Raw genomic sequence first — 71,479 nt, 5'->3', positions numbered from 1 at the left:
AAGTTTCTTTTAACTATAGAAAGTTTTGACAAAAATGTGCTAAATTGATCAATTATTCACCGCTAAGAAATGAAAATGAATAAGTACAACACTGAAAAGCAATTTTATAATTTAATTCAAGAGTCTTAAAAATGTTCATGCTCTTTGGCCCAGTAATTATACTTACAGAAAGTTATCATAACAAAATAATTTAAAACATATAAGGAAAAAGATAAAACTGTGTAAATAAAACTGTCATAACATACCATAAAAATTATGAAACCATCTTAAATATTCAAAATGTAGTACCTAAGTGTCAATGGCTCGGGCTTTGAAAGATTCTTAAAGTGTCCACCAAGAATTCCCTGTCTTACAGACCACAGCAGGCCCACCCTGGAGAAAATTGTGACTTAGACGCAATCCGGCTTCCCTCGGCCCATTTATTGATCCCTTTGCCCAGCATTTTGTCAACAGGCTGCCGCCTGCAGTTCCCTGTGCTAACTGTGGCCGTATTTCCAAAGGGCTGATACATCACGAGATGAGGTCTAAAAGGGATCGGTAGGCCACTTCTGGGCGAGAAGAACTTGGGATGAAGATGTGTAAATTTCAAAATGTTGACATTTTTAGCACAGATTCAATGATTTAGGGAGCAAATGGAAAAATACTTAAAATTCAAACTGGTTTACACAATTGTGAGACAAACAAAAGCTCTTCCTACAGTCTGAAAGCAACCCTTTATGTCCTTCTCCTCAACAAATCTGACTTTCTATTCTCTCTGTGTCCTTTTCTCAGCTGCCTTGCAGAGGGTGTCTGAACTCTATGAAGATGTGACGATGTACATTAATGTGTCATCCCTCCTCCCACATTTCCATTTCCAGAGTGGATCTCTAATATCCCAAAAGAATTACTCTCACAGCAGGACACACAGGTACCAGCAACAAGCAGAGCAAGGGAGCCTTTTCTAACTCGCCAAAAACCAGATGCAGCAAAGCAGATAGTGAGTAGCATAGACTCATTCTCTACAGCCCTGACCAAATCTGGCCTCAGCTTCCATACCTTTGTGACTGTAGGCAAATTACCTGATGTCTCTACACCTCAGTTTCACATCTGAATATGAAGATAACAATAGAAACAACCTGTAAGTTTGGATGGAGAATTAAATGAGATAATGGTCATTACACTGCTAGCATGGTGATAGGGCCAGAGCGTAGGAAATGCTCAACAAATGTGATTTGTTATTGTGTTTATTTTTTATATCTGCTAGGCGATTGGCTGTCCTAGGTATAAAGTAGCCAACAGGGAATCATGATTCACCACTGACACAGTGGTGGAGTACGAACAGGGAGAACATGCTCAAACTGAGAGGTAGCTAAGTCATTTGCTGCCCCACATTGGGTCTGGTTACTGGGCTGGGTTTCTTCTGCTGCTGCCAAGGCCCCTCCACTCTTTTCTGCTTGGATTTGTATCCCATTTGGAGGTCAGTGTGGCTCACAGTTGCTGCCCTTTAGTCAGCCCTAATCAAATACCAGTGGGAAGAACTGGGAAATTCAATGTTTTTTGCTAATTTGATGAATTTTCTCATTCTTTCAAATATGGATTGGATGCTTAATCTGTGTATATTTTTATACTGAGTACTATGGCAGTAAAAATGAAACATAAGGCCATCTCTCTAGAGAAGATGATGCCTGCTATTCCTCCTCCTCCTCCTCCTCCTCCTCCTCCTCCTCTTCCTTCTCCTCCAGCTTCTGGCTTGTTTGTTTGCAGTAGAAGTTTGCCAAGGAGAACAAAAGACGCAGCTTCTCCAGAGGTAGAGGCACATAGCTAGGTCTGATTTACAAGTGTCCAAAGCCTTAGTCACTCTTTTGAAGGCCCATACACATTAGATTCAACCATAAAAATGCATCCACATCCAACAGAAGTGTTACTTACCTATAATTATTTCAGCTGAATTAATTGCAATTGACTAACATGATATTCAATTATGTAAAAGCACATAATTTAACTTCATTTTTATTTTGTTGGCTTCTTTTGGCATTTTGGAGCCAATTAATTCCTTTTTCCGCTTCTCAAACATATTTCAGGCCCTAGAAAAGCTTATAAACCCTGAGCACTGTGCCCTGGGTCTTAAAGGACAAAACAGTTCTGGCTGTTGGGTTTAAATCCTAGCTCCATCTGTCATTTAGCTCTGTGAGTCTGAGTAAGTTGTTGAAGCTTTCTGGCCTCGACCCCATCAGTCAACTGAACCCATTCAGACACGCTTAGCAAGCTCTAAGCCCAGTGCTTTCCAAAGAGAAATAGCTCAATAACTCTTTCTTTTTATTTTCTCATTCACAGTCTACAGTACTCCGAGCTAAATAGATTGCAGTTGAAAGGGGCCTACATATGTATAACATCCCTTTCCTGTAAGTTCTAAGGCTTAGTCACTAAGGACCTCAAGTGGACTGTGCTGGAGGAAAATTCTATGGGAACAACAGATTTTCTGAGAAACTTTCTTGTGCTTGTTTTTCTTCATTCCGACTCTCACATTTCAAGCCTCATGCTTTGCATTTGGCAACAAAAGCAACAGAACTCTTCCCTACACAGGCATGGGAGCATCTATCCTTGGGATCCAAGCCTCAGGCCTCTTGCATTCTTGTGTCTTGGTAGGGGGTGCCGTGAGGACAGAGAAAGTTACAGGAGAAGCCCATGGATGGGCCTAGGCAACAAGATCTGGAACCAAATATGGGCTTATCAGGACATCAGTGGTGGTGGAAGACTGCAACGGGGCAGAGAGCAGCTGGCTTTACCAACTGACCAGTTTTTCTTGGTTGTTCTCCAACAGAGCAAAGCCAAATGACCAAATACAGTTGACTGTTTTTCTTAGATGAAACAACTGTCATCCACAGAGACATTGAATGCAATATGGATCAATCGCTTTATTTTTTAATTACATTGAGCACCTATTTTTGGATAGAACACCATCGTAGAGGCTATAGGGAGATCCAAAGATGAGTGGTGAGTTTCCTGTCCTCAAGGAGCCTACAGTCCCGTGGTACAAGGGGAAGTGGGAGTGGAAGGAAAGAATTGGGTGTCACAGCAGGATATAGTTTATGTTAGTGGTACAGATTGTAGGTGACATTCAGAAGAAAGGTACTTCACTGGTGGATGGGAGAGTCAAGAAGAGCTTCACCTAGGAAAAGGAATTTGAGCTGTGCCTGGGAAACATTTCAGAGTAGCTGGGGAGAGAAGTGAGAAAAGGAATTGGAAGCATGAGGGGGAGGGAGAGAGACAGAGAGACAGAGACAATAAGTACAAGTTCATGACATGTGTTTTACCTATTCCTTTGACTATGAAGGCACGTGTAGAATCCGACTCAGAAACTCAGAGCCTGTCACAAAAAGAGCAGATCAGGAAGGACAGTGCTAAGCACTAACAGGAGAGGCCTGGCGACTTCAAGGGCAGTTGCTTATCCCCACACGTCCTCACGTCATCAGGCACCCACTCTCTCCAGGTGTATCATTTAGGGCAGAGTTGACACAGTTGGTTCTCAAAGCCTGAAGCTCATTCTTGGTAATGTAGGGGAAGTTGATAAACGTCTGTGGTTAAAAGCAAGCAGCCGTAAAAGGCTCAGATCAAAGGTGACCTGTACCTCATATGCCTCATGCCGGAACACCACAGCTAGGTTTCCCTCATGAGTTCCTGAAAGGAGTAACAATCACAGTGATTTGCACATACCCGTATATGTGTCAAATATAGATATGGTGATGGTGATAATGATGGCAATGAAGATTCCATGATAAACATTTATTGAAGAGACATTTGTCTTTGGTCCTACGTTTATTACTGGGAAGACAAAGGTGGGAAGGCTGGCTCATTCACCTTTACCTGCCCAGTGTCTTAGGTGACTCTTACTGGATAATTATGAAATCATTTTCTTGGAAGAGTTTAAACAGTCTCCCAGTCCATTTCTCTGCCAATAGATTAGAGAAAGTGATTCTATGCATGAGCAAAAATACTAACAAGCCTATTTTTTAAGAACTTCAAATATAGAAATATCACAATCCAGTAATTCATTACCCCCAAGAGCAAGAGATTCTTAATGTTCAACTGAAATCTGTCTTAGATTCAGATTATGTACCCTTGTATAAACATTCATTACAACTATTACTTTGGGGAGACACAATTAGATAACAAAGAAGCCATAATAATCTTACTTTTTAATTAAGAAAATGAACAACATAATTGATTCAGAAATAAGACAGCATTGGTCATAATGGCACCATCTAAGGATATATTATAATACCATGTTAAAGTACATTCAATGAATTGCATGTTGCAAAGTAGCACTACCATATTGGAAAAATCTATGGCAATGTGAATTAAGCAAGAATTACAAAGACATCTTTGTAAGGAAAAATTCTGGAGCAATGAAATGGAGTAGGGGTGAGGGGATGGGAGTGAACAAATGAAGGAGTCATCCTTAGCTGGGAGTACAGTCAGGTCATTGAAAGTTAGAGGAAAGTAAGCAGATTCAGGAAGCTGGGTAGATGTATAAGACTTCTAGAAGTTCTTCTCTGGTTGCCTTTATTTTCTGCATAAACTAGGAAGCGAGGTCATCTAGTTATCTACTGAGTGTGAAGATGGTGGAGGAGGTATTGGAGATTTGAGGAGTATATCTATCAAGGCAGATTTGGAAATGAGAGGCAATAAATTGATAACTGGCACAAGGAAGTTAGAGAAAATATCAAATAGTCATGTGGAAGAGTGAGAGAGCACATGGATGTGTGGGTAGCATTATGGACCCCGTTGAGGTTAGTGATCATACATTTAAAGTGAGATTGGTCAACAGGGTTGTATTTCTCCAGTTACAATTAGCAGTGCAGGTTTAAGCACAAAGTAAGTGGAGACTTGAATTTAACTGGGGTTGGAATTTTACCGGTTGACTATGACCAAGTCTTGTGCAAAAAGGTGGCTGAAAGAGACAAAAGGCCGAGAGCATGGTCAAAATGAGTGATTGTAATGATTGGCCATGAGATTTACATGGTGTGAGAAGGAAAATAAGAACATGAGGACAAAGGACCTTAAATTGACTATAGGGTTTAGCAGGGATGCGGTCAGAGATTGCAGGAGTTGGAGTGACCAATTCCAATATCTAGTCGCCAATGACTATTGTCAATGGAAAACAAGCCAAATTGTGTAAAATAATTTTAAAGAGATTTATTCTGAGCCAAATTTGAGGACCATGACCTGGAGCCACACCTAAGAAGCCTTGAGCCAAGTGGACTCACTGCAGTGGGGTTACAGTTTGGTTTTATACATTTCAGAGAGACAGGGGTTACAGGTAAAGTCATAAATCAATACATGGAAGGCATACATTGGTTTGGCCCAAAAAGGTGGGCCATCTTGAAGGGGGGGGCACTTACAGGTTATAGGTGGGTTTAAAGATTCTTTGACTTGTAATTCTCAAAGACATGAAGCTTTGTCTAAAGGCTTGGAATGTTTTAAGATCAGGAGGTCTGTTAATTAGAGACACATATATTTGTGTAAATTGAGGACCTGCAGGTTTGGCTTATATACCCTTAGGCCTGTTAATGGGTTACAAAGAATATCTCCAAGAAGGGAGGGGGGCAAGATCAGGCATGTCTGACCTCCCTCCTCGTGGTAGGCAATTTAGTTTTAGGATATCCCGTTGGCCAAGAGGGGTCCCTTCAGTCAGCCAGCGAGGGGAGCCTTAAGATTTTATTTTAGTTCACACTATTGATTTTCCCATTCCACATGAACGTCATCAACACTAAATTAATTTAATCCTCTCCTCATTGATGTGTCTGATTCCAATCCAGCCTGGAGAATGGTGAATTTTTTAACAGGAAGAGTGGCCAGTTTGGGGTGTAGGATGAGGTGGGAATGAAGAAAGATCAGTTAAAGTTTAGACTCCTAATGTGTGATTTAGTGAGGAAGCACTCAAGACGAAATATTCAAAATTGAATAAAACATTTGAATAGAAGCTGATACTGTCCCCTGAAAGGGGCAGCCTTGCAAAAAATAACAGAAAAATTTCTAGTCCTACAATTTTCCCAGTGGCCAGGCAGAGTGGCTCATGCCTGTAATCCTAGCACTCTGGGAGGCCGAGGTGGGAGGATTGCCTGAGTTCAGGAGTTCAAGACCAGCCTGAACAACAGCCAGACCCTGTCTCTACTAAAAACAGAAAAACCTAGCCAGGCATGGTGGCACATGCCTGTAGTCCCAGCTACTTGGGAGGCTGAGGCAGGAGGATCACTTGAGCCCAGGAGTTTGAGGTTGCAGTGAGCTAAGCTGACGCCACGGCACTCTAGCCAGGGCAACAGAGCGAGACTCTGCCTCAAAATAAATAAATAAATGAATTAGATACTACTAAAAAAAAAAAAAAGAAAACAATTTCCCCAGTAATAGTTAAAAATCAATCCTATGAGTCCTCTCACTAACAGGCACCCTGCAGGAGTTCTGTTTTGCACAACTTCTGAAAAGAGCTGAATGGACGGAAAAGAGATGGAAATCTCTCTCTTTCAAAATTGTTTTTTGAGAATCTGCTTTTACAGCAGAAAAAATGAGCTCTAGGCCTCAACCATCTCTCAAGTGCAGAGTCACATCTCCTGTGATAATCCCTTCTCCAAGGAAAGGCAGGAAACTAACTCTTGGACTCCAACATCCTGCTGCTGCCTTTATTACCAACTGACAGGCATCACTATTTTTTTTTCTCTTTGTCCCCCTTCCAATCAGCGAGCCATTTGGCCTCACTGCTGGCATCTCCCTTCTCTTTCTTTGGGATGCCACGCCGTCTCCCTGCTCTCTTCCCACCCCCCTTTCCCTTCTCGCGTTCACTCTCTCATTCTCTCTCTCTCCTTTAAGAAGATAAAATAAACTTTTTTTACTTTTATATATCCTAACCTCTGCATGAGAAATCTTCCCCCACCCACACCGTGAGCATCTACTAAGCTTTACACCCTAACACCCCCTTTAATAGTACCTTGCGTGTAACAGGTAGTTGTGAATGTGTTTGAAGAATGAAACTAAATGTGATGAATATATGGTGTTCTCAGCATGAGGAAGTAATTGAAGAGACATGATTTTCCTGAGGGAGAGAGTAAGAAGTATGGTAGTGGCAGTGGAAATGGCTCAAATGGATGGATTTGAGAAATACTAAGGATAAAATTGGCCCGGTGCAGTGGCTCATGCCTGTAATCGTAGCACTCTGGAAGGTTGAGGCGGGAGGATGGCTTGAGCTCAGGAGTTCAAGACCAGCCTGAGCAACAGCCAGATCCTGTCTCTACTAAAAATAGAAAAAATTAGCCAGGCATGGTGGCACATGCCTCTCGTCCCAGCTATCTGGGATGCTGAGGCAGGAGGATCACTTGAGCCCAGGAGTTTGAGGTCGCAGTGAGCTATGACGATGCCACTGCACTCTACCCAGGGTGAGAGAGCAAGACTGTGTCTCAAAAAAAGAAGGGTTAAAATCAGTGGGACTTAGCTAGGCATGGTGGCTCACACCTGTAAATGCAGCACTTGGAGAGACCAAGGTAGGAGGATCACTTGAGGCTGGTGTTTGAGACCAGCCTGGGCAACATAGCAAGACCACACCTCTACTAAACATTAGCTAGGCACAGTGGTGCACACTTGTGGTCCCAGCTACTTGGGAGGCTGAGGTGAGAGAATCTCTTAAGCCCAAGAGATTCAAGATTCAAGATTCAAGATTCTCTTGCCTCTTTCCACTCCTGCAGGAGCTCCAGGCTGCAGTGGGCTATGATCACCCCACTGCACTCCAGCCTGGGTAACAGAGCAAGACCCTGTCTCAAAAAAAAAAAAATCAACAGTATTTGATAGAGTGGTTGGGAAGAAGGAAGCAGGAGTGGAAAGAGGCAAGGATGGCTCCAAGATTCTGGTCAATGGGGTAGATGGCAATATCCTTCAGTAAGATAAGGAATGGAAGAAAGAAGAATAGGTTAGGGGCCAGTGGAAGGAGTTAACTTTACACATGTTGAGTTTGAGATATCTGTGGGATACCCGGGTGGAGATGTCCAACAGGGAATTGGAGAAATGAGCCTGAAGCTCAGCAGAAGTCTGAGCTTGAGGATCTCAGGAGAATAAAGTCCCTCAGGCAAAAGCAGGTGGGATCCAAAGCACGGCATGGACATGTGAGCAATTATCAGAAGCTGTGAGTTCATTGGCAGCTCCTCAAGTGGAGTTGTAGGGTGAAAGCATCTGACAGCGTAAGACTGAACCTTGCACAACTCTCATGTGCAAGGATCAAAAGAAAGAGAACAGCCCATGAAAGAAAGAGCAACCCAAGATGTGCAAAGGAAAACTGGAAGAGATGCCAACAGCATAGAGAACTTAAAGAAGGAGGAAATGGTCAGCTGAATCAACTGCCAAGAAATGTCACATAAGCTGTAACCTGAAAAGCATCTGTTAGCTATGACAAAGCAAGTCACTGAGCCCTACAAGGAGAAGTTCTTTGGAGCTACCACTCCAAAGGCCCCCCTACCAAGGCCAAAATCTGATGAGAATGGACTGAGGGGCTAATGGAAGAGCAAGAAGTGGAAGACACAAGAAGGCTCTTTTCCAAGTGGCTTGGCTATAAAAACGAAGGCGATACAGTAATAGCCATGGGAACTTACTGCTTATATGTAGACATTTGTGTTTGTTTCTTGAAAACTGAAATTCCTTGAGCATGTTCATAAACTGGGAGGAAATGGTCAGAAGTTGAAGATACAGGAGAAAGTTCAGGAAAGTAAGATTCCTCAGGCAAAGGCAGTGGGATCAAATGCACACAGAGATGTCCCCCTCTTACCGTGCTGGAAGGAGCACAGGATGGTTCGGATGGACGTTTATGTCAGCCATATTTATTGAAAGACACATCTGTACACTGAAAGGTCAGACAAAAAAAAAAAAAGAAAGAAAAAGAAAGATACATCTGTCCTTACTTCCTCCACTTTCTCATTGTCTGTTTCTGTGCATTCTGGCTTCTGTCTCTACTGCTTTGCTGAAACTGCACTTTCCAAAATCTCACGTAACCTCCCAATTTCAAGTTCACTGTTATCTTCTCAGTTCTCTTCTTCTAAATCTCTGCCCGACATTAACCTCGTTGAACACCTCTCCTTCCTAAAACTCTCTTTTGCCTCGATATCTGTGACACCGACATTCTACCCCATCTCCCTATTAATGTCTTCTGTCTCTACATTAGTTTCACTTCTTTGTCTTGGTCCCTAAATGTGGACATGCTCCCAAGATCTGTGGCTTCAGCTGTCATCTTTATAAACATAGCAGTCAAAGTTACTTTCAATCCCTTGTATGTGGCTTCAGCCATCCAGGACTCTACTGTTTAAGCCTCTGTCCCCAGACGTTTGTTAAAAGTGAAGCAGATCAGTCAGAACCACTGGGCACATCAATAGCACCAAATCAGTAGGAGAATGGGAAGGATCAATGATGACTCACTGAGGTTTCCAGTATATGACTGTGATCGAGTGACTGTGGCATGAATATGAAAGCCAGCAAAACACGGTATCAGCTGGGTGGGTTCAGAATGAAGATGAACGCCAATCCACCAGGAGGGAGAAAAAGGCAAAAGGGAGGCTTGGTACTAAAGAAGGATAAAACTGGAACCAGATTACTCATAAGGGACATGTGACATGGTGCCCCTTATGAGAGAGAGAGGCTTATAGGTACCCTCACAAGATCACGACAAGGTGACAGAAAAAGACAGGTGAAAAGTCAACTTTTCTGACAAAGGCAGCATCTAAGCTGGGCCTGCTAGCACACAGGATCAGACACTTATGCATGCAGGCCCCAAGCAGCAGCCCCTAAATGAAGGAACAGAGCTCCTCGGTGTCACAAATGCTTAAATCTATATAGTGGGACGTGCAAATTAAAGCACATTGAGATACCTTTACACACCCACCAGAGTAACAAGAATTTAAAAACTGACATTACCAAATTTTGGCAAAAATGTGGAAGCAACTGGAACCCTCATGCGTTTCTGGCAAAAATGCAAAATGATACTGTCTATTAAACAAAGTTTGTGGGAGGCCATTGTTTTGGACTCGCCTCCAGTGCGAGGCCCCAGCAGACCAGTCCAAACCAGAATGGAGTCACATGTGCTAAGCGCCACATGATCAAGATGAACTTATAAATGGGCCAGATTTCCTAACAAAAAAAAGGAGATTCCGGTCAGTGTGAGCCAATGTAATAAGGAAGTCGCCTCTATCTGAACCCTATAAGGAGAGTAACTTTGAAATGACCAATCTACTTTTTGTTCTCCGTTTCTGTTTTGTTTAGCCCTTTTCTGCCTATAAAGCCCACCTCCTCTGCTCAGCTCATCAGAACACTCATTCTATTTTACAGAATTGGATGAATCACAAACAAACGCCAATTAAAGTTTTTAAATTAAATAGCCATCAACTGGTGTATGAATAAATAAATTTTAGCATATCCATACAATGGAGTATTATTTAACAATAAAAAAGTACAAACCACTGACACACAGCATGAAATAAATCTTAAAAACATTATGCTAAAGCTAAAGAAGCCAATTGCTACAGAATACAACCTCAAGCTACCTGCTGCCAAAATTTTTGCCAAAGCTCTGCGTTAAAAAAAAAAAAAAATTGTATTTATATTTGAACTATACAGCCAGTCTACCAGTTCACTATATCAGTGATGAACATACGATTTTGCACAAAGGCAAGTTCCAGAGAAGAAAAAGAAAATATTTACAGGCTACAGTTTATTTCATAAATGATATATATTTTTCTATCAAAAAGTCTAATATTTACCACTGAGCTTTAGCATTAATTTAATATTTCTTTAAGCAAGGGTTTCAGATTATATGCCACAGTTTCTGCAGTGACATGAGGAGCACCTAGTACAGTATCTGGTTTCACCTTTTTGTCCTTGAATAGATGTTGCTGTTAAGTATTCATGAAGCTCTTTACTGTCCCACATAACCTAGACTCTATCTCTGTGTTATGTCCAAGTCCACTCCCTCAAACCTCCACGTCTCTCGCCTCGGTCTACCTTGTCTCTCAGCAGGCCATGTGGTTAACCAAACTGTCTACAGACTTCCTGATTAATTGATGGCTCACCATAGTGATGTTCACCACCATCATATAATAACCCTGTTCTCAGACCCAGACAGTAAAAAGATAGAAAAAAATATGCGCTTTCTTCATTGCAAGGAAGTAGAAATTCTCACCTTGAATAAAAACGTGGGTGAATAAAGCACAACCAGAGAGAGAGCTACTCCAATGCCATTCTCTTTGGAGACTCTTCCCCTTCCTTTTAGACCCTTCGTCTCTTCTCAGCATCAGCCTCAAGATGAGGGTTAAGGAAAAATCAAACAGAACAAACTTTTCTCTACTTCTAGAAAAAGTGAAATATTTTACCGTCATCTGTGACTCAACCTGGAATACTCCTGAGTTGTTACTGTAGTTGCAAATTTTCTCAGTATCTTCAAACATAGCCAGATCAACAAGTCTAAATAAGTTCTAAGCAAAAAAGAAAGAAAAATTGGAAGGAAGTGAGGATGGAAAGAAGGAAAGAAGGCAGGAAGGAAGGAAGGAAGGAAGGAAGGAAGGAAGGAAGGAAGGAAGGAAGGTAGATTGGTTATATGGAGAAACTGCTGTTCAACATACATGCTATTTCTAAATGTTCCTTTTGGATCACTCCTTAAATGCCCTGAATTGAGCTTTCAGTGTTTTACACCTGAAAGAACTAAGATAAGACAGGAGTCTGTACATATGCTAAATTCTCAGATGTGGCTTAGAGAATCAATGAGCTTAATCACCTCTATTTATGTGAGCAGCACATATTATAAAACTGGGTCTGTCCATCTTAACCATAAACATGACTCAGCTACAACATCCTTCCACTCTCTCATCTCTGTTGGGATCAGCAGCAGTCAACTATAAAGGGCAAATTTCAGGGACGTGTATTGTGCCTCATCTCACAGAGCTATTTTTAATGGACGAGTGCACGTGATTGACTGTATATTGTTTTTATAGCATATAAACATAACATGTCTGAACAATGTAAACATAAAATAGACAGATATAAAAAGTTGGGGTGAATACTTTTACTAAGACATGTATTAAATTCATCAATATCTCTCAATGACTCACAAAAAGGCCATGAGTCCTGGGTATTCTGTCTCTTGAATAAATTTAGGAACATCTGCCCCAACAATCCCTGTGTCTACTGTGCCAATTTTTTTCATTCTCTTCCAGACCTCATCTCCACCCTCATTTTCTTCCTGCTCCCCAGAGGACCTCTCTGAACCGAAGGCCTCCACCATCCACCCTTTTCCTCAGTTACAACCCTCCTTTCTGCCTCAGAGGCCCCCTTCCCCTATGTCTGTCCTCCTACCCTCAGCCACCTCCTGACACCATTCATCATTTCCTTTCCTCCTTGGTAACTTTCATCTCTTCTCTGTGGGATCTCAGTGCTGTAAAAAAAAAAAAAAAGTTTATCCATCAAAGATGCCCAAAAGATAAACTCCCTGGGAAATCTTTATCCAGCACAAATGTGTATGACAATTTTTGAGAAAAATGACCTGAAGAATTGATGCCGTTCATCTCTGTTTACAACCTCTCCCACAAGATCAAACAGCAGCCCACTCTAAAACATGGGGACAAGGGGGACCTAGCCACCCCACTTCTTTCTGGCTATTGTGAGACGATGCTCAGGCTAAGTTTTCTCAGGTCTCAGGAGACTCTGGGAGCTACATCGTCAATGCTCGCATTGCCCTGGTCACCTCCCTGGGCAGATGAGGACAGCTGCTGGGTCCTTTACCAAAACCAAAGAAAACACTTGTTCTCTTCGAAGGCTGAGTCTCCATGATTTGTCATAGAGCACCATTTTCAATCCTGTGGTAATTGCTGCAGCCACTACTGCATCTTTCACAGACAGATGTGATGAACAAGCAGTCAGAATCTGTCATCTCTACCTCCTCACCTCTCCTTGCCTCCTGAGCCCTTGCATTTGGCTTCTATGACAAAAATGCAATGAAAATCGATCTTTGCAGAATCATCTTCTAATTGTTCCATCTCCACTCTTGGTTTCCCCAACATTTCACTATTCTGGTTCTCTTTTACTTCCATGTTGGTCTCCTCTGAAAGCCCCTCTTCCTTCCTTAAGAAAATATCCCCCAAGCAGTTGTCCTCAAATCAGCTTTAGCAAAATGACACATATTGGCTCATGTAACTGGGGAGAGGAAGGGCTGCAGGAACCAAGGAAGGCCCAGGACCTGGAACTGAACTCTCTACACACCAGGATTCTTCCTCTCTATGTCCATCTCTCAATTCTGCTTGCCTCTGCCTCTGGGGTGTTGACCTCCTCCCCTCCTCCTGCAAAAAACACTTGCTTATATGATGGGGAATGTGGCCATATGCAAGTTCAGCTGTAAATTCCCAATGAAAAGAGACAGCTTTCTTCTTCCTTTTTGGCTGAGACTCCAGGTGATTCCAGAGTCTTGATGCTGCCCACAGACACCAGTGGCATTTGTACAGAGGTCTTCCAATAAAAATGTTTGCTGTATCTCTGAGAAAATCCTAGTAGAGTTGGGTGGGTGACAAAATCGGTCACCTTGCAGGGAGCACAATGGACATTGGAAGCAGTGATGATGCCTGATGGATAGGAAGACTCAGGCCTCCTCAGGCCTCACACACCCATGAGATTGCATCCCAGGCTTGCCAGAAACAGCAATTTTCCAAACTGGCATTACCTGTATACCTGGGAACATGCAGGAAAACTAGAAGAATGAATGAGAACAAATTTAAAAAGAATCATAACTTATAAAGACTTCCTTGTAGATACCAGCAATTGTTGTTTGGGGTTCCTTGCTCAGGAGAAGCCTCAGGTAAAGTTGTAAAGTCAGAGAAGATTGTCTTTGGTGTCCTACCCTCTTTCTTTTGTTTTTCTTTTCCTACTTGTCCAGGCAACCAATGACTCCATGATGCTTTTCATCTTGCCAAGGACCACACATCCAAGGTCTTCAAAAACAAACTTACTCTCTCTGATTCCCTTCTCAAAATGAAATTCCCTTTTACAATGGAATGATCTTAGTCGGTAGTAAGGAAAAAGCATCTCATAAATTAATTCACATTAAGGTATGGATGCCTAATATACTCTTTCCTTGATTTGTGGTTCTGAATCACAGATCATATTGAGCCAATCACCAACTATAATTCAGGGACTCCAAAATTTCTATTTCTGGACTTTACTTTTAACCCCTTCCTACAAAGCTGGACCAATATATCCAATTACCCATAGGCACCTTGAGTCACCATAATTAACATCTAAACTCATGGTCTACCCTACCTAGAAAATGCTTGTCCTCAAACAGCGCCATCTTGGTTTTGAGCAGAGGCATCCAACTGTTGGCCCATCAGACCCCGGAACGGTTTCCCAAACTCCCCCTCTCTTCAACTTCTCCCCACCTCCTACTCCTACCTCAGATATGAGCAATTTCCAAATCCTAGTAATTCAATCTTATCTCTGTACCCCATCCCCTCTGATGTTTCAGGACTTCATTATTTCTTGCTTGGGTTTTAACAATAGCTCTCAACCACAGCATCTCCACACCATACCAGCCCTATCAAATCTGATCCAATCTCACACTGTTGCCAGAGTGAGCTCCCTAAAATGCAAATTTGATCATTTCACTCCCTTGCCTAAAATCTTGAAATGGATCTTCATTATCTGGAGAAAGAAATCCAAATTCCTTAAGATGACACACACAAGGCCCTTCATACTTTGGTCCCCATTTGTCTCTTCAGTCACATGTTCTGCTGCTCCCCTCACTTTCCTTCATACTTCTTCTATGCCAACCATTCACATTTTTGAACATGACATGCCATTCTGTGCCACCATACCCGTGCATGCACTGTGCTTTCCATCCAAAAAGCCCTCTTCTTCCCAGTCTTCCTGGTAAACTCCTATCCATCCTTTAGATGCAACACCATCACCTCCTCTGGGAACCCTTCTAGGACCAACCCTCTGTCACAGAACAACTCAGTTGCACTTTATTTTATCTTGACTCAGTACTTTGTCTCTATTCACATTGTTGCCTTTATCACACCGTATTGGAACTGTTTGCAGTGGAGTGTAAAAGAAGATAGTTCTATTTAAAACCACGACCAACTTAATTACTTTTGCCCTAAGGAGTAATTAAGTAATTTTGCATACACTTCTCCTCTGGGGCATAATTTTTCCCTAGAGTAGAAGTGTGTGCAAAATACTTTTAAAAGCAGTATTTGGTGCAAAAGGTAAGATCGCCAGGACCTGTTTTAGCAGACAACAGAAAAACAGATAGCTAAACCATACTGCAAACAGAAGGTACTAGAATATGGTGAGGGGGAAGGGGGACTGGGTGAGAGCTTAGAAGAGAGAAGAGATGGAGTCAGGGGCAAAGCTACTCAGAGATAGGCAGGGAGCCTGTGGAGATATGTTTACCCCTGAGAATCCCTCAGTGCCAGGTGTGGCTGAAGAATGCATAAGAACAAGAATATCTACTATTGAGTGTGGCATTAATTGAACTGTGGCGCAGCTGGGTACCCCCCTGTCACTCCACATCTTCAGGGCATCTACCACACACACACGTGCCCAGCGCGCTTTCCTCACAGGGCAAAGCATCCAGCTCAGGGCAGAGCCGTCTCGCAGGAGGTGGGACATGACAGCAGGTCAGGACCACAGAGCCTTGAGAAGCCAGTGTGCTAGAAGAAAGCCAAGATCCCCCTGACGAACCCCCAGGTATGGGGAGGGGCCAGTGGGTTTTCTGAACCAATTATTGCCTAAATTTCAATTGTCACGATGACCCCAGCTGACAGGGGTTAGGTTCGCTGACTTTGTTTCTGTCTCCCCTTCTAGAACATGAGCACTATAAGGGAAAGAATGGTGCCTTATTGACCTCTGATTCCCCTTTGGCTACCACGGTGCTGGACTCTTAAAAGGAAGGTGTTCAAAGAATGCCTAGAAAACTGAATCTGCCTTACCAGGTTAATGTGTCAACCTCCTAGAAGTCTGTATTTTTTCCACAAAAGCCCTCAAACATGATGTTTTCAAAGAGTATTTCAGCAGAGCACAAAGATGTATTTTCGAGGCAGAGTTTCCTCCCAGCACCTCCTAGGTTGCACTGCACAGAAAATGGTCTGTTTGCTAAGCTCGAGACTCAGCCGTAGCTGACACTCCCGGAGCCACACACAGATGGGAACAAGGAGTGAGAGGCGCTCTCACTCTTTGTGGAGGAGGCAAGTTTTCCTAAAGACGTGAAACAGTGCACCCACAAAGACAAATAATTACCGCTCAACCTTTTTACCCTGTAGCCCTTTCGTGCATCAAATTCAAGGAGTTTGATGAAGACAAAGGATTTCAAACAATCTTTACATTACATATGGTTGTCGTGCAATGTTTACTTTTATGCACTTAACCTTGAACCGCTACCAATAGAATGGAGGTCATTTTGGAGGCTACGAATGTAGGTCAGGCATCTCAGTTTAAGTACGTGGAAGGAGCACTCCACCGACACTGACTTCCTTCCCCTGGGGTTACTGTAAGAAATCGCCTGTTTGGGTCAGATTGTAAGAAGGCAGCTTTGGGTACCAGAATGTTCTTCTTTGTCTCCCACATGGGGCACGCAGCAGTCAAACTGAAAGAGCATCCTTGCTGCTCCCTTTCAGAAGCCACCACACGGGTGAGTCAGAGACATTTCACAGCCTGCACGTCCCGCGAAAGGAGGAAAGACGTCGTTCTACTGGCCGGCCGCTGGACGAAGCAAACTGTCTGGTACAGACGAACTGAATTGAATTGGCGTCTGAACACAATGAATCTGAATTACTGCTCTACAGCTGGGGACATTGACACAGACATGACAAATGGGCAGATCGTGCCTAATACTACCTAGAGCGAATGCTCTTCCAGCCTAAAACAGGATGCTTAGGCTAATCAAATATCCAACTTGATGAAGAGTTATCCATGCAAGAAAGATTTTCAAAAAAGAGAAACACATTCAGATACACTATAGCATACTATTAATATTAGTTTCCTATCACTACCGGAACAAATTATCACAAACTTGGTGGCTTAAACACATTTTTACAGTTCACTGGGCCAAGATCAAGGTGTCAGCAGGGCCGTGCTCCCTCTGGAGGCACTAGAGGAGAATCATGTTTTGTCTTTTCCAGCTTCTACAGCTGCAGTCCTTGCATTCCTTGGCTTGTAGCCCCTTCCTCTGTCTTTGAATTTCGCTGTGCAACAGCTTGTTTCCATCCTCACGTTGCCTTCTGTCCCATGGTCTCCCTTTGCCTCCCTCACACAAAGAGCTTTGTGATACACTCAAGGCCCACCCAGAGAATTGAGAATAATCTCCTCATCTCAAAATCCTTAATTTAATAATATCTGCAAGGTCCCTTTTGCCATATAAGGCAACATTCCCAGGTTCCAAAGATTAGGATGTAGACATCTTTAGGGCCCATTATTCAGCCTAGCATATCGTGTAAGAAAGATTTTCAAAGAAGGAAATTAGATACAGTTAGGGCTCTAACACAACAGACCATAATAGTCTCCTGATTATGCAGAGAACAATATCTAAGGTTGTTATCATTCTGAACATCACCATATTCATCATGTTCTATCCGCACAGCAGTGCTCGTTAATGCAGAATTTGAAACCAGCAGCTCAGCTCTATTTGTCTTCAGAGTAAATTATGAGATATGGGCTTGTTTCTCATTTGATGCCTTGGTGCAAACAATAGAATTTGAAAATCTGCATTTCTGGGAGGCAAACATTTTTCTGTCTTGCAGGAAATGGATCTTGAAACCCCCTATTTTTTTTTCTGAGAAAGGCAGGTATTCAGGCCCTTTAATTATGCAAATATAAAGTGGGGCCACTTGGAAAGCTGCGGTTCTTGGGGATTAAGTTGCTTTTTGTAAAAGGTGATGTGAAAGGTCGTGTATATATACAGTAGGCAGAGTTGCAACTCTACAGACTATGTCCTTTGTGGAAAAGCACCTTTCTAAATATCGATATACTATGCTACTGGGCACGTACGCTTGCTTGTTATTGAAGAGGTATATGCTTATGGATTTTTAAATTTAGTTGTTGAGATAGCCAAAACTGCAGCAAAGGTATAAAGGCAAAATGTTCAACTCCTGCTGGAAGACAGAACAAAAAGTAGAATTGGATTAGGCATAATCCAGCTCACTGACAAATTTAAGGCTAAGTGAACATTTAGAAAATGTAACAATGCTGAGCTCTTGCAGCCTAAAATAATTGTTCTTGGGGCCTGATGGGATTATTATTGCCATGTAATAAATCACCCCAAAATTTCCTGATGTAAAACCATAACCATTTCATTTCAATAACAATACTTCAGGAAGGGGCCAGGTTTCCGGACGTGCGGCGGTCGGAGCTCCGGAGCCGGAGCCGCGTCCTTGCTCTCGCCGCCTGGTTCGCGCACGACTGCCCGAGCGTTCGCAGGTGAAGAGATGGCATCTGTGAAGAGCGGGTGGTTGCTGCGACAGAGTACTATTTTCAAGCGCTGGAAGAAGAATTGGTTTGACCTGTGGTTAGATGGTCACCTGATCTATTACGATGACCAGACTAGGCAGAATATCGAAGATAAGGTCCACATGCCAGTAGACTGCATCAACATCCGTGTGGGGCACGAAGGTCGGGATATTCAGTCTCCAGATGGGAAGTCAAAAGACTGTATGCTGCAGATTGTTTGCCGAGATGGGAAAACTATCCGTCTGTGTGCAGAAAGCACAGATGATTGTTTGGCCTGGAAATTTACGCTCCAGGATTCCGGGACAAACACAGCGTACGTGGGCTCCGCAGTCATGACTGATGAGACGGTGGTGGTTTCTTCCCCTCCTCCATATATGGCATATGCCACACCAACCCCTGAGCAGGCACATGGCTATGGTCCATACGGTGGTGCGTACCCACCAGGAACTCAAGTTGTGTATGCCGCAAATTGGCAGGCGTTTGCTGTGCCCTACCAGTAGCCCTATGCAGGACTTTATGGACAGCAGCCTACCAACCAAGTCATCATTCGTGAGCAGTACCGAGACAGCGACAGTGATTTGGCGCTTGGCATGGTGGCTGGAGCAGCCACGGGCATGGCCCTCGGGTCTCTGTTCTGGGTCTTCTAGAGGCCCCGAGATCTTGATGTGCATAGCGATACCCTGTGTGCAATAGTACGATCTGCAGGACATTTCTGTTCGTGGCAAATGTATCTAATAATAGTTTTAATAGTTCTTTTGAAAGTAGTGACGTCATAATTGTAACTAGTCCATGTAAGTATCACAGAGAAAGACTACACCGTTTAGCTAAAACATGACTCTTTGGGGGCATTAGCTCATTCTAAGACTTTCCTAATGGAACTCTTGGAATACCTTTTTTGAACATACCTGTTTTGAGAGGCATTTTCTTTTTAGCTTGTAGTGCTTAAGAGATAATTTATGTTTGTGTTGTGCCTGTAATCTAGTGATTCGTGAGTAAATGAGTGATCGTGGCATGAAAAACAGCTTTTCATTTAACTTCAGACCTTCAAACCTCAGGCCAGAACTGGCTGCACGTCACCTTAGGAGCGGTGGGCTGGTTAGCTCCCGACAGCTTCCTGAGGCAGTGATGTGAGGGCCCCAGACCCACCCTCTGGGCTCTGCAGGCCCCAGCAAGGCTGACGCTCAGGCTGACAGGGAGGGGACAGCCCCTCTTGGGGAAAGGATGCTTCAGACACCTACCTAACCCTAGCGCTTATTCTTGTGTTATTTTTGTATGTTTTTGGTAGCGATAGTTGGAAAGCATCCCAAGTTAGGAATTGATTTGTGCCTCAAAGTTTTAGGGCTTTATCCTTTAAAACTTGAAGAAGGCGGAACAATAACAAACAAGTGTGTGGAGGTAGATTTGCTTTATTCAGAGATGTGGTTTTAGGTCTGCTTTGGGTTTTTTCCCGCTGCCTAAGGCTACTCATAGCCGATTTTTCTACTTGTGAGAGAGTGATGTTAAAGGAATGGTGAGGGAGACGGCGGGAGGGCCGTAGTGGGAATGTTCCTATTCCAGGCCTTCTGGGGACTTCTGGGTGGAGGATGCTCTTTTGTCCCACTGAAGGACTGTCCTGTGCCAGAGTGTGGCCCTGTGGCTGGGATGAACCATAGCAGGAAGACTCAGGTTGTAGGGAAATGGGGCCCAGGGACCCTAGGGACATGAGGGACCTGCTTAGAGCATCCCTCAGCTTGGCTGGGACCCCAGCTGTGTTGTTCCTGACCCACATGTGATAGAGAAGCTTAGAGCATTCGCTTTTGAGCCCCAAGATGTGTGAATCTCTGGAAAGCCCATAGTCTTGCCTTTCTGTCAAATATTCTCATTTCCAGTATTAGGAAGTTCCAAAATTATGAAGTATGTATTTCAAGTATTCACATTTCTGTCATTTCACATTTCAAAGCTCCTAAAAACTCCAGTTTTCTGTCCTGCATGCTGTGAGCAGTGTACTTTTGCAAGGGCAGTTTAGCACCGTGAATGTGTCTCCTCATGTTCCATGTGGGCCCATTTTTCCCAAAATACGCTCCAGGTGGCACCGACTCTGCTTTGTTTTGCCTGGCTGGTTACGTGATTCTCTTGCTGTACTGCCCAGTCGGCTCCGTCTCTGAGCACTCACACGGATCTCCATGTGAAACCAGATGCCAGACGAACTGGGTGGTGACCCCAGGTCTGTGTTCTCTCCAGTCGTAGGGGTCTTGTTGACTTGGGAGTGTCTGTCTGCACCTGGAAGGAATGTTTTTACCTGTTATCCCTGGATAGAAGCCGTGTGTGACAACACCATTGTCCGTGGTTTAACGTGCTGTTTTGAGGATTTTACATCCTGTGTAATGAGAATGGCTTGTTCAGATTGTAACCGTGGCCAAAGCTGTACGCTCTACTTCCAACCTACTAGCAGTTTTCATGTTGCATCAAGTGTTAATTTTGAGCTTGGAGTTACCGGGTGGGAGTCACGGGAACCAAAGGATGTGTAGTTAAGGTGCACTCGAAGCAGATGTCTGCCTGTGCTCTCCTGGTGAAGAGGAGAGGTATGGATGGAAGCTTGGGTGCCTGTGTGTCCCCGTCCCTGTCCCCTGTGGGGCCAGCCTCGGTAACTGAGGCAGTCACAGTGGGGCCTGGAAGTTCCCTGTGAGTAGCGATGTGGGCCTGGTGGGACATGCACACTGGGGGTGCGGGTGGGCTCAGATCGTTTCCTCGCCACAGCTCCCGTAGATGCCAACCTTCCGATTGTCTCCGTTTCTCAGCACCGTCCTTTGTTAAGTGCGTGAGTTGGAAGGCATTTCTTGTTCATGTCTGAGTAAGCGGTTACTTCCATGTGTATTTTTAAATAATGATCTGTACTTGGGAGACGTTGGCCCCTGACGTTGTACACATAGCTGATGTGATCTTTTAATCCCTTGAGTTGACTTCACAGTTTTGGGGACTAAAGAGAAGAGAGAGACCTATGGTTAATGTCTCAGATTGTCATTCAGAAATAAGATTAGACCTTGTTCTAGGCCATCCAGGACTAGGGTCGCCATCTAGATCACGAGAAGAAGGTCCTGCAGTTGAGGCCCAAGTGTATTGTCCACATCAAGTGTTGGTCCTGTGTAATCTTTCTTTTTCCTTCCCCAGTTTGTGTAGACATAAGGCATGGAATGCAATTCCACTTTTCTTTCCAGAGATGATCTTGTTTGTAATTGCTTCCCCATTGCTAGTATTATGTTGTGTCTACAGAACTTATTTTCCCCTCCTGTATATGCAAATTGTACATTTATAAGTGAAAATGTCAATACATTACATGATCGTTAACCTTAAAAAAAAAAAAAAAACTTCAGGAAGGCTTCAGCCAGGCAGTTCTCTGGAGCACTCATGAGCAGGCTGGCCGTGTGGGCACGCAGCCCGTGTAGTGGCACAGAGCCCTTGACTTTAAAGAGCCCCACACTTATTTTAATCCTCTGCGTGACATTCTTAATTTTTTAATAAAAGGCCTCACGCTTTAATTTTGCACTGGGCCCCACAGATTATGGAGCTAGTCCTGCTCGTGAGTTCACATTCAGATATTGGCTGGAGCTTCGTCAGTTGAAGTCTCTGCGAGGCCAGGTATCCAAGACAGCATCTTGACATGGCTGGTGGTTGACGCTGGCTGTCGGCTGGGAGCTCATGTGAGACTGTCAACCAGAGCACCTACACATGGCCTTTCCAGCATGGTGTTCTCAGGGGAGTTGGGCTTCCTGCATGGCAGTTGGCTTCCCCAGAGTGAACATCCTCAGAGAACAAGGTGGAAGCTACATAGACTTTTGTGACCTAGGCTTCCAAATCGTAGAGCCTAACAGAAGTCACCAGGGCTCTGCCTGCAAGTGGCTGTGTGGGGCAGGGATTGGTTGCCCAAAACCAGACAGTTGGCCAAGGTGGTGAACAACTTCAGGAAAGATTTAAGGGAAATGAGGATGTTGCTTAGAGATTCCCAGAAACCCCTAGGGCAGAAGGCCTGGTAAAGAACTGGACTTCCTACAGAGAAGCAAGATGAGGGCCATCATCATTTGATGTATTTGTGGAAGCTGGCAAATCCAAGGATATATTATTGGTTGTATTCTAATGAGCTTTCCATAAAGCTTAAAATTCCATAATTGTATGACTAAGCACATATTGAAATTAACATGCTCTCCCTGCTCACTCACAGAAAGAATGACCCTCCAAGAAGAGGCCATGGTTCAGAGACTCCAGTATAGGCAAGCAATTTGTGGGGGATCTCCTACAAAGACACAATGGAGCTTGGTGATAAAATGCAGGAGTCTACCACCATATGACTATTATAACCTTAGGAAAGATACTAATTCAATCTGTGCCTCAATTTTCTCATCTGCACAATGAGACTATTTAATTTCCTATCTCCTAGACTTATTATGATGATTAAATGAGTGAATGCATGTAAAGTTAGAAGTGACTATTGTAACCATTGAACGAGTGTCAGCTTTCATCACAAAGGGTTTCAGTACTAATGAGAAAAATGGAGAATCCTTTGGTATTCACCTACTGTACAGCAGGAGTAATTACATCATTGCTTGACCCAGTAAAACTCACTTTCATATGACAAGAACTACAATTCACCCAAATTCTTAAAATCAAGTAATTGGCTTGGCACAGTGGCTCACGCCTATAATCCTAGCACTTTGGGAGGCCAAGGCAAGAGAATCCCTTAAGGCCAGAAGTTCAAGACCAGATTGAGCAAGACCCTGTCTCTACAAAAAAAAACAGAAAAATTAGCCAGGTATGGTGGTGCACACCTATAGTCCCAGCTACTCAGGAAGCTGAGACAGGAGGATCGCTTAAGCTCAGGAGTTGGAAATTGCAGCAAGCTGTGATGATGCCTTTGCACTCTAGTCTGAGCAACAGAGTGAGACCTCGTCTCAAAAAAAATAAATAAATTTTTTTCAAATAATTGTACTTAATAGATCTCACAAAGCTAAGCAACATAGATCCAAAAGAGAGGATTTGGGGTTTTCTTTATACATTTTCTATGCATTTTCATGTATAGTAACCAGAAGTTTGGCAACATATGCAGACACAGCCAACATCGAGAGGCAGAAGAAAACCTTGCTTTCTTAATGGATCTCACTTGGGGTTTGAGGTGACCGCAGAAGGCACTCAGGCACTTGACAAGTGGTCTGTGGGAAATCTGGGTCTTTTTTCTCTTAGATGTTGAGAAGCCCAGGAATGTGGAATCTGCAGATGCCTAAGACCCTGGAAACTCTTGCCTGGATTAGTATCTTAAAAATACTAAGCACTTTTCTACGAGCATGGTGTCCCTTCCAAAGGGGGCAGCCACACTCAGACCCCACTCCAACATTCAGCACAAACAGCGTGTCCGAGTTGTGCCTCCCAGAGCTGGTTTCCGGTCAAAGCCTTGAGAATGTGGTTGTGGGAAATGGTTACAGGGCTTCTGGTGTTGTCACCACTATAAACAAGGGCTCGTCCATACAAAGGGCTGCGGTGTGTCACCTACAGATAGCATGTAAGGAAACCACAGAGGTAAGCCAGTGGAGTCAGAAGTCTCTGAATTTTTTCACAGCCACAACCCCACACCAACTCATAAATCCACATTTGCCTAATGCATTCAGTTACTTGACTTTGAAAACAAGAATTTAAAAGTAGGAGCATTGATCCGCAGGCCTGCGTAATCAGGGAGACTGCTAAGAGCTAGTTGGAGCTGGGAACTGCTTTAAATGCCTTACGTATATTGTTTCTTTTAATCCACTTCACAATCCTGTGACATAGATATTATTATCATCCCATTTTATAGCTGAGGAAACTGAGACTCAGAGAAATTAAGTAACTTGTCCAAAGTAACCTATAGATAACGCACACCTATACACACACAGAGATGGTTAACATGCAAGCCAACCACACATATATAAAGACATAACCTCTCTTGTCTGTTTTATATAGTTCATAATAAAAAAGTAATTAAAATAGCTACAAGCATTATTTAATCTATGAATAAAGTTCCAAAAATAAAGGAATAACTAAATAAATTCTGGTTCATCAACTTGGAAGAATTATGCAGCTACTAAAAATCATTGTGAATGCTCTGTGGTAACACAGGAAATAAATAGAATATAACATTAAGTTTAAAATTACCCAGTACAAATTGCATATATGTTACAGTTATAGCCTTTTAAAGTATGTATCTGGGAGGCAAAAGAGCAGAAGAGAAAGCAAAATATTAAAAATGAAGCTATCAAGGGAGGATAATGGATGGCTTTCCTCTTTTTAAATAATACACTAAACAACGTACTTACCATGCCAGCTATTATTCTGCGTACCTTATAGATATTATTCTGTCCTCTCAACAACTCTGTAAGTAGGTACTGTTATCATCCTCATTTTACAATTGAGGAAAGGGAGGCACAGAGAGGTTGGGTAACTAGCCCCAGATCATCAGTAATTGGCACGGCTATTAAGTTCCAGAACTTACATTTGAACCCAGTATCTGGCTCCAATGCCCACACGCTTACTCATTATGCTGTGCTCTCTGATATTGCTATGATGTCTGTACAGTTGAAGAGAAGAGATAAACATTTTGCCAGGAAGAACATCTTAATGCTCAAATTGTGGTCATTTTACTTTAATTTTAGTTTCAAAATACTTTCTTCTTCTGAGCAGAATTCTCAGAATCCGTATCCACTAACTAGCTGCCAGTGAGCCAGCACATACTTTTTAAGCACATATTTATCCAGCTAAGCATGTATCAGTCCTAAAACTTATTGAACTAAAAGTGTTTTCCTTTCAATGTATACCACTGGAGTAGGTTACGATAGAATTTAATCTATAGCTTATTTAATTTTCACAAATGGCAAGATGGTTTAAACAAAGGATCTCTATACTATTAATAATATATACCTGTACCATATATACTATACTAGATTAATATATGTGCATGTGTATAGAAATTAAATGGAGAAAGTAAATTTGATACCCATGAGGTACAATATAGCCGTAGCGTTTAAACAAAAAGTTGGTTCTGAGTTTCCTTGGGCCAAGCAAAATGGGAAACACAGGTTCTGCACCTTTTGGAATAACAATGACAAGTTACTAAGCCCACCATTTCCTAGTTAACATATGAAGTCACTTACATTTTTTAATTTCACTTACTTTACACATAACTCTTTAAAATAGATATTATGCCCCATTTAACATATGAGGAAGCCGAGTCTCAGAAAGACTAATTTGCCTAATTTCATACAACCAGAAAATGGTAGAACCAGGATTCAAAGCCAAGAGCTGTCGACATATTAAGTGCCTTTTTTTTAACCTCTCCTTTTATTAGGAGAAAAAAAAAAAGACAAACCAACTTCCTATTTTCCTCACCGTCAATTACAAGTGAAATATGTCACACAGAGCTTTATAAATAAATGTGACTTTTATCCAAATTTGGGGAGTTGGGGAGGAAGAGAAAGAGAGAGTGAGAGAGTGAGAACTGTTTTTTCCTCAGCCAAGCCTTCCCAAATAAGAACTGGATATCACAAGAAAAGGCCATATGCTTTCCAGTTGCCCTGTGGAAGAAAGGTTTCTCTCTCCACACATTATGAGAGCAACCTTGTAGGTGAACACCTGAACTGCTCAAACCATTTCTCCTACAGGCAAAACAAGGAAGCTCCCAGAATGCTGAGAGCAGAGCAGAAGAACACAGGCTGCTCATGCTGCCTCAGCATTGTCTCAAGTTGCCAAAGAAACAGATTCCCCCATACGGTAGCCATTTATTTCCTTTGGCTGCGTGCTAAGGAATCGGGAGACAAATGGGTGTAGTGTGCCACCTTGTGAGCAGGAGAAGACGTGCAAATTGCAACCCTCAGCAAAAGCCCCAAAGGGAAGCTGTAACTAGGGCCCCAGACTCCAGAGCACCACGTACAATGTATTTGGAAATGGGGGGTGTGGAGGTGCTTCTGTACCCTCTCCCAAGGCCAGCTCTAAGCCATGAAGAGAAATGACAGAAATGGGTCTTTACTGGACACACTACAGTGTTGCTGCAAAACCCACGTGAAAAGTCATGAACTTGGATTCAGTGAACCTGTTTCTGCCACTAACTACTGACTGACCTTGAGCAAGTCACCTAAATCCTGCTGGGCCACTTTTGCAAATGAGAAAGGTGGACCAGGTGATCTGCAGGGGGCCATCCAGCTCTAACAATGTGAGTCTGCCATGAGAGTGAAATTGCTTCCGCTCTTCTCACTGGCCTTCAAGTTTCTGGTTCCTTTTGTACACTGTCACCAAAGTGTCTTGTGAGATACAACTATGCTCTTGTCACTCCTATAACAGAGCATACGAAACCATCCACAAGTCATCCATTTGCCTGCTGTTCTATTACCATGTTCATTCATTCATTCATTCATTAAAGAAATAATTTGTTATATGTTCCCCACTGTGTCCTCATGTCCACACTATCCCAAGCACCTTTCCCACATCTTCCTCTAGACCAGTTCATATTTGTCTCAGTGCAAAAGCCTTTCTGAAATTTCCCAGTGACTATCATCCTGTTTCTTCCTAACATTTCATGCCTTGATCCTAATATTTAGCACACTGCCTTGAAATGACATGTGTACATGTTTAATGAGATAATACCTTGATACACTCAGAGGTGTAATTTTTTTTCCCCTGCAACTTCCTATACTTCTTTCACTACTCAGAAGAGGGCTTTTTGTGTGTACTGCCCTCAGGGTAGGGCTATGACTGCCAAAATGAACAGAGGAAAGAAGATTCTTTGCACAGATTTGAGGATCAAAATAAAGTTGTAAGATTCATAGCAAACTTACAAAGCTGATGGCTATGAGAGAAAGGTTTTTTAGGTTTCAAGAGCCTGAACATTTTAAGTACAAAAGTTAATATTTGGCTGGGCGCAGTGGCCTGTAATCCTAGCATTCTGGGAGGCTGAGGCAGGAAGATTGCTTGAGGGTAGGAGTTCAACACCAACCTGAGCAAGAGCAAGACCCCGAGACCCTGTCTCTACAAAAAATAGAAAATTTAGCTGGGCATTGTGATGCGCACCTGTAGTCCCAACTACTCAGGAGGCAGAGGCAGAAGGATCTCTTAAGCCCAGGAGTTTAAGGTTGCTGTGCACAAGGCTGATGCCATGGCACTCTACTCTGGGCAACAGAGCGAGACTCTATCTCAAAAAAGAAAAAAAAAACAAAGTCGATATATTTATACCTTAAGCAAAAGACTCCAGAGCAAAGAGATGAAGAGTCAGTCTCCCTAGCCACTCCATTTCCACACCCACCAACAGATTAGACAAGAGAGTAAGAAATGGGGGCCAGACTCCAGCCCTCTGCCCATCCTCAAGGCACTCCCAGGTGGCAGTGAGAACTTACACCCCACTTCCTCTCTGGAGTCTGGGAGGCAGATATGTTCTGAGTTGGGGCGTGGAAGCAGTAAGGGAGAAAACGTGGTGTGCCGTAACTGGACAGGAGACACACCAGAAGATCTCTGAATTTCCCCAGAGTGGCATGGAGACCAGAATCTGGAAGATCATGTGCACCCAAAAAGCATAAGAGATGAACAAAAGACAACCAGTGACCCCCAAAGAGCCCAGAAGTCAGAATGAGACAGACACAAAGTGGCCACCATGACCCTAATGACCAGGGACCCTGTGGATGGCTGCAGTCAACATGTGGCCCTTCCATATGCATTTCTGACTTTTCTTTGTACCTCCAGTGGCTAGCACAGTGGCCAATAAATGTTTGCTTTGTAAAATACTGTAGCCAGGACGATGGAGCACTAAAACATTACCAGGGAACCAGAGTTCTGTTTGCACCATCTTCCTTAACTTTCTAGGTAATCAACCCCCAAGCACCATTAATAATAAAACAACTCTAACACTAATACCATAATGGGAAAATATGAAAAACACATGATAGGTATATAGAATTTCAAAATCTTTAGGGCTACAAGGTCTATGAAGTACAAATTGAGACTAGAAACAAACACGAAGTATTTTTCAATCATTAATACTTTATTATATTAGTACTGGATATATTATTAATAATTTCTCTCCTAATATTTTATATATAATCAAATATAAAACGCAATACATACATACATAGTGATTATATTTTCTGCATTTCCATCTACATGCGGCAGAGCCCCCAGGGAATGGCACTGGGCCAGGGTGACCGCATGGCTAGGAGGTGGTCATCATATAACACGGGGAGGGGCCAAGGGCTCCTTTATTCTCCTCCATCTGTGATCAGGGGGTTGGGAGAGTGGAACATCTAGGACTACATGATAATTCTGAAGCACCCCAGAAGGTTGATATTATACCTAGTACAGAGCTTTGAGAATTCCATGCAGGTCTTATTAAGAGGCCTGTGAAGTGGAGGGAACTGGGGATTAGACAGGACTTGTTGCAGAGCGCCAGGAAAGGAGTGGTGTTTCCAGAGCTTCTCTGGCTGAGTTGATGCGCTGCTCTCAGGACAAGCGGTGGACCATGGGGGTGACACAGGTGCAGCCAACAGTCACCATCACTTTCTCCAGCTGGAAGAAAACAGAGCAGCCCTGGCGCTTCCTCCGGAGGACCAGCATCTCTTGTTGGATGGGAACGGAGTTCATAGAGACATCTTCCTTGCCCTGGGCATCGACGCAGCCCAAGTACCTACACTGGGCCTGTGTAATTTCCGAGGGGAACCGGTTGGGGTCCCAGTTGACACTGCAGGGGGAGCAAGCAAAAGCACAATGGTGAGGAGAGGGAAAGGAAGGACCCAGGATGACAGCCCCGCAGCACTGGGCGCCCCCTTTAGGGAGGAGGCTCTGAGCCTGCACTGAAGCACAGGCTCTGGAGCCAGGTGGCCTGGATTCATCCCTGGGCCTCTGGCAGTTGCTTACCCCACTAAGCCTCAGTTTCCTCAACTATAAAATGAAGCTATTCATATACTGTTTTCTCACGGGATTGTTGAGAACATTGACTGATACAAATGCATATAAGACACCCCGCTGTACAATGTTAGCATTCAACTCATGTTAGACCTTTTAGTTTATTTTTATTGCCATTATTATTATTACAATTATTATTTTTCCTTTGCCTAGAGATGGAACATCACTAGTAGGTCTCCCAGTATACAATCTACAAAGCTTGCTGCTTGGAAAGGAAAGCCAGAGTTCCCTGGGTCTTTGAATCCAGTGCCTTCTCTCAGCACAGTCAATCCAGCCAGCGTGCTCCTGTCCACGCCCTACTCATGCAGGAAGTCCGGCAGCAACCCCAGAAGCTCTTCTAATTGTCCCTGGAATCTGTTGTTATATTTGGAGAGTACTGGGGGGAGGGGTGCTTGGTGATCTAAGAACCTGAATCTTAAGACAAAATTACAAAACTATACCCAGACGGTCCCCACCTAGCATCCCACTTCCCACACTGGCCTTTTCCTGCCCTCCTCCCTCACCCCTACTCCTGAAAGGGTAAAGCCTAATGTGAGTGCATCTCCCTGAACTGACTTTTCCTTGTTCCCACTGATCCTCACGCAGAGATAATTACAAGGGCTGCTTTAAAGAATCCCCTCTTCCAACACAGAAAAGAATTGTAAATTCCAACCTAGGACTGCATGAAGCAGAAAAAGGCAGAGTTGATGAGAATATGGAAGCAAAATATCAGGACCATCAAACCACCCAGGTGGACCCAGCCCAAAACGGCAAGAACGATGTGAGCTCCCAGGTAAAATGGGATTTCCCTTGTGAAGAGTGAATGTGAGGGCTTTCCTCTTTTATTTTTTTCTATATATTCTAAATGTTCTACTTTATGATTAGAATGAATGAACATTTTTTTATTTCAAAATGTTAAGGGGGTACAAAAGTTTTTGTTACATGGATATACCCTATAATGCTGAAGTCAGGGCTTTCAGTGAAATTCACATATACTTCAAAAAACTTGAAGTTCAGTCTCGGTTGGCCCTTACCTGTAATCCCAGGGGGAGCTGGAGCGGTTCTGGAAGTTACCTCCCACGGGAACACGGTGGTTTTCACTGACGATGCGAATGTCAAGCTTCACAAAGTTGCCCCCCTCCATAGGAGGGCAACTGTCGGGCTTTGGGAAGGCAGCATTCCATGCTTTGAAGTTTTTCCCAGCGGCCACGTCCTTCAGAAAGGTGAGCCCCAGCATCAACAGCAGCAGGGACTTGACCTGGGAAAGAGAGGAAGCTGCAGTTGGTTAGAGACTCTGGCATCACTTGCTGGCAAGAGATAACACATGCTCTAGCTGTGTGTTCCTTGTCCTTTTATGGGATCCGGGCTTCTCTCTGCACCTCAGTTCCTCACCTGGAAATGGGAACACTCTTACCTGAAGATAACAGGGTGCCAAACTGAGAACTAAACTCATTAGCCTGATGACTGAAGCCCTCCATGGTCCTAAGCAGTCAGACAGAAAGACTGGGACTGGGTTTAAATGCTATCCTGGCTTCCTTGCTGAGCCTCTAGTTTCTCACCTTTCCAACTGGATAACAATACTTACTTTATAAAAATATTAACAAGATTGAATGGAATGTTCTATGTAAAGCACCTATAAATGTGTCTAACAAAAATAGAGGCTAAATAAATGATAGCTTTCATTCTGATCTCCAACCGGATATATTATTAATAATTTCTCTCCTAATATTTTATATATAATCAAATATAAAACGCAATACATACATACATAGTGATTATATTTTCTGCATTTCCATCTACATGCGGCAGAGCCCCCAGGGAATGGCACTGGGCCAGGGTGACCGCATGGCTAGGAGGTGGTCATCATATAACACGGGGAGGGGCCAAGGGCTCCTTTATTCTCCTCCATCTGTGATCAGGGGGTTGGGAGAGTGGAACATCTAGGACTACATGATAATTCTGAAGCACCCCAGAAGGTTGATATTATACCTAGTACAGAGCTTTGAGAATTCCATGCAGGTCTTATTAAGAGGCCTGTGAAGTGGAGGGAACTGGGGATTAGACAGGACTTGTTGCAGAGCGCCAGGAAAGGAGTGGTGTTTCCAGAGCTTCTCTGGCTGAGTTGATGCGCTGCTCTCAGGACAAGCGGTGGACCATGGGGGTGACACAGGTGCAGCCAACAGTCACCATCACTTTCTCCAGCTGGAAGAAAACAGAGCAGCCCTGGCGCTTCCTCCGGAGGACCAGCATCTCTTGTTGGATGGGAACGGAGTTCATAGAGACATCTTCCTTGCCCTGGGCATCGACGCAGCCCAAGTACCTACACTGGGCCTGTATAATTTCCGAGGGGAACCGGTTGGGGTCCCAGTTGACACTGCAGGGGGAGCAAGCAAAAGCACAATGGTGAGGAGAGGGAAAGGAAGGACCCAGGATGACAGCCCCGCAGCACTGGGCGCCCCCTTTAGGGAGGAGGCTCTGAGCCTGCACTGAAGCACAGGCTTTGGAGCCAGGTGGTCTGGATTCATCCCTGGGCCTCTGGCAGTTGCTTACCCCACTAAGCCTCAGTTTCCTCAACTATAAAATGAAGCTATTCATATACTGTTTTCTCACGGGATTGTTGAGAACATTGACTGATACAAATGCATGTAAGACACCCCGCTGTACAATGTTAGCATTCAACTCATGTTAGACCTTTTAGTTTATTTTTATTGCCATTATTATTATTACAATTATTATTTTTCCTTTGCCTAGAGATGGAACATCACTAGTAGGTCTCCCAGTATACAATCTACAAAGCTTGCTGCTTGGAAAGGAAAGCCAGAGTTCCCTGGGTCTTTGAATCCAGTGCCTTCTCTCAGCACAGTCAATCCAGCCAGCGTGCTCCTGTCCACGCCCTACTCATGCGGGAAGTCCGGCAGCAACTCCAGAAGCTCTTCTAATTGTCCCTGGAATCTGTTGTTATATTTGGAGAGTACTGGGGGGAGGGGTGCTTGGTGATCTAAGAACCTGAATCTTAAGACAAAATTACAAAACTATACCCAGACGGTCCCCACCTAGCATCCCACTTCCCACACTGGCCTTTTCCTGCCCTCCTCCCTCACCCCTACTCCTGAAAGGGTAAAGCCTAATGTGAGTGCATCTCCCTGAACTGACTTTTCCTTGTTCCCACTGATCCTCACGCAGAGATAATTACAAGGGCTGCTTTAAAGAATCCCCTCTTCCAACACAGAAAAGAATTGTAAATTCCAACCTAGGACTGCATGAAGCAGAAAAAGGCAGAGTTGATGAGAATATGGAAGCAAAATATCAGGACCATCAAACCACCCAGGTGGACCCAGCCCAAAACGGCAAGAACGATGTGAGCTCCCAGGTAAAATGGGATTTCCCTTGTGAAGAGTGAATGTGAGGGCTTTCCTCTTTTATTTTTTTCTATATATTCTAAATGTTCTACTTTATGATTAGAATGAATGAACATTTTTTTATTTCAAAATGTTAAGGGGGTACAAAAGTTTTTGTTACATGGATATACCCTATAATGCTGAAGTCAGGGCTTTCAGTGAAATTCACATATACTTCAAAAAACTTGAAGTTCAGTCTCGGTTGGCCCTTACCTGTAATCCCAGGGGGAGCTGGAGCGGTTCTGGAAGTTACCTCCCACAGGAACACGGTGGTTTTCACTGACGATGCGAATGTCAAGCTTCACAAAGTTGCCCCCCTCCATAGGAGGGCAACTGTCGGGCTTTGGGAAGGCAGCATTCCATGCTTTGAAGTTTTTCCCAGCGGCCACGTCCTTCAGAAAGGTGAGCCCCAGCATCAACAGCAGCAGGGACTTGACCTGGGAAAGAGAGGAAGCTGCAGTTGGTTAGAGACTCTGGCATCACTTGCTGGCAAGAGATAACACATGCTCTAGCTGTGTGTTCCTTGTCCTTTTATGGGATCCGGGCTTCTCTCTGCACCTCAGTTCCTCACCTGGAAATGGGAACACTCTTACCTGAAGATAACAGGGTGCCAAACTGAGAACTAAACTCATTAGCCTGATGACTGAAGCCCCCCATGGTCCTAAGCAGTCAGACAGAAAGACTGGGACTGGGTTTAAATGCTATCCTGGCTTCCTTGCTGAGCCTCTGGTTTCTCACCTTTCCAACTGGATAACAGTACTTACTTTATAAAAATATTAACAAGATTGAATGGAATGTTCTATGTAAAGCACCTATAAATGTGTCTAACAAAAATAGAGGCTAAATAAATGATAGCTTTCATTCTGATCTCCAACCTCACATCCCATGACTCCTCCAGAAAATCCTTCCTCCCATCCATCCCTCCAGCAAGAATACACTGCCCCTCCTCTGTCTGTGGAAATCCTACCCTTCCGGCAAGGCCCAGCTCAGATGTGGACTCCCTAAAGTGGTTCAATCAGAGGTAAGTTCATTATCTTTAAATCATAAAGCCTTTACCATCTAACACTCAAGCAGCATTTTTTTAATTGTCTGGAAACATAGTATTTGTGTTCATGTCAGATCTACACCCATTAGATTGTCAATTCCTGTGGGAGAACCTGCATTTTATGGGTTTTCCATAAATACTTTCTGAATGAGTGAAAAAATGGGTGAGTGAATGAATGAAACAAATGATACAGTTAAATAAACAATATAGTTCAGCTCAATGCATTAAGAAAAACATTATGCAAAACCAACTACAACAAAGTTCCAATTATCCACGCTAATTGAAAGAAACAGCAGCACTAATGATGCACAACAGAGAATACAGAAACTATTTCTCTTAAGCTCTGGAACATACATTTTTTTACGTACTTACATTGAAACATCATTTTATCTGGTGTTACAGGAATGCACAAAGAATGAAAGTGTTCTGTGAAGACCTAACTAAAAATAAGAGCTAAAAATCTCGCCAGCTTCTCTTTGTCACGACCATGCTTTGCTCACCCCACCATCATCATTGACCCTTCCTGGGGCCGGACAAGGCCCATCACCGACTCTCAGCATAATGTAGAGTAAGAGCGGAAGCTGAGCTGCTTTCATTCGCTGGGCTCAGTGATGTTCAGGCTCACCCCCTCCATCAGTTAAGGCAGGGAAAGTGCTTAGACATATGGATTTAAAAGGCCCTTCTTTGTACAGTTTGTAGATGCCAGAGGCCAGAAATGAAAAGAGTAAACAAAAAGGTCATGGTGTCAGCTTGCTGTACTAAGGTAGCTGATGCTAAAAAGAAGTTGAAAGCAGGGTTGACCCAGATCAGCCAGAATGAGGTTGATTTGCCTTCGGAGAATCAATAGTCATCCACTTTCATGTGCCACAATCATTCATTAGACAACTAGTTCTTCACTTTCTAGCGTGGTGGCTCAGGGCACGGGCCCCAGAGTCAGAATTCCAAGGTCTGTAACTCAGCTCCAGGTCCCTTAGAAGACAGGACCCAGTTTCCTCCAGTGGAAAATGCATAAATGAGATGATACACTTAAGTCTAGCAACACTGCCGGCACACAGTGAGTATTCAATGCCATTGGCTATTGTTAAGTCAGCAGTTTGCTAAAGCTACACAGTGGACGAGATTAATGTGGAATCCACCCTCGTGCACCTTCTGTCTTGACAGAGTGCTATGAAGTTGTTTCTTTTAAAATGCCAACTTAGATAAGAGGGTCCTTAGCTCCCCAAGCCTGTGAATCACTTCGTTAGGTTTCTTAAGTAAATCTGTCCTTTGTGTTTTCTCTTTCCTCTTCTGTATCATGTTCACTGAATCACTTCTGATTTTCATTATCAAAGCTTTAAAGTAACCACACCTGGGGTCTATATGATTTAGCAATAATTACCATGCTTCTAACACGTCATTATTATATTTGCCTACGTATTCTTAGAGTATTTTAGAAAACACTTTCACATCTCTTTAAACACTGGGTTCTCACAACTGCAGTTGTGAGGTAGACAGGGCTGGTGTTACTTATCTCAATTGGACAGGTGAAGGAGTTATGTCTGAGAACGATAAGTAACTTGAGTTGGTTCACCAGCCTATTAATGCCAGTCTACAGACTCAAACCTAGGTGTCGGTGGTCAGTGCTATTGTCCTTGAAGGTCGTTATTCTAATCGTCAACATTAATCTTAGCTTTGTGTCACGAGAAGAGCCAAGCATTTTAAGCAATGTGACAGCTGTATCAGAATTGCATGAGTGTTGTGGCTCACGTGGCCCTTTATCAGGAAATCAGACAATGTATGCAAATCACTCCTATTTGCTCCACAAAGCTTTTGATCTGAAACTGTAGATTTGAGTGGTTATGCAATACAGAGCAGGGCCCTGAAAAGGCTGTCGCTGGTTCTAAAGAATGATACGAACAGCACTTCTCAGAGAAGTTCAGAGCATTTTATAGACTTCAATTCTTATATGCCATCTCTAAAGCAGGTGAATAGATACTGCTCTCATGCTGTAGAATAGGAAACAGAGGCAAGAGAAAGCAACAGCCGGAGGTGGGCAGTAACAGGACACCAAACTTCTCAGCCTAGCTTTGTACCTCACTCTGATGTGTGCCCACCTGAGCTACCTGATACTCACCTCCTGTACATATCTGCAGTTTGTGCCCTCCCCATATAGGAATGAGCTCCAGAGTCTGGCCAGGTTCTAGGTCCATGAGAATTTGCCTACACTACTTATTGAAGATGTCCTAAGTGCCTTAACTCCCAACTTTTAATCCTATTCCAATGCCCTAAGTGCCTTAACTCCCAACTTTTAATCCTGTTCCAATGCCCCTTACACCATCATGTTTCTTGCTGACAACCCAACAGATTTCTTCAAAGAAAACAGAAATAGCTTTGGAGCACAAAGCTACTCAACGGATTTCCTTGGATGCAATGGCTTTAAATTCAGAAACCATGCCTCTGCATCCTTCAAAAAGAAGCATACTGTACTTGGAGCCTGAAAACTTAGGTTCATGTCCCAGTTCTTGTGCTTATGATATCCAGGGATGTTAAATAAGTCACTTAACTTAATTGGACTTTTGTTCATCTGTATAATGCAGAAAGTAATCCCCATCTACTTTAGTGGCGAGAGTGATGAGAATCTCTGGGGTAACAATAATATTAATATTAATAGCTAATACTTATGGAATGCTTTCTCTATCACTATTGGTTGTTGTATATTAGAATGGACAAATTAACTAAAAACTAAGCATGCACAGATCTGCCAATACAGAGTGTAAATTCATTTATTCTCAATGATATCAGTTAATCCCCCAAAAAATGCCATGGGAGAGATGCCATTACTGTTCCCACTGTACAATTAAAAGAAACTGAGGCACAGAGAAGATAAGTAGATTATCCAAAATCCTAAACTTGGCAAGTAGCAGAGCCAGGTCTGTCTAACTCCTAAGCCTATGCTCCTAAATAATGTACTTTGCTACATTTCTTGTAATTTCTAAACTAGCATATAAATATAAAATCAAAGTGTTATCATTGCCATATGTCATGGACCTTTTATGACATCTCAGCTCTTTTAAGTTGCATGGCTTGTAAAAGGAGAAAAAAAAGAGGAATTATCTAAGCCAATAATATGGTGCATGATTTCCTAAGCCCTATTTCTTTATGCCTGTATATTAAATTCTTCCCAGATCTTATCTGAATAATCCCAGGCAAAATTCCAAACCCTGGGTGGGGATAGAGGGCAAGATTTCCATCCCATTAACATCCCTCTTTCCTCCAAGAGGAATGAGATGGAACAAAAAAATAAATAAGTAGCAATGAGAGACATGGGAAATCTCACTTCTCTAGGAGCTGTCCAAAGTCAACACCGGGTGGTTTCGCTTCTTCCATCCAAGTCATTCCTATAGTGTTGGGGAAATCATTAAACCTCTTGGGGCCCCAGCTTCCTTGTGTAAAATATATATGTACCTATCCCCTAAAGGGTGGCTAAGCTCCCAACGTGAGATAAGAGTTTTAGGCCAACCTCACTCTACAGTGTGTGGCCACAGGAGAGACCACGCCAGTTGTCTGTGATACCAAGGACCACACACACTAACTAACACTGCCTGGGCAAAAACCGTCAGGTGAGGTTTTGCATCCCATTATAACTTTTCTAGTTATTTTTTTTTTCCTTTTTCTCCACCAGGCAGGAGTCAAAGTTAAAATCATCTCTGTTCTTTCAAGAAGTAATTTTAAAAAGACCCACTCAAGCCTCATTGCCTAGAAATCTGCTCCTCTGAAATCCTAGACATGACTGGCCTTAAACCAGAATTCTTGCCACTCACCACAGCCACATCACGCAGGATCTTCACTGCCATTTTGCTCGGGTTGCTTGCTTCGTGCAGGAAGCTCTGTGGATATGTCTTCCTCTGTACGCCTGTGTTGTATCAATGAGAGTACCTGTCGGTTTTATAGCAATCACTGCCCCTGTTTCGATTGACCTGCTTACTGTCTTTAAGTTGTGGTTGACCCAGAGTTACTGACGAATGCAGGGTTTTTTTCCTACTCCACTTCCTGAAGGGGAACCAAGGGGGGGACCCTAAAAAGGGATGACAGGAAAAGGACCAAATCTTCCTTTTCTTCTACCCCACTTCCACCCCCATCGCCCTCAAATTATAGTAAAATTCTTAATTTATTTACTACAGAGATGAACCAAGTTACAGATTTTTGTCATGATCTTTTATGTTCTTAAAAAATTGCCAACTGCCTTGTCGTGAACCATACGTTCTACTTTCTAGTCATGCAACATGAATCATGATTGAATGTTAATCGTTAACACTCAGAGTGCTTTCTCTGCCATTATCAGTTGTTGTACATTAGAATGGCCAAATAAGTCATCCTTAGAGGAGCCTTAGTATTAAACTAGAGGACTATCTCTAGCTCTGTTTTATGAATGGGAAAACAAAACCAAAGAACTAAATGACGTCAGTGAGAGATGCAGAAATTATATCCGCAGGTAGTTTTGTTATCTCCTTCAATTATTTTTTAACCCCATGGTTAGACTCCTACTGGTGCTTCATAAATAATCATTATTCATTGTGATGAAAAAACAAACTGTTTTTCCTCTGCTCTCACATCACAACAATCAATACAAAAGACTTTTGTGACCAAAAGATTTTTGTGATTTTTCCCCACCACCAAGCAAGCAATCAATGCCGCAGCGGACACCAGCTGGGCGTCTTCTAATCTGATTCAATTCTGACACCAGCTACCTGGAGAGAGCATCAGACCCCACAGGTAGGGGGCTCAGTCCCACAAGACTGCTCCCACCTCAGGCACCAGTCACAAGTCTGGGCCTCTGGAACTTCTAACCAACTGGCTTCAAGGTGGGGTTCCCACTACTCCCTCCTTAGGCTTGATTCATTTGCTAGAGCAACTCACAAAACTCAGGGGAACGTTCACACTTACCAGTCCATTCTACAAGATATTGTTAAGGACAGACATAAACAGCCAGATGAAGAGATATATAGAGCAAGGTCTGGAAGGGTCCTGAGCACAGGCACTTCCATTCCCTTGGGTTTGGGTTGGCCCCCCTTCCCGGCCGTTGGTTGGTTTTTGTTTCCTTTCTTGGAAGTTTCCCTTGTTCCGGTTTTCCGGAGGTTTTTTTTCTTCCGTTTCTTTGGCCTTTTTTTGGGGCTTTGGTTGGTTAGGCTTGTTTGAACCTTGGCCACTTTTTTGGAACCTTGTTTGGCCGAAGGGGCTTGTTTTGTTTTTACAGATTGAGTGGGGAAACTCAGCAAGGCCTGTCTGTTCAGATTCTTCTTGGCCTCTCTGTATAGCATTCCCTCCTCCTGGGTGTGGGGCAGGACCCCTTCTGCAATGGGGGTCTTACGATCTACAATCAGACAAGGAAGGTCAAAAAGATTTTTTTGTGGCCAGCTCCAAGACAGAAGGGGAGGGGGAAATTAGAGTATAATTTCAGTTTCTATAGTCTGCCTTGGGGATAAAAAGGAGCAGGTGAAAGAAGGGCAGGAGAAGGTCAGAGAGAGAGATTCTGCCCTTGGAGGCCTGCTTCTTAGACCTAAAATGCCCCAACGTTGTAGCAAAAGACTGTCTATCACCTTTATTACTCTGAAGCTGTTCCAAAGCTGCTTCAGGAACCAAAGGCAAAAGGCCAAATACTCTAACAAAAGATATGCTTATTGTTTTAGTCACTTAGGAAATAACAAGGACTTACAGGAGTTATAAGCCAGGAACCGTGGAAGAAAACATACATATGTGTGTGTATGTGTGTGTGTGTATATATATCATAATATCACATTAATATCATAATAGCAGATTCATACAACATCTGAATGGCCATTATCTTGGCTATGTCTGATCAACAATAATTTGTTCTTAACCAAAAATGAATTAGCAAGTAGAAGCCTTTAAATGCTCTGACACGTAATTTTAAATGACCTGCAAAAAGTTAATTTGTCCCAGTTCAGTTCTGATTGATAAATATGTATTAAGCCACTCTCTGTGCCAGGCAGGATACTCTGGGGATACACAGACATTTCAAAAAAAAAAAAAAAACAGTAGCGTACCTCTCCTTATCTCCATGAAGATGAGGTAAAATTATACACGCTCTTTTCACAAGGCAGGACTCATTCTAGCAGGGCAGTTATTTTTCCCTATCACAACATATTTGAACAACTCTCCTCCATTTTCTTGAACTGAAGAAAATGAAGAGAAAGTTGTTCCTGGGTTCATTGGAAGGCCCCCCAACACCAGTGAGAAATCTTCTGTGATCACGGGCCTTTCATCACATTGCTCCTTGCTATGGCTGTGGAGTCCTCTGTTCCTCTCTCTGGAACGATCAGAAGTTTAACACATCTGTGCTCATAATTAGCCTATTTTGTACTTGCTTATATGTTTTAGGATGGTTCTCTGGGATCTTCACAGATTTGGGGTAATTTTAGCCCCCCCAGTAATCTCTACCAGCCTTCTTCTCCAAATAAACATCCGCAAATATACAATCTAAATTAAAACAGTACATTCTTTGCGAACACAGATTCAAGTCCCCTAGCCAATCCCTTCCAGCCAGACTGAAACCCCTGAGCCCATCTTGTAGAGAATTTTCAAGGCCTTACAGGGTAGGACCTTCCAGGTACACAGTGACACTAGCTGTACGAAATCAAGAGCCAGGTTTTCAGCTTTGCTTGTGTCACTCATGCTACCAAAGCAAGATATGCAATAGACCCTTAAATGTATGTGAAATTGAATGACATGAACCACTCACTTTCTTTAGTGGTCTCTTCTCCATTCAGAGCCACACCTCAATGCATAGAAGAATATACCAGCTCTCTTGAAAGAAGGGACAAGGAAACCACTTTGAACTAAGAATACCTAATTCAATATGAGAGGATTTGTTGGATTGCAGGGGAGAACAAAATGATCTTTATCCAAGAAGAAAGCAACACTGATCTTCACATTCCATAGTCACAAAGTTTTCCCCCTCAGTATAAAAAACAACTATCTTATCAAGATTCCAAATTAGCAACTGGCTATCACAAACTGAATCAACAGATCCAGATCATTACTGCATCTAATATTCATTGAGCACTTCTTAGAATGCAAAGCCTGTGCTAATACCAGGGACATAATAATGAACATACGATGAGCACACAGTGACAATGGTGGAAGCCCTTCACTGACTGGCTCTGTACGACCCACGATCCAAGCTGTCGCCAGCTTCTAGAGTTTCAATGTAGCGTTGGAACTGTCATTCAACACACTGACAGCTAGAACACTCTACAATCAACCCCAAAAGCCTACGGAAAGAGATACCAGAAGACCCTATAGTCTTAGAAATGAGTCGCACACAGGTTTATATATGGTAAAATATTATAGTTTGTCAAACATCCAAATCAGCAAGATTTTTTATACCCTACTTTGTGCTGGGAGCCATGCTCTGAGTTTGTTGGGGCTACTATTACAGGTAATAGACTGTGCTAGTACAGTCTCTACCTCTATGAGCTTAAAATAGTTATGGGAAGAAAGTGAATACATATACATTAACCCATAAGATAACATGAGATTGTTGAGGATATTGATGGAATAAATGTACACATATTTAGTTTTACAAATCGAACTTTCAAGAGGTTTTATCCTCATTCAAAAAAGGTAAATCTAATCAAGATATGCTGCCAGAACCTAGCGGTATATCTGCAGATACAGAAATTGATCCCTACAAGGGAGGTGCTACCAGAACAAAAGGCTAAAAGAGCGGTAACATGATAGTGGTCAGGTAGCTGGCTGTAATGGCAGTAAAATTTTAGCCTGGATAAGTGACGATCCGTGTTCTGCAAGGGAAAACATTTGGTAAAACTATTACCGTCAGTAACTGGAGAGGCAGATCTCGTACCTAATAAACTTGTAGTTCTAGAGAAAGCGATTAGAAAACAGAATGTTAGTTGTGTGCTCTATATACTACTGTCTGCATTTGGCAAGGGAACACGTGAAAGAAAGGAGCTCAGGAGAGAGTTGGCAGGTTTACAGACAAAAATAAAAGGGAATGAAGAGAGGCCAGAAATTCAGAGCCCTGCAAGGTGGAAAAACACCCCAACTCCTTCTAGCCCTCAAGAATAAAAGATAAGATTGAAAAGCCTTTGAGGGAGAAATGCACAATAAAAGCTTTCAAGCAAATAAATTTCCTAAGGGCAAGAATCAGAACGAAGCATCTGGTAAATCCTTTTAATTGGATAAAAGGACTCAGAGTAAAAAGGGTAAGAGTATAGTTCTAGTAATCTACAGTTAAATCAAGAGAAGAAGAGTTATAGGAATGAAAAAGCAAAGAAATAGAAATGTTCTGGGAATTATGTCTCAAAAAGAATTGATTTAAATGAGAAATTTACTAACATTTTGAGAGAGCTCGCAAAATTAATCAGGAGTAAGTCCTCAGTGCCCCAACCATCAAGGAGCAGGAACTAAGGCTCTAAAAAAGATAAATTCACCAACACCACTTCAGATGTGGCCAAAGAGAGTACAGGTGGGAAAAAAAAATCTTTTTAACTTCCCATGGAGGCTGGGCGCGGTGGCTCACACCTGTAATCCTAGCACTTTGGGAAGCCAAGGTGGGAGAATTGCTTGAGCTCAGGAGTTCGAGACCAGCCTGAGCAAGAGCAAGACCCCCGTCTCTACTAAAAATAGAAAAAATTAGCCAGTCAAAAAAAATGGAAACAAAAAATTAGCCAGGAGTGGTGGCTCCCACCTGTAGTCTCAGCTACTTGGGAGGCTGAGGCAGGAGGATCACTTGAGCCCAGGAGTTTGAGGCTGCTGTGAGCTAGGCTGATGCCATGGCACTCACTGTAGCCTGGACAATAAAGCAAGACTCTGCCTCAAAAAAAATAAAAAAATAAAAATAACCTCCCATGGAGTGGAGCCAGGGACTACAGTGAGCCCCTCCCAAAAAGCAGAACCAGGGTCCAGTCAAAGAACAGTCCACATTCCCTGGCTATGGGTTCCCACAAGGTCAGCCAAGCCGGATTTCAAAGGATTTGCTCTAGATCAACACTCCTGTGTACCTTCCATTCTTTCTTTTTCCAAATGGAAGCATTTACTGCTATTTTTCTGTTTTTATTCTACTCACTCAGACTTATGTAATGAATTAGAGTACACCATTTAGAAATCCTAGACTTTGAGCTAGATACTCTGATCAGACTTTTGGGTGCTCTCCCTTGGGAAGGGAGCAAAGCTATTATGCATACAAGGATTGCCAACCCAGTATTTGGTGAACAGAAAGGTGGATGAGGCTAGACATCAACAGTGATCGCCAAAATGCTCTTCCTCTCCACTTCCAGGAATATAGAGGATTACACTTTTCTTGCCTCCTTGCTATGTGACTTACTTTGGCCAGTGAATTGTGAGTGGAAGTGAAATGAGTCACTTCCAGGCAGAAGAATCTAAAACCCATGTGTCATTCTCCACGACCTCTTTTCTCCTGCCCGGGGTGACCGTGGAAACATGTGGGGAAATGACAGCATGGTGCGCGGTAGCCTCCATCAGTCGGCATCTCTGAGTACGTGCGCTCAGTCCCCCGGGCGACCCACGCCGGAGCAGGTGAGCATGGTCAAGAAATAAGCCTCTGTCCTTGCAAACCACTGGGATTTGAAGTGGTTACTGTTGCATATTCTAGTCTAAACTGACTGACGGAGACATTAAAAAATTTTGCAGCCTTTTCTGTTTATTTTTATTTTTTATCCAAGCTCTGACTCCTCATGAAAACAGCCAGTTAAACAACGTTATCTTATACTAGGTTTAAAAAGTATTCTAAAGAATTACATTCAAAAAATAAACTGACTATACATTAATAATTCATAATCTTATTCACTAAACAGAAGATATTAGTATATAATTTATTTAAACGTCAGTCTATCGCCAAATGCTAGTAAAACACTTCTGATTTCGCTGAACGCTCATTTGTGTTCGAGTCGGACCCTTCCAAATACAGCTTCGGAGCATCTGGCCAGAATGGCCTCGGGTATCACGGCTTTTATTCTCAACCTTCAAACCTCTTGAAGCTCTTCTCTCCTTCAAGCACAAAACTTCTTCCTCTGTTTAGGTCAATCAAACTAATTAAATAGATGGTTAATTTGCCTTTGTGGCCCCTGATCAGTTAGGAGGCCTCATTCTCCTTCATAACCGTACCTCTCTGTCCCCTGTTGAAGAAGAAAAAAATGTGGTACTGATCTGCGAATCAATGATAAAAAGAAAAAAGAATGTGTTAATATGACAGCATCTCTTACTGAAAAACTACAGGCCCCCAAAACCCCACACAATCCTCTTTTTTTTCCTTTTAATACAAAGATTATTTTCAGTCTCAGAATTCTTTGAACCTGTTCATTCATTTTTTCCTATTTGTTTAAGTCAAATATTCAAATCCATTATGTACTTTCTAGAATCTCCACAAAATCACAGTCCATAGCGACTAACCCTTCTTTTAAAATGTAATGATCATTTGGCAGATGAACACACTGTGCCAGGGTTTTCGTATGCCAACCTTTGTGAGAGCAGGAATTATTTGAGGCTTAGGTAAACAAACGGTAAAAAACACAGAAGACCTCATTTCCCTGTTGTCTGTGTAGCGAGTGCTCTCTCTCTCTCTCTCTCTCTCTCTGAAAAAAGAGTACAATTCCTGATCTTCTGATGAAAAAAGAGTGTAAGTGGGGAGGGATGAGGGAAGGGGATCAGAGGCAAAATCTGAGAAAAAATAAGAAGGAAAAAAAATAAAAAGACTTAGGGAAGGCGTTTCCCCAGGGTGCTGTGTGAGAATTCAGGATGGAACAGGGTTTAAGTCACAGGAGAAAGTTCCAGATTGAATGAGGGACCCTCCAATTCTGAATCTATTCTGTGGACCTGTGGAGACTTGTGCGTCCAAGTTTTATCTTCTTGTTAACAAAAACACCATTTATTAAACACCTGCTCTGTCCTGGTGGTCACTGTGTTGGGTAAGAAGAAGAAAAATAAAAGTGCTATCAAAAAAAGAGGAAAATCACCATAGCAGTTTTCTGCATCCAGGAGAGCTGCGAACTTTATGTCAGACCAGATGGCACTTCTGTTTTGGAGAGGGCTTCCCACGGGCCTCTTCGGAAGTGCAAAGATGGAGCCTATTCCAGTGTACAGACAGGGAAATTGCAACATGCAAAAATAAGAGGAATTTACGTTAACCCTGGAGAGAAGAGAAATGGGGAGACATGCCAGCCAGAAACTCCTAGTAGCTAATGACCAGGGGATTTTTAAGAGTCATGAGCCTCATATTCAAACTGTTTCCATGCTACGTTGTGCTTTAATTCTCTTCCATTATTTCCATGTCTAAGGAAAAATTCTTTACATACAAAACAGGCTGTGCAAAGTCATATCAAAAGCAAGGTGATATATGTGGAGACAGGACAACAGCCTCAGGAAGGAAGGCAGCAAGTACGGTCGAGCACAATCCGGAATGAGAAAGTAGGCACTGCTCTCCAACCCCACCATCTAAGAAGACCTTGCTGCTCAGTTCAATCCTGGGACCAGCAGCATCTAGCTTATTAGCACCTGGAGCTTGCTAAAAATGTAGACTCTCCACCTCTCCCCCAAACCTACTGAATCAGACTCTGCATTTTCACAAGATGCCCACATGATTCCCACCACGTGAAAGCCTGAGATGCGCTGCATTAGGGAACATTCGCAAAAGTGCTGCACTGCCCACAAAATTGCAATGGGCTTCGCTGAACGCGCTGCATTTTCTGAAACTGAGAAATTGAGAGTCCGGTATCCTCGAAAGGCTATTGGGATAAGAAAACAGAAGTCTCAAATCTCAGAGCTTCACTCCCTCATAGCTAAGAACCATAGCTATTCTCCTATACTCCGGAAAGCTCTTTGGCAAGTGCGGGGATGAAGGGAGGACTAGGAAAGCGAGGCTGTTCCGTGGCAAAATTCGTCAGCATTCTCCCAGAGCATGGCCTGTCCTGGTGACCACAGGCTCGCTGCCACTCTCGGGGGTTCGTGCAGACTTTCACTTACTCAGCAGCCATGCTGACTTCCTGCGCTGGGGTGGATCGAATTAGTCAACACGCTGCCAGAGCGCAATGCCTGGGGAAAGCCCAGCTGAGTGTCTGTCGAACACTGTCGAATTTTCCTGGCGTCCTCCCACCAAAATTTCTCCTCAGCTTGTTAAACCTGGGGATCAGCAACTTTTGCTCCTGTACATTTCCCCAGGCCTCATGCTGATAACAGACAGAGTTTTGGGGTGGTGGCTGGGGACCCCAAGTCCGGGCCCAGAGAGATGATATTTTACTCCATTCTTGCCTCAGGATTAAATTACCAATTCCTTCAGGACTGGCCCAAATCTCATGCTTGGCCCGACCTAATTTACTAAAGCAAGTCACTGCCAAACACACGAGGCAAACTCAATTTTCAGCTTTTGCTCCACAAAATGTTTTGAATTTCTGAGTCTGCACACTCTCCAGGCTAGTTTCTTTTTTCCTGGAATGACCATTTCAGTTCTCTCTGCTCATTTGGGTTCTACCCAAGTTCCAAGCCTCTTCTGCAATATCCATTTCCTCCTGCCCCAAACCCACTGCCTTTCCTTCTTCTGAACTCTCGACTTCTCTCACGACATTTCGTTTAGCAATTAACACTTAGAGACAACTTTTCTACTGTCCACTTGGATGGCTGTTTGTATGTGCTTTGGCTTTTTCTTTTTTTTTTTTTTCGAGACAAAGTCTTGCTCTGTCACCCAGGCTAGAGTGTGGTAGCGCCATCATAGCTCACTGCAGCCTCAAACTCCTGGACTCGAGCAATCCTCCTGCCTCAGCCTCCTGAGTAGTTGGGACTACAGGGACACACCATCATGCCTGTCTAATTTGTCTATTTTTTGTAGAGACAGGTTCTCACTATGTTGCTCAAACTGGTCTCAGACTCCTGGCCTCAAGCGATCCTCCCCGTCTTGCCCTCCCAAAGGAGCCTGAGCCACCACACCCAGCCTGGCTTTTTAAGTTTTCAAGTGTTTGCTCCTAATCTTCTCTCTGGATCTTAAATTCTTTGAAAGAGATAACTGTGATTCCTTTCTGCTTTTTTGTGTTCCCACCACTCCCATACCCTTAGTAAATCATTCTACCCATAGCTGTAGTCAATATTTATTCATTTGATTTAATTGGATGTTGACATTAGTTCATTTCTTCTTCTACCTTCAATTTCTAATATATCAGATTAGTTGTCAACAAAATTATTTTGTTGGAGATACCTCGGAGAAAACTTACAGACACAAAATATTATTTTCAAATATTTTTCTAAAGGGAGAGAGATTGGACTGTCACCAGATCACACCCAGGCTTGATGAACATCTGGTAGTGATGTTCCAGAGAGGAGTCATGCACTTGGGGGCTGTCTAGACTGAACCACCTGAAAGGTCCCTTCCAATTTTGGAATCCTATGGAAACCAAAAAAAATTTTTTTTGAATTAAATATATAATCTCAATTTTGGAGGTAGGGGTGTGAATGTACGTGTGTGTGCAAGCACACACGTGTGTGAGGTAGGGTAATATATCTTCTGCACTTTGCATTTTGTTGCCTCTTTCTGTGGAAAATAATCAGGACTCCAAATGCTAAAAATGCTGTGTTATAACTATGTTTCCCATGAAAATCCACATTAAGAAGAAAATAAAAGGGAACAGAGGAGAACCAATGAGAACACTGAAACAACCACACTTCTGAGAAATGTGTCACTTTCACTCCTGCATGGATCTGACTCAGAATGACAATTCTTGGGTTCTGGCCAGGTGCGGTGGCTCACACCGGTAATCCTAGCACTCTGGGAGGCCGAGGTGGGAGGATCGCTTGAGCTCAGGAGTTTGAGACCAGCCTGAGCAAGAGTAAGACCATGTCTGTACTGAAAAAAAAAAAAATAATTTAAAAATAATTTAAAAAAGAAAGAAAAAATTCGTGGGTTGTCCTAATTTTTGGTATAAATGCCATAGAAGGACAAGACGAAATGGGTTTCCTGTGAGATACAGTTCTTTATCTTTGCAGAGGTAAGGGCTTGAAGGATGTATGGAGGAGAAGTGCAAAGGAGAAGAAAATAAAGAGAAAAGAAGAGGGCAAGGTACCTGGGAAGGAAAAGTGGAACCTTGCTGCCCTTCCCTTTTCTGCCCGTTGGGTTCATGGAGCAGAGGGCAAGTGCTCCCGATGTATCGGGGCTCATTCCACTGCTCTCTCTGCTGCTTCTGACCCAGGGGAGATCAAAGGAAGGTGGATGCGAAAGGACATAAAGGAAAAAGTAAAGACTCTGAGGTTGTTGGCAGCACTTATTTAAGCTGGAGAGAAAGCTTTCTGTAGATTGCACATGTTTATGTCAACTGCAGGTTTTATGTTAAGCAATCAACTCAGAGAATGCCACTACTGACTTTGTTATCCCATGACACCTTACAGGGCCCCCCTAGACCTGGCACCCAAGTTAGATTAGCCATTAAGGCAGGTAAGACAACGCCTCACCTTTGCTGTCTGCCTCCATCACAGATTTCAGGGGCCGTGCAGGTCTGTAGAAATAATCTGGTCCAGCCCTCTCGCTGATGATGGAGGTTAAATGGCTTTCTCACAGGTACCCACTGGGGAAGCCTGGCCTGTACCCAAGCCTCTTGACTCACTCCAGTCTCCATCTACAAATAAAGGGAACTCTCTCTCCAACTCTTCCACGACCATTTTTCTCTGATCTAACACTGTCTGTCAGCTATTTAACAAAGTGCTGACAAGGAGGGAAAATGATTATATAACAGTCTTACATTGTAGATAAAGCCATACAGCTCACAAAGCATTTTCATGTACATCATTTTATTTGATTCTTACAAGAACCCCAGGAGAAAATTATAAATCTCTCCATTATACAGATTAAGAATTGAGATTTAAAGAGTGCATGAAAACTATACAAAGGCACGGAGCTATTAAATACCAGAGCTGAAATTCAAATCCAGGTTTTCTGACTCCAGCCCCAGAAGAGGAAAACTAATTTTCCTCAGATGCAGGCCAGAGAATATTTGGAACAAAGACACTTAGCACATGCTGGAAAGGTGAGGGGTTGTCAGAGAGTCAAACTTGCAAAGTGAGCAGCATCTGCTAAGTGGTATCTGGGACTGGAGTCAAGATATCTGAACAAAAATGCTTATCATTAGTCATCAGAGAAATTCAAATCAAAACTACAATGAAATATCATCTCACCGCAGTTAAAATGGCTTTTATCAAAAAGACAGGCAATAACGAATGCTGGCGAGGAGGTGGGGAAAGGGGAACCCTCGTACACTGTTGATGGGAATGTAAATTAGTGCAACCACTATGCAGAACAGTATGGAGGTTCCTCAGAAAACTAAAAATGGAACTATCGTATGACCCAGCAATCCCACTGCTGGGTGTAGATCCAGAGGAGGGGAATTCAGTATGTGGAAAAGATATCTGCAGTCTCCTGTTTATTGCAGTACTCTTCATAATAGCCAAGATTTGGAATCAACCTAAGTGTCCATCAACAGATGAATGGATAAAGAAATTGTGTACATACACAGTGGAATATTAGATAGCCACAAAAAAGAAGAATGAAATTCTGCCACTTGTAAGAACATGGATGGAACTGGAGAACGTTATGTTGAGTGAAATAAGCCAAGCACAGAAAGACAAATCTCGCATGTTCTCATTCATATGTGGGAGCTAAATATTAAAAACAATTGATCTCATAGAGACAGATAGTAGAGTAATGATTATCAGAGGCTGGGAAGGGTGGGAGGGAGGAATAAAGTGGAGATGGATGGTTAATGGGTGCAAAAATATAATTAGATGTTAACAGATAGAATGAACAATATTTGATAGCATAACAAAGTGACTATAATCAACAATAAGTTAGGGTATGCTTTAAAATGACTAAAAGGATGGAATCGGAATGTTCCTAACACAAAGAAATGATAAATGCCTCAGCTCATGGATACCCCAATTACCCTGATTTGGTTAATTCACACTGTATGCCTGTATCACATGTCCCCTATAAAGATATACAATGATTATGTACCCATAATAATTAAAAATAAAAACTTTTTTTTAAAAAAGATATCTGAGTAACTCTGCCTATTTTCTGAAAATGATGAGAACTGAAACCAGTTTTTGGTTTTTTGATTCTGAACGCTTTCTAGCCTTTCACACATTATCTTATTCACACCTGTCCTTGTATTAGTAAGATAAACAGAAACCATATTAGACCAGGTGGTTTCAACGATAGCTCTTAAAATGCCTTACACTACCAACTTTCCACCTCTAGTTATCAAAGACGATACAGTGGTGAAAAGTTGCCTTTTCTGTACTTTCTCTGTGTTAATGATAGGAAGAATATTTTAACTGCTTTCATAACTCTGAATTCCATGTACTGCTGAAGATATTGTGTGAGAAGTATATATATAAGACCTTAAAAATAAACTTCAAATCTCAACCGGACTGAATGTGGCAATTTTTAAAAGATGGAGTTGGGAGTGGGGATGATACACCCAGCATCGGCAAACCACACAGGACAGAGGGCATCTCTAATACACAAGTGTGGGAACATAAACTGGTTATTTAATGAAACATATCTAAAATTTTAATAATGTTTATATTTTTGGTCCATCAATTATACTTCTAGGAAATTATCCTAAGGAAGCAAGTAAGTATATGCACCCAAATTTAGCAACAAGGTTGTTCATCATAGCATTGTTCGTACTCATGAAAAATGGATAAATGTCCAACTATATAGGCACATACACAGGTATCTAAAAAACATACCCAGGTATGTTTTTCTCTGGGTGGCTAGATTATAAGTGTTTTCTATTTACTTCTTATGGTTATTTTCTAGCGTTTCACTAATGTAAATATCCTGGTTTTGTAATAAGAAAAAATTACTTTTGTGTTTTTCTTAATTAAAACATTTTAACAGGATCCAAGGCCGGGCGTGGTGGCTAACGCCTATAATCCTAGCACTCTGGGAGGCCAAGGCAGGAGGATCGCTTGAGGTCAGGAGTTCGAGGCCAGCCTGAGCAAGAGCAAGACACTGTCTCTACTAAAAATAGAAAAAATTAGCCGGGCACAGTGGTGAGCACCTATAATCCCAGCTACTCGGGAGGCTGAGGCAGGAGGATCGCTTGTGCCCGGAAGTTTGAGGTTGCTGTGAGCTAGGTCGATGTCACAGAACTCTAGCCCAGGTAACAGAGTGAGACTTTGTCTCAAAAAACACAAAACCAAAACAAAAAAAAAAAACACATTTTAACAGGATCCAGAAGGGCAGCATTTCCTGGTAGTACCCACACTATCACAGGCTTTGTGACATGACAAACGAAATAGCAAATAGGCTTCTTTGTGCTTAGGGCAAATTCCTGAAATTGCTCAGAGTATCACCAACCACTAATCTGAAAGGTCTTCCATTTCATCTCTGGACACTGGTACCCACGGACCTCTCATCACACTAGAATTCTGCCGCCCCATCCAACAGGCAGCTGTGACCGCCTCCAGCTCCCCAGAGCACTCCCAGTGCTTCGAAGTCCTTTGAAGCCAGCAGCACAGTATGCTGGTTAGAACAGAGTAGTTATTAGTAAGAAATCAAGATAGCCTTGAGTGTGACTTTAGACCCCACCACCTACTATGAGACCCTGGGCAAATTATCCAATATCTCTAGACCTATTTCCTCTTCTATAAAATTGAAAAAATAACATCTGTCACAGGATTATAGGGAAGATTTAATGAGATAATTTATATGGTGCTTAGCATACGGTAACCGGCCACTCCTCATCTGCTCCAATCCTGAGTGTGTGACAGTTGTTTCTGGGAGTCAAAGTTTGGTTGTGAGTTTGGAACCTGTATACATCATCCCTATGTTAACTCTAATTTCCTTAGCTTTTTATTATCCACTAGGGTGAAACGTAACATGTGAACACTTGCATTTCTTCTGCAGATTTTCAGAAATCTGACTTCAAATTCAATTTTTCAAAAACATTCCTAGTCCCTAAATTCCTAGACTATTGTTTATTAATCTCAGTTTCAAACGTCTAATCTGAAACTTGCTGATAAACTGGATATAGCATGAAGTGTCACTCAAAACTGGTTTTAAAGTTTACCAAAAATAAGTTATAGTAGTTATATTAGGTGGTAAGATCATTTTTGTTATCTTCTTCCTGAATATTCCATGTTATGTTTTAGGAGTCATAGTATTTGTAAAAAATAGAACCACATACATAGTTAAGTTCAATCTTTATACTTTGTGGAGATTTTATTAGACTTTATTACGGTTCTCACTCAGGACTACATCCACTGAAATTACTAGAATAGCAGCACACATATGCAAGACGTCATGACCCGACCTTTCCATTGCAAGGTTAAATAGTGGTACTTAAAGGTAGGAAAGCTTAGCTTGCTACAAAAAGTACCTGCTGGGAGAACTATTATCAGAATGGTAAATCTCAGCAGAGGATAATATCCTCCAGAGGGTGGGAAAATACTCAGGACTTAATAGTAAAAACATTCAGGAAAAGAATTTAGAATGTCAATTCTCTCCCTTGAGGAAAGACTGAAGAGAATGAACTAGAATTACATGCTGGTTAGTAATGGACCAGCCAAAATCTGAGACTCATCACTGAGGCATCAAAACTGAAAAAGAAAGTTAAGCTAAGTTTTTATTTCAGCAAATTAAAATGGAATTAAAATTTCGTTCTGAAATCTTTCTAGGAATTAAATCCCTTGAGATAATGGGAAACAGCCTGGGGTATTACACACAAAACAGGGAAGCACAGAAACCACTTCCCCTAAAAGGCATGTTTATAACAAGGCGATACAAGGCCCGTCCTGACCTGCCCCTCCACGCAGCCCAACGCAGGTTTTATGAGCTGGTGCCCGGGCTGAAGTGTCTCGTGGTAGAACTGACTCTAGGTGTAAATAAAGTCCTATGCATTACCAGAGGGACCTCAGAGATCACCTAGGTCAACCGCCTCCTTTCCCAGATAAAGACACCATGCACTTTCCTCTAAGGAAGTGACACGTTAACTCAGCTAACACTGTGTCAGAAAAGGAACCCCATTGCTTCCCAGCGCTGGGCTCATTTCCCTCTGCCAAGCTCTTGGCTCTGGCGGGATTTCCTGTGCAACCCACTTCCCTACCTGCAAAGCAGATATGGTGTTGCCAGGCTGTTGAGGAGGGAGGGGAGACGAGCCGTGGTGAGGGCTGAGGATCAAGCAGCCAGCACACAGCTGACTCTCGAATCTGCCGTATTCCACTGACCAGACCTTCTGGGGAGACCTCACCTCAAAAAAAGTCTAGAATCATGAGGACGGATGTAGTTTGAAATTTCCTCAGGAGAAAGGAGATAACCAGCCGATTCTTTGGTTTGTGCAAGCCTTTCTGCTCTTTATCTTCTCCATGTTTTCCTAACCCTCCGTCACAGGCTGTTGTGAGCTAACACTGTCCTGGGGAGAAAGCTGCAGAAACCGTGGCCACAAGCTAGTGGTGAGGATCCGTCCCGTGAGAAGTGCTCAAGTGAGAGCCACACCGATGGGGGTACAGGGACCATCTGGGAGTAGAAAGGCAGGGGAGGAGGGGAAAAAGCTCAGGAGTATAACAAGGGTGAAATCCCTTTAAATGGTTCTATTGGAAGGATCGTGTTTTTAAGCACTTATAATAAAAATGGATCATTTTTAATGGGCCCTGGAACCTGCAGTAATACCACCACTACCATGAAGCAGTTATATGCCGCCAGGCAGGAACTTGCCACCTTGCTGTCCCAGCTGCATCTCACAAGACAGTAAATAATCCCCATTTTACAGCCGAAATAACAAAGCTCAAAACTTACCTGAAGCTACTTGGTAAACTGGCAGAGGGCTCAATCCCAGCAACACTTATCAAATTGTCTTTTTTGAAAAACTTTCATGTTGCCACTTTGTTTATCCAGGACAGTTACAAGGAATAAGGTGCCAAATTTTTTCAGGATATAAAAACTTTTTGGCATATAGTTACACTTTAGTCCCGTTTTTGCACTCACTGACACACCTAGCACAAATTCTGACTCATTGCCAACGCTCAGTTAATGTCAAATTTCTCCTTCCAGTCCCGCTGTACTCCCCTTGGAAACCGTGCTCTTTAGATCACTTCCAATAGGACTTGGATCTCACGTGTGGAAAAAAAATCACCAATTAAAATTGAACTCCACAAAAATTTTGCCGTCCCTTTAAAAAAAAAAAAAAAAATCCCTTTGTCATGAGAAACCAAAGAAAATCTTCTGGTTTTTGAGCTTCGGGGAAAAGGGCTACCCCTTGGCAAAAGGGGAGAAATAAGTACCTCAACAATCTTCCATCTGAGAACCAGGACTTCTCCTCAAAACCACATCTGCCACCAGAAAGCAGCGTCCAATCCAGGCCCATCATAAAGTCACATATTTTTTGTTTTTTCTTTTATTTAAGTAACCTCAAAAGTTCTTCCGAAGCTACTCAAATCACACAATAGTAGTAGAGAAGTCCTGCCCAAGCCCCTCAACGAGCTTCTGTGCAAACAGGCTAACAAATCCCAAAGAGTGGACACCCAGGTAATTTAAAAAGTATTCTGCAATGGGATCTCTTTACAGGCAAGAACTCACAGGATTTTGAGGTGCCTGACATAACAGGTGTTATTTTTCTATGAGGGGGCTTAAATTCAGGTTCAGAAAAGCCAGACAGAGAGGGTTAATTCTTCTCCTGGACTCACTGGCCTTCAGTGGCCGTTTAGCTCTTCGCAATCGGCAGGGTTTGGTTTGCACCGTCAATTTTGACTAAAATGCTCGTGTTACTGAGGAAGAAAACACTGAAGACATGACCCCCAGAGACAGATCACAGCAGGCTGCTGCCACCTTGTGGTGGCTTGGTGCAAATACGGGAGCAGCAAACTGCAGGGCAGCAAGCTCACGGAAAACAAAATTTTTCAATGTGTGTATAAAAAGCACATAGTATTAAGGCCATGTGTACAAAATGGTTAAGTTTATTCGATGTCCTGGATGTCCATACATATGACATACAGTCATATGCTCAACCATACATATGACATACAGTCTCAACTGCAAAGAAAGCTTTCCTGACTGACATGACTGGCCTCAGCTTCTCTCCCCAGCACGTTAGAACACCCCAAAGCGTGGTCTAGACCAAAGTGCTCTGGAGAACAGCCAACAAACAGAAAAGATGAACAGAAATCAGCTGTACCACAGAAAGTACTCTGAAGTCACATTTACAGACAGTGACAATTGGGTTGCTGGGGGTAGGAAGGGGGAGCGTATCCAGTGCTGCTGCGATCAAGATGCAATAGTCCCGTCCTTCCCCACTTTCTTCTCTCCTTACCCCACTTCCACCTCCCGTTCCCAGAGCTTCCAGAGTGCTGATTCAGCTTCCTCACCACGGTCCCTCAACTTCAGTTCAATTAACACTGTTCTCCGGGGACGAAGGCAAAGAGTAGGGTGGGGGAGGAGAATGGGAAATACGGCGAGAAAGTCTCAGAGCACGACTCCAAGTTCGGACGGGAGGCCTCCTCAGATGAGGAAGATGATGCCCTCAGACACCATGACCTGGTTGTCATCCTGCATCTTGATCAGAGCAGCCTGGATCTCCACTGAAGAAAAGGGCTCTTCTTTGTCCCGGTTGATGGATTCTGTGAGGCGATTCATGCCCACGGACTGTGCGTGAGCTTCCCGGAACACATCCAGGAGGGCCACCTTGAATGCCTTCAATCTGCCCAAGACAGAAAAAGGAGTGGAGGAGGAGTAAACAACCCCAAATGCCCTCAGGCAAGATCCATACTGGGAGAATACAAGGTATTAATGCAGTAGAGGTGGCCCTAAATATTCTCACACACACATGCCTGCCTCTGCTGGCTGCTCTACAGCTGAGCATCCCCCTTTAAAGCTAGACTGTTGTACTACAGAGCTTCCCACACAGTGAGAATAGCGGCACTTTAAAACTGGAGGCCTCTGAGTGTGGGGGAAGGTGGCACTCCCATGCACCGTAGAAAGGCAAACTGGTCAACAGCTACGGGGGACAATTTAGCAACACTTAAGTTTTAAAAGCACATATCCTTTTGACCCGGGGAGTCCATTTCTAGGAACTCACAGCTACACCTGCATGAGTGTACAGTGAAAAGTTTAAGAATGTTTTACTATAAACAGGGAACAACCCAAATGTCCATCATTAGAGACCTCACTAAATAGCTGTTTATTCAACCACACTATGGAAACCCTGCAGTCACTAAAAAGAGTGAGATCTGTATGAGCTGATTCAGAAGCATTTTAAGATATAGTTCGATGGTTATCTCTGGGGAGTGGTGTTACAATTGATTTAATGTTTTTTCCTAAATATTTTTCAAATTTTATTCATTAACATACTACTATGTATTGAAGGTATAAAAAGGAAAAAGTAAACCTTAGCTATGGAGTTTCTTTGGTGTCTAATAAACAAAATTTAGAGATAAATTCTTCATTTCAAAAACAAATGTCCAAAATTGAGTGAGAAAAGATATATCTTTCCTATCCAGAAGAATCCAAACTTACAGTAAGACATAAATTTTGTCCTTGCTGTTCTTCTTTCTGACCCCTCAGGGACACAATTCAAATTCCCAGAGAGGGAATTATTAATAAGGCAAATGATAAAAGGTAAACAACTGAAGATTCTGGGTAAATGATATACAGAAATTCTTCAAGTTTTTCTCATAACTTTTCAGTAAGTTTGAAATTAGAATCAGATATAAAATGTTCTAAAAATCCTTGGGGCTCTAGTTTGGAATTCTGTTGATAACCAACCATTTGTTTCTTTTTCTCCGCAAGAACAAGTCCTTGCCTATGCAATGTACGGAATTTTAAAAAGGGCAGGCGCAACTTCCATACTCACCTGGATTCACTCAACTCCACCTTCGGGGACTCCTTGGTCTCCTGCGAGTCTGCTGTCTTTGGAGTATACACTTCAGAGGATCGATGGTTACAGAGATGGAGAAGACAGCAAGGTGAAGCCATTTCCACAAACACCACAGAAGTCATCTTCTCCACCCCCGTTCCCTTACCGAGCCTATTCCCTAGGGTTCTTCCGGGGCCAGGCAGAACAGTCAGGATAAAGGGAAATCCCCACGGGATGACAAAGGCTTTGAGTCAAGCAGGAGGCCTCAACAGACATGCTATCAGGGATGCTTACACTAGGTGGGTCAAAAGAGCACAGTTCACCAAGGAGGAAGTAAACAACTGAGCAAAGCTTTTTCCAAAGATTTTATTTTTTTAATTGTGGGTTTCCCCTGAGGTTCTCTCGAGACAAACCTCTTGGACACTGGGCCCCAAGCAGGAAGCCAAACAGGACCCCATAAGAAAAAACAGTGCACAGTGCAACTGAAAAAATTCAGGGCTCAAAGGAACAACCTCTTTGATCAGTAGGGGACACTCACTCACCTTGAGGCATTTCCTCCTCTGTGTCACTGAAGTCATAGGGGTCATATGAATCCCCATCTTTGGCATCCAACTGGCGCGTCTTCCTCCTGAAATACCCACAGCAGTTAACAGAGAGAAAGGCTTTGGGGAAGCCCATCCTGTGCCTCTGACCACAAAGAAGAGGAAACAGAATCATCGATAACTGAAGTGAAACGCTAGGCGTAGGCCTGTACCAACTGCTACTTTTCCTGAAAGAGATCGAGTCTCCAGACTGGAACACAAATAGGCGGTGCTTCTATGTTCCACCCTTATAGACTCAACCACAGCATGCAGAGAAAATTATCTCAAGAATTTTCAAATACATATTCAAAGCCCTCAGTGAGTGGGTTATTGCTCTGGCTATTTAGCATTTCTCTAGCAGGAAAGGAGTAAAAAGTGCCGTACTAAACACAAGTCTTAGCACCCCATCCCTGAAGAACCTGATGTCAGTAAGTAGCACTGGATCCAGCCTCCACCGCTCTCCCCAGCCCGAATCGGAGCCCTTTCATCTCATTTCACTCCGCCCCACCTTACCTCTTCCCCTTCTGCTCAGGCTCCTCCTGGCTTTTCTCCTTTTCATCCTCTGTCTCTGATTCATCCTCACTTCTCTTCTTACGTTTCTTCTCCTTCTCCAGAACCTAGGACCAAGGCAAGTGGTTGGGGGGGTGGGTGCTGGAGAGGTCACTGACGCTGGGGACTGCATCACAAACTCTGAATAAGAGTCCCTTCTGCACCATCAGCACGAGTGACTTCTGTGTTTCCAGTGGCTTACCTAGCCTCTCATCCCCAAGTCCCAGCACCAGGGGCAGGGAAAGAGGCTGCTACTCATCTTTTGAAAATGTGGGAGGTATGTTCAATGCCCTTCACATAGTAGGTACTCAATAAATGTTTACTGAATAAAGAAACAAATGAAAAAAGTGTTCAGCCCATAATGGTTAAGTGGAAAACAATTTAAGACACCCTCCAACCTAGCAAAGAGAAAAGGCCAGGAAACGTTTATCAAACCCACAACTGAATCCCAAAGGGCTAGAATTCACCAGACTAGGGAAGAGGTAGGCAACCAGAAAAAGGGAGTCTAGGCTTTAAGGTTTCGTATCTAAATGATGGAGATGCAGTGTCACAAACAGAAATAGGGAAATAGGATGAGGGGCAAGACTGAGAGTTTAACTTTTAACAAGAGCTTTAGAGGTGCCAAAAGGACACGTGAAGAGACTGCCAAGGGGAAGGGTACAGAGGGAAGAGGAAGATTATCCAGGTAACTCCTTTGGAAACACCAACATTTTCAAGATGTAAAGGAAGGAGGGGTAGACAGAAGCAGTTGACTAAAAGTATAGCTCATCAATTAAACCAGAATCTCTAGGAGCCCTGGTTTCCATATTTTGAAGCTTCCCATCTGTTTCTTGGGTGCAGCCAGGGTTGAGAACCACTGTGTGTTCCAGAGGAAGGAGCAAGGCAGACTGAACTCTGGCAGACAAATGCTGCTTTCTGTTGACAATCCAAATGCAGGCGTCAGCCGTGACTTACGTAAAAGAGCCTCTCAAGCAGAGGCATCTGAATCCTCACCTTCTTGAAGTAAGCGTATTGGACCAATTCCACGGCTTCCTCTGCGTCCTGCAGGTCCACAGTCTTGCTCATGCGGGCCTTCGCGTGGGCCGTGGCCAATCGAATGAGGGTTTCCAGAGTTCGGGCTGTAACTGGCGATGTCTGGGGAAGAAAACGTGAGGATTACTTATCTGTAATCCTTCAGGCATGCCCATAATTCCTACTGCACAGCAAGGGCAATAAAAACACTAATAGAAAAGCTCCAGGAAGCTTGAACAAAGAATTCAGAGCTCTGCATTCTCTATAGATACCATAGAAAATTCAGAAAGATAACAGAAATGATCAAGGAAATATTTGTGAGAGTGCTGAGGGAGGGAGGATCCAGTGAACGGGGAGAAAATAAGGCATCTCATGGCAGGAAAGATAAAAGACTACAAAGAGCACAAAAGTGAAGGGAGAAAAATAATCACTTATTGCAGGCCTACAACGCACCAGGAAGTTTGCTTTTATATATATTCATTCTGTCATTCAACCCTCTTAACAACTTGGAGAAGTTTTATAGATGAAGGAAATTCAAAGCGCTTCAAGTAATTTTTCCAAGGTCACACTAATTCTTGAATCACTTACAAAGCTGGTGAAACCCTAGCCTGTGCTAGCAGAACTAGAGTCCTAATCAAGGGGTTTCTAAACCCCATCCACACTAAGACCACAACTCAAATGGTGTCTTATGCTCAGTTCTAGGTTCAGTGAGAGGGCCTCTGACACAGTGGAACAAGCTCACATGTAGGGAGGAACAGTTAAAAAGAAAGGGAGCTGCTTAAGGAGCTGTCTAACATGAGGGCAATTGATATACAATCTCCAGAAAACAAAATTAGAACCCATGGGCAGAAGTCATGAAGCAGCAGGTTTAAGCTCAATAAATAGAACATTCTAAGACTTCAACACAGTAATGTTCTGAGCATGCTATCTCTGGTAGTGTTAAGATTCCAGAAGACAGAATGAGTGTGAGGCTGGAGCAGATGAGTTGGGATCATGTCCAAACCCAAGAGTCTCTCTATGTCATATAATAAGGGTTTTGAACTTGGGTCTGTGAAATCCTATATGAACCAAACTGCCCCTAAAAGATTTAGACAAATTCAAGGACAGCTATATCAGGTTACTAGAAATTCCTCTGGATAACCATCATGGTTGCCCAACTGCTAGTCATTTGTCAAAGTCCAGCGCAAATATCACACTCTCTGGGAACCCTTCCCTGAAATCATACCCCTTCAGGGAAGTCTAAAGGAGAAATTAATAGCTTCTTCATCTACACTCAGATAGCCTTCCACATTCCATTCCTTTTTAAGTACCACATTGGGGTATGTATTTACAAATGTGTATAAAAAGATCTATCTGCCGTTCTATTTCCCTCTCCTCATCTGAGCTCTTTGAGGTGAGCTCTTATTAATTTTACACTGCATGTAAGAGTGGAGACTAGGTCAGTTCTCAGAAGTCACTCATATGATGAATCACAGCTTCCGCAGGCCAACGTTATTTGAACTAATGAGATATATGTTATCTCTGGGGTCCTTATTTCATTGTCCCTTGTTAAAAAAAAAAAATGATTAAAATTATATAACAGGAAGCCCTTCAGACCAAGAAAGAATCACTAAGTTAAAATGCTTTCAAATCCCCTGACAGCAGAGACTCCTGCCCCAGCCATATATCTGAGGGACCCCCAGGTCAATGCTGCCCTTGGGCACTCACCCTGGCGGTGTCCGAGCTCATGCTATCCTGGCTGCGCAGGCGTGAGTACTCTTCTGCAATGTAGGCAGCCGATTCCTGTGTCAGGACAGGCTTGATAATTTTGGCCACGTGGATGTACTTCTTCATGAACACTGCGCTCACCATCTTCTCCCTGGGCCACACACAGTGAATTCCACTTCCTGCCATACTTTATACTTGCCTGAATTAGTGGCTTTGCCTCTCCTGAGAAAAGTCAAGCTCAAATGGCACAGCAGAGACAAGGCCTAGAATCCATTATCACAACTCCCATTTATGTGGAACATACGCAAAGCCCTTTCACATATTTTTATCTAATTATTTTAGGTATTATTTGTGAATTAGGTAGTTTAAGTGGGAAGTTTAGGTATTATTTGCTGTATTATATAGGTGGGAAGACTATGGCTCAGAGAAACTAAAATGGACTCAAATTCAGTTTTCTGACTCCAAATTCTACATTCTTAAACCAACAGCTTTGAAGATTATGCTATGCTTCTTACTGCATCATGGCCAAAAAGAGAGGTGTAGGATTCTACATTTCATGCTTTGAGCACCTGATCATAAGTCTCCTTCACCCAAATCTACTTGCAAAGTCTCCAGTGCTTGCTATCTACTCACCCTTCACCACAAACGGCGACACGACACGTGCAATCTTTCATGTATAAGGAAGACATCACACACCCACCACTGGCTGGGCATGTTGCCAAAACCTTCTATTTTAAGAAAAGATCTGAACCTGGGCTGAACCACTCACATTTACAAGGCAACTGGCCCAGATAAAGGGTGTATCTGTGGACCTAGAAAAGAAGAAAACTGGCCCACATGGTTATGACTCCAGGCATGACCTTGGCCGAGGCACATAATGCCTTAAATAAGCTCGGATACACATGTGTTCTATTATGACACAAATCTCAGGTTCTCTCAAGGGAGAGACATGAGGAATGCTCACTTTTTCTTCTTGGTCCCGTGCAGAAGGTTGTCATGTTTCTCATAAATCTGGGTGTCTTGCTGTTCCTCCTGGTCAAAGTTGGGATCATCTGTGGCCAGGATATCCACAACAGTACCCAAGGGCATAGCTGATAAACCAACGTTTGGAGAAGGGAGAGTAAGAAAGAGTTTAACCCAGGGGAAATTGTATCTTCTATAGCACAAGAAAGGAAGAGACCAAGACTCACAAAGAAAGGACCCAGAAGGAAACCAACACGTGGAATCACAAATAAGGACGCCTGACCCACAGAAGATGCTCAAAGGTATTCCCAGCCCAGAAATGGACAAAAGACATGCCTTAGGATAACCTCCAGTGAGCAAGCAGGGGAGGTGGCTAGGCAACATCAACCCCCAGACACTGAAACACCTGCCACCACCCGGCTGGGCCTAAGACAACAGCATCTGTTTAGGGTCCCTTGCGTTAGTGACTCTTACTCTTCTTATGGCCTCACCGTCGCCATCCTGCTCCCCGGGAGCTCTGTAACGGTGCATCCTAAGGACATGGTCCGAGATCTCCCGATCCTGCTCAGGATCCATCTGATCCAGCATGATGAAAAGCAAGTCGAATCGGGACAACAGCGAGTCCTGCAGCCCAATGTTCTCCATTGGGGTCTTGTACTGATCATACTGGGCAACACAGGAAAAATGGAAGTGACCATCAATAGGAAGAAAGGATAACGAGGCTGGATTGATTCTGGGGTGAGACTGGAAGGCTAGATCTTAAAGAACAAAACAGAGAAACAGCAGTAAAAAGTATTTTAAAGCTATAAACCACGTAAATCATAACATGAAAGTTTGTAACAAAAAAAGAAAAGAAAACAAATACATAAATCATCTCTTCCACCTGCAACCCTTCTTTAACCGAAGCTCAGGTGACCTGAGCTACCTCAGAAGTCCCACCTCCTAGCATAGGAACCTCTAACTGGGTGGGTGTGGGTCTCAAAACCAGCTCTCTTGGCCGGGCGCAGTGGCTCATGCCTGTAATCCTAGCTCTCTGGGAGGCCAAGGCGGGCGGATTGTTTGAGCTCAGGAGTTCAAAACCAGCCTGAGCAAGAGCGAGACCTCGTCTCTACTAAAAATAGAAAGAAATTAATTGGACAACTAAAAATATATAGAAAAAATTAGCCGGGCATGCTGGCGCATGCCTGTAGTCCCAGCTACTCGGGAGGCTGAGGCAGGAGGATCGCTTGAGCCCAGGAGTTTGAGGTTGCTGTGAGCTAGGATGACGCCACGGCACTCTAGCCGGGGCAACACAGTGAGACTCTGTCTCAAAAAAAAAAAAAAAAAAAAAAAAAAACCAAAACCAAGGCAGGATCAACTCTGAAAGATGATTCCCTCTCCCCTACCTGTCATAAAGACAAGGAAAGCTGGTTAGACCAGAAGAACTATGAACTTTGGAGTCCCTTACTCAGAAGGTAATGAGTAAAATTTCAACCAAAATGCTCAATGATCTATAAATCGTAATGTCTTAGGAATCAAAGGAGTTCTTTCCTTGGGATCCAGGTACCCTGATACTCTTATACTTCCAGTGCTGGGCCTACTGGGCTGATGCCTACCCACCCACATACACTTCACAGTCAGAGAGCATGACAACCTTGTAGGTAATAATGATTTCAGATCCTGCCATTTTCTTAAATTTCCCAGTCATTCTTTGATGTAATACACAGTATCATTATTAATAATTTTAAAACCATCAACTGGATTTACCAAAAAAAAAAAAAATAAGAAAATCCTATGGTTTTCAACCTAGGCTACACAACTAAACCAACCTGTGGAGCCTTTCTAACCCATAGCTACCAAGCGTGCCAAGTCAGAGGTTTGGATTCAGAAAGTCTGGACTGGGGACCATGCATCTGTATGTTTAAAAAAATACCACCAAAACAAATGTTCCCATACACTGTGTGATTATAAACTGCCAGAGCACAGCGTGAGCTCTGGGTTCAAATCCTGGCTCTGCCATCTTCTAGATTGTGGCTCTTCAGCAAGTTATATAAACTTTGTGCCTCTATTTTCTCACCTGTAAAATGAAGATAATTACCTATTTCCCACTGTGAGGTAGTTACGGAGAGGATGAAAAGCGTTCCTAACTATAAAGCATTTATAAGCATTAGTTATCGGAAGTATTAATATGATACAATCTTTAGAGAGCAATTTTGCAATCTCTAACAAAATAAAAATGCATACAACTCTTAATCCAGTAATTCCATTGCTAGGTATTTATAATATAGACGTAACAAAATACACATAAAGGGATGTTCACTGCAGCTTCATTCATAGTAGAAAGGAAAAAGGGAAACCACTAAATGCCTATCAGATGGAAATTAGTTAAATAAATTACTATAAATCTGTACAATGGAATACTAGAAAGCTGTTTTAAAAGGCAGGGGGCTGGGGAGGGAGGGGTGGCGGCGGCAAAACTCAGCGAACCCCAAGCAAGATAAATATAAAAGGTTACACCTAAGCACATCAGAGTCATGCTAAAAACAAAGATAAAGAGATAATTCTTAACAAGGAGGTAGTGTATTTGCTGGTACATGCTTCAATTTCTGTTTCCTGAAACACTCCAAAGTTGGTATCTCTTTGAAAAAAGACAAGAAGGAAATTTCATACTACATCTCTCTGTTCTGTTTAGAAATTCTCCTGCCATGTGCATGTAGTACTTTTATTTAATGACAATACAGGTGACCTGCATTGTACTACTGTCATTTTTGTTTTCTCCTTTGTATTGTTAAAAAGTTATTTTTAAATAAACAACTTTCCAGGGGACTCTGTTGTACAGGAATTGGGTGAGGAACCACTACTCTAAACTAAGGACAGTAACAAGATGACGACCTCACTTTTTAGTCTCTGGCCTGTTACTCCCCTGGGGCACCTAGAATAAACTTCTCAGCCCAGTTACTTAGCAAAACTGAATGAAAATCAAGACAACAGTTAAGGACCCGATTCCACTTACCCTGCCGTAGACGGGGTTGGCAGCTGCCAAAACACTGCAGCGGGCATTCAGCCGAGCGTGGATGCCAGCCTTGGCAATGGTCACTCGACCCTGCTCCATCACTTCATGGATGGCTGTGCGATCCATGTCAGACATCTTGTCAAACTCATCAATGCAAACCACACCTCGGTCAGCCAGGACCATGGCCCCAGCTTCCAGACGGCGCTCCCCTGGGAAGGGAGGAGGTAAAAACACATGCTCCAGTCCAGGTTATAGAGGACATAAGGGAGGAATTTCAATCTCCTTCCTCAGAACTTCTCACCGTAGCACACAAGAATGCAGTAAAGAGGTTTCATCTCCAAGAAACTTAGAAGAAACCCCGGTGAGTCACCTTTTCAGCTCAAATCTGAATATCTCTGTCCCACTTTGACCCCTACGCAGCTAGCTTCTCATAAACTTCCTTTATACGTTCTCTCTTCACCCTTATCCTCATGTGATAGCCCAACCACACCTGTTCTCTTTTCACGGGTCTTCAAATCCCTTTCTGTAGTTCATAAAACAGTATAATCTTCATTTTTATGTTCCTTCCAATGTGCTAAGCTTTCTCCTTTGAAACTCTTTCCAATCACCCGGGAAACATTCTTGTAAACAGAAAGCCACCCAAAGACTTAAATAATTCACCCACCATTGCCAAATACTCAGTCCTCTACAATCTGGCCCCAACTAACTTCTTAACTGTCTTCAGAACACAAGCCATGCCCAGAGCAAGCTCAGAGAATCTATGTTCTACCTCACTGTTGGGCCTTTGCCAAGGACCCTTACACCTGTACCTGTTTCCTGGTCTGTGGTGACAGCGGCCGTCAGACCCACTCCAGAGGAGCCCCGGCCAGTGGTGGGGATAGCGCGGGGTGCAGTGCAAAGCACGTACCGCAGAAGCTGAGACTTGGCAACTGATGGGTCTCCTGTAGGATGGGGTGGTGATGATTCTCTAAGAAACTCCCCACTCCCCACTCCCCCCAGCAAGTCCTACTTTTCTAGCACAGCTCTCGACACAAACAGAGACACACAGTAATTGGCTATTAATATTATTTCCTTCACTTTTCCCTTCACCATTCATGGAAAAATATATTTTAGCTATTATAAGTCAGGAATTCCAGAAATCATTTTTTAAAAAAAGATTTATTTTAGCCTCTTGCCCTGAAATACTGCCAGGTACAGAACACACATTCTTACTATTTGTGTTTCCACAATCACACTCCACAAGGTAAGAACAAGAGTCTAAAGCAAATCCCCAATACAATACCTATTAGAAGAATATTGATGTCCCCACGAATGTGACTGCCATTTTCTAGGTCTCGTTCCACCCCTCCCAAGAGCAAGCAGAGGATTGCCTTCTTGACATAGTCGTGTCCATGGATACTAGGGGCCAATGACCTGGCCAGCTGGTCAAAGATATCCTAAAGGAGAAACAACCAATAGAGTGAAAAGCTGAGTGAGACTCAATGGGGTTTTGCAGAGCTCCGTTTTATATTTTGGCCGACACAAAATGCTTGAAATAGACAAATCACATTATTAGACCATTATCAAGCACACACAGAGGCAGTCTGGATTCCAAAACTTGTTTAGAGGTTTAATCTTTAAGAAAAAATTGTTCCCAGCTTCAATATTTTAGATTTAATAAAAATGTGTATTGTGCTTCAGCAGTAACCTTTATCACACATTCATACATGTAGTTCAATTCTAAATGTGGACATCCTGTCTTTAAAAAGATAGGAAAAACTAGTTGGAGAAATAAAACAAAATATAACATTTTAAATTTAATAATGTATCACTAATGTCTTCAGTAATAAACAGACTTATTGGTACACTGATAACTTAACTCCTAGTATTCGTATTAGGCTCACTTAGCAGCCCAGCAGGTAGTACAAAAGAATTAAGAACACCAAAAACACCCTTTCACTTGCTGATTGGGACAAAAACCAGAAGAAGCTAATACTAAATACTTCAGAGAAAAAAACCCTGAACCATTCCTCCTGATCCAGTACAAAGACAACCATGCACCAAAACACAACTTTTTTTTTTTTTTTTTGAGACAAAGTCTCACTCTGTTGCCCAAGCTGGAGTGCAGTGGTGCAATCATAGCTCACTGCAACCTCCAACTAACTCCTTGGCTCAACTCCTATCTTGGCCTCCCCAAAACACAACCCTTACAAATCCATTTCCATACTCGTAGCTCTAAAGGATTCCCAGACCTTGGAACGGGTTTTACTAAACTTCTTGATCTTGGCTATATCTTCAGCAGAGAACGAAGGCTGCACATCCTTGCTCATTTGCTTCACATTGCAGGCGATCAGGACAGTCCTGGGACAAAGAGAGTAAGAGGAAGTCTGTTATATTCAATTCCTAACATCAGTAGCTAGCACCTCCAGCAGGAGTAAGCCTTTGTAGGCTACTAAACTAGACCAGCAAACTAGAGTATTTTTTTGGTGGTGGTGGCGGGGGGAGTTTGCAGGGGCTGGAGGTGGGGGGAGTGTATAGCTGTTCTTAATTAAACAGATGATTGTCTCTGTCCATGACTCAAATATACTGATCATGCCCCATCTCTGGAATTTATTTAGCTCCTGCTGATCCACAGAGCTAAAGACAGAAGTGTGTATGGGAAGGAGGTAGGAATAAGTGAGAAATTCCCAGATAAGCCATGAGGCTGTAATCACATCACCAATAACTCCCACTTTTGGCTTAAGATGTTAAGTATCACCAGCTTCACTGATAGAAAAGATGTATCAGAGGCTATCCCATCTCCCATGCAGGTAGAATAGCCCACCTATCTGTGGGATATGGCAAACTGGAGAAAGGATACTACTGGAAATGGAAGCTGCCAACAGCATTCCAAACACTTTACAGCAGACCCTTTACCTGAAGGTCCCTGAGGTATAGCCTCCCTTTTTTCCAGGAAGACAACGGTAGGTTCCCACCACCTGGACTCGGTCACCAGGCTTTGCTTTATCTACCAAGTCATCATCCAGAATGACGTCCACAGAGCGGGGAAGCTGGCCGGCTGGGGCCTTCTCCGGCATCTCCTGGATGGTGACAGTCTGGTGATCCTTATAGACAGAGAGGCCATATTCTGTCTCAAGGGGATTGTTCTCCTCATCCTGGAAAAAGGCACAGAGAAAAGTAGAGTTATCTCAGTCCTGTCTTAAAAATGCTATACTCATCTGTTCTGGGAAACAAATAAGATGACTTCATGGAATTTTAGTACCCAGAAGTCAAAAAAAAAAAAAACCTAAGTAACTTCTCCATCTTTTTCCATCCCTATCTCTGTTCTAGTAACAAACCATCTAATGGAAGAGGCAACCCATAGTCTGAAGGGACCATGGCCATATCAGCATCTAAATTAAGATTCTTAATTTCCGTACTAAAGCTGAATACGTGCTTACATTCTGAAGCAGCTTTTTCACTGCTACATAATACCCAACAGAAATGTTCACCAAAAGCCATGCACTATAATGCTCATTGCAGAACTATTCCTAATAGTCAAAAATTAGAAAGTATCCAAATGCCATCAACAGTATAATGGTTAAATAAATGTGGTATATTTATATAATACTACACAGCAATAAAAATGTATGAAGCACACCTATAAACAACATGGATGGATTTTATAAACACAATGTTGAGCAAAAGAAGCCCAAAACAAAAGAGTATTTAAATAAAATAGAAAATCATGCAAAAGTTATCTATGCTGTTAGACATCATGAGAGTGGTTACCCTTGAGTAACATGGGCCCCCAAGAGGGAATTCTGAGTGCTAGTAAGGTTTTGTTTCCTGGTTTAAATGCTGGTTATACAGGTATATGCAGCTTTCAGTAATTTATCAAGCTCACTTATGTGAGCTTTCCTGTATGTATATTAAACTTCAATAAAAACATTTTTAAAGTTTTTACTTCCTTGATATTTGAATTTTCTAAAAACACAACAGCTATCACTTACTGAGTACTTGCTATGTGCCAGGCACTGTGCTATTATTTCATGAATTATCTCGTAATTATCACAACTTTGTAAAGCAGGTATTTTTCACACTATATGGACAAGGAAACTGAGACTGGGAGGAATTAAATAAGTTCCCCAAGGTCACAGCAGGTAGCAGAGCCAGACTTGACACACGAGTAACCCCAAAGCCCACCACACTAGACAATACCCAGAAGACCTGGACCAACGTATCTCACTTCTGAAGCAAAGGAGCTGGGCCACAGTAATCAGCAGAAGAGTACTCCCTGAGTACTGCCTAAAGAATAAATTCTAGAAAATAGTAACCTCAATAAAGAAGAAAACAAGATGACTTAGAAAGCCTCAGCCTCCTGAGTAAACTAAAGAGACGTGGGTCCTAGTCCGTAAGGCCATCACTAACTGGGACCCTAAGCAATTCAGTTAACTTCTGTGAATCTCAGCATTTCATCTGGAGGTAAACTAAATAATTCTAAAGTATGTTTCAGTTATAATTCTAAGATACTCATTCTTGTTTTGGTATGTTTATATGTTTGATTTCTCCACCAATTTAAAGACTGATGACAAGGACTGGGTCTCATTTATATCTTTGTCCTCCACAGTGCCTACCAACGCTTTGGATACAGTAGCTCTCGATTAAAATTTGATGGGGCAAGAGGAGAATTCTTTGATAGAATGAGTTCAGACATCAAGTAATCAATATTAATGATCTTGTGTCTCATTAAGTAAGAAAAGCTTTGCACTGTCCTCAATCCAGATCAATCTGAACACTAAGAATAAACAAAGCCCTTTCCTATGCTGCCTTTCTCCCAAATCCACAGTGAAATATCTACAAAGATTACACAGTAATGTTATAGCACAAGTACTTTACTTTTAAAAAGCAGACGATAAATTACACGTGATTATGACTTTGCTAAAAGATCTATGTGAGGTTAGATGACTTTTTCCTCTTTTGACCATTCATAATTTTCTAAATTTTCTGGAGTGAATATTTATCCTTTTTTGAAAAAGTAAGAATTGTGAAGCTGGGCATGGTGGCATGAGCCTGTAGTCCCAGTTACTCAGGAGGCTGAGACAAGAGGATTGCTTGAGCCGGGTGCGGTGGCTCACGCCTATAATCCTAGCACTCTGGGAGGCTGAGGCAGGCAGATCATTTGAGCTCAGGAGTTCGAGACCAGCCTGAGCAAGAGTGAGATTCCGTCTCTACTAAAAAAATAGAAAGAAATTAGCTGGACAACTAAAACAAAATATATATATATATATATATGTATATAAAAATTAGCCGGGCATGGTGGCGCATGCCTGTAGTCCCAGCTACTCAGGAGGCTGAGGCAGAAGGATTGCTTGAGCCCAGGAGTTTGAGGTTGCTGTGAGCTAGGCTGACACCACGGCACTCACTCTAGCCCGGGCAACAAAGCGAGACTCTGTCTCAAAAAAAAGAAAAAAAAGAAAAAAGAAGAGGATTGCTTGAGCCCAGGAGTTGAAGGCTATAGTATGCCATGATGACACCTGTGAGTAGCCACTGTACTCCAGCCTGGGCAACATAGCAAGACCCTGTCCCTAAAAATAATATAGTAAGACCCTGTCTCTAAAAATAAATAAATAAATAAATAAACGAATGAATAAATGAATAAGAATTGTGGACTTTCCTTATTAAACTCTGGCCAACAATCAGTCTTTCCTTGGGATTAATCCTTTCCTTTCACTCTACTTCTAGAAGACAGACTTCCAGATATTACACTATTACTTGCATTAAAATATGTATCTTTGACTTCGAGCCCCAAGGAGGCCCAATCAACTCATGCCTCTCACCTTGGTGGGATAGACAGAGCTGGATGGAAAGGCCACCAAGGTGGTGAGATCAGAATAACGTCGCTCTATGGTCTTCTTGGTAGCAGGACAGTAGTGGACACTGCGGACGACTTTGGGACGAACTAGAGAGCCTAGGAATGGAAAGTGTGCATAAAAAGTCATCCAACTAAACAGTGATAGAGGTGGGACCTAATTGCAAGTCTGTGACGATTCCAAATACTGTGTTCTTCCAACTAGGTTAAGCCATTTCAATACTACCCATCTTTTACCTGGTTTTATATTTACATATAGAATACCACATTTATGTAAAATTTTAAGTAGCACTGATTCCAACTAAAAGACAGTAGGAGATTAGGGTTGGAATGAGGGGACTGCCAGGAACCAAGACTCCTCCAGCTCTCAGCAGAATGAATCTGCTAACACAAGTGGTCACTCGAGGTCCTCCTAATCATTGTGCATGCTCAGCTCCTCCAAGTTTAACCACATAATTTCAATGCTCCACCCTCTGAAGCTACAAGCTACCCAGATCTACTTAGCCTATCCTGCTTCCCCAGTCTCCCTAAATCCTCCCACCTCCATTATTTTAGTGTCCCCCTTTAACCCACTCACATTTAGTGACAATGCCCTCCACACAGACCACACAGCTAAGGAAGCAGGAGGTCAGAGTCCGGGGAGAGACGTGCTTGGAACCAAAACTGCCCTCCAGTCCTATGTAGAACTCCTCATACTGCTTGGCATAGGTAGCATCAATGGAGGCCACAAAATCCTTTAAAGCCCGCTGGAAGGCAACCAGTTCCTCAAAAGCATTGCTCAGGAGGCTGTTTAAGGGCAAGAGAGAGAATTAGATAGAGAGGGCAGAACTTAAAAAAAACTGAGCCTCACAACAACAGACATTCCTAGATCATTAAGGGCAACAAGAGAAAATCCAGCTCCTACTTTCTCCCATTATCCTACAAGACTCACTAAAATACATCAGAACTGAGGATCAATTTTAATTCAACTTATCAAAGATATAAAAATCATATTCAGCTAAACATTAGAAGTAGGGCACTTGAGAAGAAAATGCTCACCACCTACTTTTGGAAGGAAAAAATTTGGTGTAGATGAGCCATGAGGGCTTCTGGGTCACCCCTTTTTCACTTAGGTCCTCTCCTGGGAAGC

The 71,479-nt window shown here is 42.8% G+C and overlaps 3 protein-coding genes and 1 pseudogene across 4 annotated transcripts in view; 1 reads left to right on the top strand and 3 right to left on the bottom strand.

Annotated features, from left to right (window-relative positions):
• Positions 1 to 18,467: 18,467 nt before the first annotated feature.
• On the top strand, positions 18,468 to 19,136 carry LOC105813783 (annotated as a pseudogene).
• A 9,829-nt stretch (positions 19,137 to 28,965) lies between these two features.
• Positions 28,966 to 30,884, bottom strand: LOC105813770 (interleukin-17F-like). Its single transcript, XM_012648550.1, has 3 exons — positions 30,821 to 30,884; positions 30,441 to 30,681; positions 28,966 to 29,203 (listed from the first exon to the last, which is right to left on the bottom strand). Exons 1-3 carry the CDS (start codon positions 30,882 to 30,884, stop codon positions 28,966 to 28,968), a joined length of 543 nt encoding a protein of 180 aa, XP_012504004.1.
• A 658-nt stretch (positions 30,885 to 31,542) lies between these two features.
• On the bottom strand, positions 31,543 to 33,220 carry LOC105813769 (interleukin-17F-like). Its single transcript, XM_012648549.1, has 2 exons — positions 33,018 to 33,220; positions 31,543 to 31,780 (listed from the first exon to the last, which is right to left on the bottom strand). Exons 1-2 carry the CDS (start codon positions 33,218 to 33,220, stop codon positions 31,543 to 31,545), a joined length of 441 nt encoding a protein of 146 aa, XP_012504003.1.
• Positions 33,221 to 54,799: 21,579 nt separating this feature from the next.
• The window catches only part of MCM3 (minichromosome maintenance complex component 3), an 18,357-nt gene continuing 1,677 nt past the window's right edge, over positions 54,800 to 71,479 (bottom strand). For both annotated transcript variants that reach the window (XM_012648594.1, XM_012648595.1), the window contains 15 exons: positions 70,928 to 71,136; positions 70,319 to 70,449; positions 67,416 to 67,654; positions 66,752 to 66,860; positions 65,803 to 65,956; positions 65,330 to 65,461; positions 64,521 to 64,729; positions 62,020 to 62,194; positions 61,530 to 61,656; positions 60,566 to 60,716; positions 58,841 to 58,981; positions 57,812 to 57,915; positions 57,260 to 57,345; positions 56,715 to 56,784; positions 54,800 to 55,562 (listed from right to left, as the gene is read on the bottom strand). In XM_012648594.1, the coding sequence (XP_012504048.1) occupies positions 55,364 to 55,562; positions 56,715 to 56,784; positions 57,260 to 57,345; positions 57,812 to 57,915; positions 58,841 to 58,981; positions 60,566 to 60,716; positions 61,530 to 61,656; positions 62,020 to 62,194; positions 64,521 to 64,729; positions 65,330 to 65,461; positions 65,803 to 65,956; positions 66,752 to 66,860; positions 67,416 to 67,654; positions 70,319 to 70,449; positions 70,928 to 71,136 (2,236 nt within the window). In that variant the 3' untranslated portion in view covers positions 54,800 to 55,363. The remainder of the gene's footprint in view (positions 55,563 to 56,714; positions 56,785 to 57,259; positions 57,346 to 57,811; positions 57,916 to 58,840; positions 58,982 to 60,565; positions 60,717 to 61,529; positions 61,657 to 62,019; positions 62,195 to 64,520; positions 64,730 to 65,329; positions 65,462 to 65,802; positions 65,957 to 66,751; positions 66,861 to 67,415; positions 67,655 to 70,318; positions 70,450 to 70,927; positions 71,137 to 71,479) is intronic.

This window comes from Propithecus coquereli, unplaced genomic scaffold (assembly GCF_000956105.1).
Source record: "Propithecus coquereli isolate 6110/MARCELLA unplaced genomic scaffold, Pcoq_1.0 Scaffold29, whole genome shotgun sequence".
NCBI lineage: Eukaryota > Metazoa > Chordata > Mammalia > Primates > Indriidae > Propithecus > Propithecus coquereli.
This window is presented reverse-complemented; position numbering and strand designations above follow the sequence as displayed.

Excerpts from the sequence above, each read along its gene's own strand:
- LOC105813770 (XM_012648550.1), bottom strand. The coding sequence starts at position 30,884 with ATGGAGGGCTTCAGTCATCAGGCTAATGAGTTTAGTTCTCAGTTTGGC. Across the intron at positions 30,682-30,820 it reads TGGCACCCTGTTATCTTCAG|CTTCCTCTCTTTCCCAGGTC; the intron begins GTAAGAGTGTTC and ends AACCAACTGCAG. Across the intron at positions 29,204-30,440 it reads AGCTCCCCCTGGGATTACAG|TGTCAACTGGGACCCCAACC; the intron begins GTAAGGGCCAAC and ends CTCCCCCTGCAG.
- LOC105813769 (XM_012648549.1), bottom strand. The coding sequence starts at position 33,220 with ATGCTGGGGCTCACCTTTCTGAAGGACGTGGCCGCTGGGAAAAACTTC. Across the intron at positions 31,781-33,017 it reads AGCTCCCCCTGGGATTACAG|TGTCAACTGGGACCCCAACC; the intron begins GTAAGGGCCAAC and ends CTCCCCCTGCAG.